The 65,399-nt window shown below is 46.6% G+C and overlaps 5 protein-coding genes across 7 annotated transcripts; 4 read left to right on the top strand and 1 right to left on the bottom strand.

The window, feature by feature from the left end:
* The first annotated feature begins 4,652 nt into the window (after positions 1-4,652).
* otud4 (OTU deubiquitinase 4) lies at positions 4,653-23,097 on the top strand. 2 transcript variants are annotated; one of them, XM_066673323.1, is made up of 20 exons: positions 4,653-5,206; positions 9,205-9,288; positions 9,382-9,432; positions 9,558-9,604; positions 10,195-10,267; positions 10,803-10,884; positions 11,279-11,432; positions 11,804-11,858; positions 11,945-12,068; positions 13,018-13,082; positions 13,536-13,636; positions 13,868-13,977; positions 14,481-14,631; positions 15,110-15,230; positions 15,625-15,688; positions 16,759-16,814; positions 16,913-18,179; positions 19,172-19,363; positions 19,504-19,544; positions 20,593-23,097. In XM_066673323.1, the coding sequence occupies exons 1-20, from the start codon at positions 5,048-5,050 to the stop codon at positions 21,613-21,615; spliced, it is 4,020 nt and encodes a 1,339-aa protein (XP_066529420.1). In that variant the 5' UTR covers positions 4,653-5,047; the 3' UTR covers positions 21,616-23,097. The 2 variants fall into 2 exon arrangements, with proteins under 2 accessions (XP_066529420.1, XP_066529421.1); XM_066673324.1 differs by lacking the exon at positions 9,205-9,288.
* Positions 23,098-23,482: 385 nt separating this feature from the next.
* abce1 (ATP-binding cassette, sub-family E (OABP), member 1) lies at positions 23,483-33,067 on the bottom strand. Its single transcript, XM_066673325.1, has 18 exons — positions 32,908-33,067; positions 31,415-31,580; positions 31,235-31,320; positions 30,900-30,997; positions 30,599-30,716; positions 30,095-30,232; positions 29,244-29,313; positions 29,025-29,121; positions 28,281-28,370; positions 27,539-27,660; positions 27,186-27,407; positions 26,936-26,995; positions 26,781-26,839; positions 25,470-25,580; positions 25,239-25,381; positions 24,965-25,087; positions 24,744-24,855; positions 23,483-24,035 (listed from the first exon to the last, which is right to left on the bottom strand). The coding sequence occupies exons 2-18, from the start codon at positions 31,515-31,517 to the stop codon at positions 23,988-23,990; spliced, it is 1,800 nt and encodes a 599-aa protein (XP_066529422.1). The 5' UTR covers positions 31,518-31,580; positions 32,908-33,067; the 3' UTR covers positions 23,483-23,987.
* anapc10 (anaphase promoting complex subunit 10) lies at positions 32,691-37,407 on the top strand. Of its 2 annotated transcripts, none has more exons than XM_066673368.1 (6): positions 32,691-33,003; positions 34,744-34,895; positions 36,159-36,293; positions 36,404-36,494; positions 36,608-36,728; positions 36,925-37,407. In XM_066673368.1, the coding sequence occupies exons 3-6, from the start codon at positions 36,179-36,181 to the stop codon at positions 37,153-37,155; spliced, it is 558 nt and encodes a 185-aa protein (XP_066529465.1). In that variant the 5' UTR covers positions 32,691-33,003; positions 34,744-34,895; positions 36,159-36,178; the 3' UTR covers positions 37,156-37,407. The 2 variants fall into 2 exon arrangements, with proteins under 2 accessions (XP_066529465.1, XP_066529464.1); XM_066673367.1 differs by having other exon boundaries at positions 32,691-33,013.
* Positions 37,408-41,390: 3,983 nt separating this feature from the next.
* Positions 41,391-53,017, top strand: LOC136697984 (uncharacterized). The gene is made up of 8 exons (XM_066673362.1): positions 41,391-41,528; positions 43,146-43,505; positions 47,667-47,699; positions 47,806-47,885; positions 47,980-48,070; positions 49,499-49,600; positions 50,926-51,111; positions 52,312-53,017. The coding sequence occupies exons 1-8, from the start codon at positions 41,495-41,497 to the stop codon at positions 52,362-52,364; spliced, it is 939 nt and encodes a 312-aa protein (XP_066529459.1). The 5' UTR covers positions 41,391-41,494; the 3' UTR covers positions 52,365-53,017.
* A 2,332-nt stretch (positions 53,018-55,349) lies between these two features.
* On the top strand, positions 55,350-62,913 carry rnf150b (ring finger protein 150b). The gene is made up of 7 exons (XM_066673345.1): positions 55,350-56,020; positions 57,317-57,567; positions 57,800-57,871; positions 58,592-58,674; positions 60,029-60,125; positions 60,357-60,561; positions 61,769-62,913. The coding sequence occupies exons 1-7, from the start codon at positions 55,588-55,590 to the stop codon at positions 61,867-61,869; spliced, it is 1,242 nt and encodes a 413-aa protein (XP_066529442.1). The 5' UTR covers positions 55,350-55,587; the 3' UTR covers positions 61,870-62,913.
* Positions 62,914-65,399: the final 2,486 nt, after the last annotated feature.

Below are 65,399 nucleotides of genomic sequence, written 5' to 3'. Positions count from 1 at the left end.
CTCTGCTGAGTTGTGTGTGTGTGCTGGGGGGGTGTTGTTTTGGTGTGTGTGTCTGATGAAGTGTATGTTTGTGTGTTGGACGGTTTCAGAAGATAATCTGTAAAGAAATAAGGAAACAGAGTGAGTGTGTGTATGTGTATGTGTGTATGTGTGTGTGTGTGTGTGTGTGTGTGTGTGTGTGTTAGTGTAATGAAACAAAACACTCTGGTTTTCTCCCTGAGCTGGGACCTGAACCCCTATCAGACACACCGGACACTCTCTGCACACACACAGTGTTTCTGTACATCGATGAGAAGCTGGAGCCTGAGGGAGTGTGTATTCATCACCTGAGAAGACTGGAGTGTGTAGAGCAGCTCCTTCACCCCCACGCTCAGACCCCCGGGTCCCATCCCGCACCAGCGCCGACCGGACCCCCGACCAGAACACGAAATAAGAGTGGACCACTGTGACACTGCAGACCGAGAGACAGGGTGTTAGTGTGTGTGTGTGTGTGTGTGTGTGTGTGTGTTTCTCACTAGAATCTCATGTCTCTGCCGGGCGGGTTTAGTGTGTGTGTGTGTGTGTGTTTCTCACTAGAATCTCATGTCTCTGCCGGGCTGGTTTAGTTTGTGTGTGTGTGTGTGTGTGTGTGTGTGTGTGTTTCTCACTAGAATCTCATGTCTCTGCCGGGCTGGTTTAGTTTGTGTGTGTGTGTGTGTGTGTGTGTGTGTGTGTGTTTCTCACTAGAATCTCATGTCTCTGCCGGGCTGGTTTAGTTTGTGTGTGTGTGTGTGTGTGTGTGTGTGTTTCTCACTAGAATCTCATGTCTCTGCCGGGCTGGTTTAGTGTGAGTGAGTGTGTGTGAGAGTGTGTGTGTTTCTCACTAGAATCTCATGTCTCTGCCGGGCTGGTTTAGTGTGAGTGAGAGTGTGTGTGTGTGTTTCTCACTAGAATCTCATGTCTCCTCTGGGGTGATCCGGTGCTCTCCAGGTGAAGGAGAGGTTCCTCTTCAGCAGTTTGTCGGAGTGTGTGACGGTGTCTGAGCTGGAGAAGCAGGACAGAGTGTGTGTTCCCGGGGGACTCCGTGTAAACTCTCCTCCGAGCACACGGTCCTCCAGCACAGAGCGCGCCTGCAGCAGCAGGCCCATAAACGCCCGAGAACTGCGCACACTCACTGTAAACACACACACACACACACACACACACACACACACAGATACCCACAGAGTAAAAAATTAACAGGGAACCAACCTTAAATAAAATGTGTTAAAATGCTAGTTACAAGGTGTGTGTGTGTGTGTGTACCGACCCCTGAGCGTGTGCTGTGGCAGGTAGACGGCACGGTTGGTGTGTACGGTCACTGTGGGCCGTGTGTGTGTGTGTTGCGGCTGAGCGCTGATGTGTCCAGGCTTCATGTTCACACAGGAGGCAGAGTTGGCTCCCTGTGAAAAACACACACACCAGGAGGGCCACACACTCCCCCACACACAGCCCACCAGCACCGCCTTCATCATCATCACCTTCATCCTCGTCATCTGTAAATGATCCACACATCAGTGGTTCCCCAGCGCCCCCCTGTGGAGCTCTTACATCTTAATGTACGACGTGAGTTACTGCGTCACTTCTACAACTGCCTTAGCGCTAACTGTCATCAAACCCATGGACATTCATTTACATCTTACTCTGGAAATGTATTTATTTATAAAACTTCACTCTGAATGTTGTTGTGTTTTAAAATTCACGATTTTCATTCAATTGAAATTTGTTGATGTGGTGTTTTACACTTTCATTATTTATTAATCTTTTTATTTATTGTTTTTACAAAGATACAGTAAAAGAATTACATTAAACACGGCATGACCAGGTTTTTACTTCATTGTGTACAGTAATATAATAATGTTATTTGTAAATAAATCAATATATATTCGTTTTATAAACGTTTGCGTCTCTGAAGGAACATCTACTCCTCGTTGAACAGATGTTTAATCTTCAGCTGAGAACATTAAACACGAGGAACTTACCTTAAAATCCCTGCACACCTCCATCAGCAGAGAGCTGTCTCATCTGTCCATCTCTGTTTCTCTCGTTCTATTTGTCTCTCTCTCTCTCTCTCTCTCTCTCTCTCTCTCGTCCAGGATGTGTAACAGCTGTTGAACAGGAACTGTTTTCTTCCCCATCTTCTTCCACTAATCCTTTTCCCTTTTGTTTGTGGACGGGGATTTGTTTAGACTCTCTGTCTGTAGCCCTTATCCAGTTCAGGGTCGCGGTGGGTCCGGAGCCTACCCGGAATCACTGGGAACAAGGCGCACCAGTCCTCTACAGGGCGACACACGCTCTCACATTCACTCACATGTACGGACACCTACTGAAACTGGGTTCCTCCCACGCTCCAAAAAACACACGTTGGTAGGTGGAGTGGAGACTCAAAAGCCCTGTGAAGGACTGGCGCCCCCTCCAGGATGCCCCCTCCGGACCCACCGCCGCCCTGAACTGGATAAGGGTTACAGACAATGGCTGAATGAATGTATTTGGGAATGTTCACATTACCAAGCTGAAGTGACTCTGATTGTTTTGCCTTAACGATGTTTTTCAGGGCCGTTTGAACATCCGATTCAAATCAGGTTTGAATCACTTTGGCTACGTTCACACAGCAGGTAAAAGTGGCCCAAATTATACCTTTTATATCATTCACAGCGTAAGCTCAGGATGAGGAGGCGAAGGTAGTGCACAGTGTGTGTTTCTGCATTCACAGCTGAATGGAAATGAAACTGTGTTAGAAACATCGTGTAGTGCCTGGGTGTAAAAGCTGTTTCAGGGACAGATACGGTCACGTTACACACAGACACACCATCGAGGGTTAAACCCTGAGAGAACCCTGAATATCAGGTCGGAAAGGTGTTTCCCAACATTGACCAGAGCTCCGGATTCCTTACAGTGAGCTGAGGTCTGGAAAAACAGGTTTGAGTTCCATGCGTCAGGTTTATAACATGTGCAGCCAGTCGTTTATTCCTCTGTGCATCAAGATCACAGCTTTAAATTCACTGTGATGCTCCACTGAGCTGTGAAAGAGAGAATAGGGTCTCTGTTGTTGCTACGCTGGGCTCAGCACTGCAGAAACTGCACTATGTATGTTAAATTTCGGAGGAGGGTAGGAAACCCCCCCTCACCCGAAACTCCAAAGCCCTATGTACAACACGGTGTCCCAACAAGTGCCCTGTTCCCTACGTAGTGCACTTCACAATTATAAATCTAATACCACTACTACACCCAGGGACACAAATGACTTTATTATCTGAAATACAGTGCACTTTCTGAGGGCAGTAACCACAATGAATGACCTGCATTGCGCACTACACGGGGTGGAAGGAGATATCTGAGGTTCAGAGCCTTGATGTTTCTGTAGTTTGGGTGAGGGTCGTCCAAACAGAAGAGTCTGAGTTTCTCGTGGTGGGGACGGCGGAGCTCCTCAGATTTCTGCCTCTCTAGAAAACTCTCACACAGGTTCTTCAGCATGAGGTTAGTGGGAGGAGACTCCCAGAACTGTTGCAGACTGCTTGCACACACACACTGCGGCTACGGGACAGTAGGACAGGGTCCCTGAAGATCTCACAGCACACAGGGCAAGAGAGGTCTTCCTCTAGAAAAGGGTTCCCTCCAACTACGTCTGCACTGCTTTAATCCACACTCCACTTTCCCTTTCAGCAGCCAGCAGAGTGGGCCTTGATCCTTCAGGATCACACATGGAGAACCAACACAGAGAGACCCTGCTGAAGAGCTCCTGGCCGAGACTCGCACACCCCTCCAACCAGGAGAGGAAGTGTAGAAGAGGAGGAGGAGGGGCTGTGAACAAGTAGGAGTCTCTCAAATAACACATTGCTCAGCCAATCGTACCTGTTATATCACTGTTTATACTTGGTGGACTATTCCATATTACGCTAGTTTATAAACTCCAGCAGCACTGCTGTGTCTGATCCAGCACAACACACACTAACACACCACCACCACGTGTCACTGCAGCGCTGAGAATGATCCACCGCCACATCACACCTGCTCTGAAAGAACAGGGTGAAAATGGGGTACAAAGTATACAGAGCAACAGATGGACTACAGTCTGTAATGTAGAGTATTTTAGTCACTGACCACAGCCGGTAAAGACTGGGTATGTGGTTCACCACAGTGCCCAACAGGGGGCGCCAAAGTCCTCTACAGCTCAGCGCTTTCGTTTTCCTCGGCAGCCTCTGTTCAAGCGCTCAGTACAGTTTCTCAGTGCCATCAATCCGCCACCCATATTAGGACAGGCTCCTCCCCTCTGCGCTGGGATTGGTTAAGTCTGTACCTCCTGCACCGGGATTGGTTAGTAGATCATACTCGTACCTTTACTTTCCAAACATAGATATCGCTCATAAGACCTGCTTATTTTATAAGTGACCTCACAATTAATCAGTGCACTTCACCTTTAACCCTGAAGTGATATGATTGGTTAATATAAGTTATCCCCGCCCTCAGGCTCTCGCTGACATCATCGCAGGGGGTTTTAACAGGGAAAAATGTCACTCCATTTAATTCAAAAATAAATATTTAATTAAAAGAAAAATCAAACAGGAATTTTATTATTTAAATATATGATGATGATGATAATAAATACAATCCCCTAAAATGGTCGTGGCCAATCACAGTGCGAGGGGGCGGGGCTGGTCGGAAAACAGGTGTGAAACAAAACCGAAATGAGCAGCGTCTGCTTTTGTTTTTCCACTTCTTACGGAGTGGCGTGGTCTTCCATGTCCCCGGTTTGAGACAGACTCAGCTCCCAGACTCAGCGCTCGTCGTGAGGACACTGCTGTCTCTCCGCTCCGCTCCCCGTGGACTTTGTTCTCGAACCGAACCGCGGAGAGAAGTTTCGTTTCCTTGAAAGCGAAAGGGAGAGTGTGTGAAGATGCTGCTGCTGGGCGGTTTGTGAGCGGCAGCAGAATAAAAGTCCCAATCTCTCTGTCCGTGGTGGACGGGACTAGGATGTAGTGTTTTAGGAGGACAAGGGAGCATCCGAGGACTTTAGTTAGAGAGACTAAACATGGCAGCAAACTCGCAGAGCACCGCCGCCAACAGCGGCACTGGCGGCAATAAAGGTCTGGATGAGAAGCTCATGGACGACTACCTGAAGGCGAACGGACTTTACCGGAGAAGGATCGCCAAGGACGGCTCGTGTCTGTTCAGAGCCGTGGCCGAGCAGGTCGGTGCGGCTTTTCTGGAGTTTAACTACAGTATAAACCGTAACGGGGCTAGGTGGAGTGTTTACGGCAGCGACGGTGGGCTTTTTTTAATTTACAGATTAGTTAGGGTCCCATAAACCCGCAGGTGTGCGTCAATAACTCACTCGCTCACTACCTAGTGAGCACAACGCTTACGGTTTGCCAGGATTCTATTCACTACATAGGGACCCTAAATAGAATTTGGAATGTATATTGGAACGCAGCCCCGTGTTGTGCTTTAAAAGTGTCCTTTGAATGCAGAGTTGTTACCAAGAGACAGACTCACGAAGCGCAGACACAATGGTCAAAAGCCGACCACTACTTTAGGGTTATTTCTTTCTTTTGGAAGTTAAATTACATTTGTCCAGTGCGGTCTGTCAGCGTGACTGGCAGATTAGCCAGCTAACAGCTAATTATGCTAACCCAGGACACTCCTGTTGCAGAGCTATTGCTATTTTTAGTTTGTAAAGTATTTATTTAGCCGTTTTTACGCCTTTCAGAAGTAAATTCCTGTCCCACTGGTGGATTAAACACGCAGGACCTTTGCCGCATTCGCTCAGTCGCAAGTTATACTAGTCAATAAAGTGAAATGGTAAAAAATAAAACCTGCCCTGACTTTGAAGAGCCCTCTCTGAGGTAAATCCAGGGTTTAGCCTGGTTAGCATGTGTGTGTGTGTGTGCTAATGTTCATACGCCTGAAGACTTATCTCCACCTTGAAATCTCAGTGTAACAAACACACAGATTCAGACAGCCTGGGTTTCTGATGTCACACATCAAAGGAACCAATCCTGTCAGCTCGTGATGTGGGGCTTTTGGGCTGGAGACAGGGGGCAGATGGGTGGGAGGAGATGGAGGCTGTCTAAACTATGCATTTTGTTTCTTTTTTTTAAGTAAAAAAATAAATAGTGCCACTTCAGCTCAGAGCAAACTTTTAAATATGATGCATTTCTGTTCGTTTTAATACACAGCTATTATTTACAAAACGTCTTTCCCTACTATTTCTGCTAACACAGAAATATCAGAGTGTATCTGTGTTTATCAGTCCACAGACTTCAGACTCAGTATGGCTAGAGAGGGAAGGAACAGCACTGTATCCTCCCTCAACATCCACAGCTGGAGTGTCTGAGGCTACACTCAGAGGAACAGTTTTGTCAAGTTGTGCAGTGACAATGAAAAAAGTGTACATTTTTATGTTTTAAAATGAACAGTTCTCCTCAGTGAACAAAATATTTACATATCTATTATTATTTTTGTGTGCTTTAAAAGCGTGCAGTTATTTTTCAGATTCAGGTGCTGTTCAGCTTCTCCAATGAGTCCGTGGTGGTTGATTGGCAGTACAACGCCCTGAGAGGTTGGGAGGGACACGGCTTTTACACTCAGGCTTAATAGAGACTTTAAAAGACTTGTGTATTGCTGCTGCATCTCAGTAAAACCTGCCTCAGCCAAGGCCACACCCATGGGCTTTTCCCATAAAACCCACCTCCAAATTCCTCAAGCCTGTGGACTTTTAACTTGCAGAATATATTCACACACACACACACACACACTTATCGCCAGTTTGCAAAATGTAATTTCTGTTTAAGAAGTGGATACAGATTTCTGGGACTGCTTTTCAGATCATTCGTAGACAGTAACTGAGAGCAGAGGTGTCCTGGCTTGTTCCTATTGAATGCTGTTGTTATTGTTTCTCGTTCGTAAAATAGCTGCCTGTCCTTTTTACTTCACGTTATTTCCTGTTGTAACACAACTGCGAACAGCTGAACAAACAATCAGCCAGAAGAAAACTGCTGTTAATTTCCCACCTGTCCCGAGACGTCTTCTAAAACTAAGCTCTGTAGTTTAACTACTATTGCAGCTGTTGTTTATTCACAACACACCCATTAGTTACCTGTGAGGTGCAGATAAACCCTTATGAAAAGCTAGTATTTAATGTTATTTATATTAATATTTTACAAACCCTTTTTCAAACACTGTTCTGTAAAATGCAACAAAAACCTGTGATTTGTGATGTGTTAATTCTCTTGAAGCTTTTTTTAACGACAAAAGCACAAGGCAAGGCAAGTTTATTTATAGAGCACCTTTTCATACACAAGGACAATTCAGAGTCTGTAGAAAAACAGGTAAATTAAGAGCAAGAATAAAAATCATAAAAGACAGTTAAAATAGTGCAATAAAAGAAAACACATAAAAATAATAAAAGAAAACATGATTAAAATGATACAATTAAAGAAAAAAACCAAAGTGACGTTACAGAATAAAAAGTGCAGAATATTTTAAACTGAGCTGTAGCTGCACAGTGTGTGTTGGTGTGTTCTCCCTGTGTCTGTGTGGGTTTCCTCCAGGTGACTGTCTGTGAGGAGTGTGGTGTGTTCTCTCTGTGTCTGCGTGGGTTTCCTCCGGGTGACTGTCTGTGAGGAGTGTGGTGTGTTCTCTCTGTGTCTGCGTGGGTTTCCTCCGGGTGACTGTCTGTGAGGAGTGTGGTGTGTTCTCTCTGTGTCTGCGTGGGTTTCCTCCGGGTGACTGTCTGTGAGGAGTGTGGTGTGTTCTCTCTGTGTCTGCGTGGGTTTCCTCCGGGTGACTGTCTGTGAGGAGTGTGGTGTGTTCTCTCTGTGTCTGCGTGGGTTTCCTCCGGGTGACTGTCTGTGAGGAGTGTGGTGTGTTCTCCCTGTGTCTGCGTGGGTTTCCTCCAGGTGACTGTCTGTGAGGAGTGTGGTGTGTTCTCCCTGTGTCTGCGTGGGTTTCCTCCGGGTGACTGTCTGTGAGGAGTGTGGTGTGTTCTCTCTGTGTCTGCGTGGGTTTCCTCCGGGTGACTGTCTGTGAGGAGTGTGGTGTGTTCTCCCTGTGTCTGTGTGGGTTTCCTCCAGGTGACTGTCTGTGAGGAGTGTGGTGTGTTCTCTCTGTGTCTGCGTGGGTTTCCTCCGGGTGACTGTCTGTGAGGAGTGTGGTGTGTTCTCTCTGTGTCTGCGTGGGTTTCCTCCGGGTGACTGTCTGTGAGGAGTGTGGTGTGTTCTCTCTGTGTCTGCGTGGGTTTCCTCCGGGTGACTGTCTGTGAGGAGTGTGGTGTGTTCTCCCTGTGTCTGCGTGGGTTTCCTCCGGGTGACTGTCTGTGAGGAGTGTGGTGTGTTCTCCCTGTGTCTGCGTGGGTTTCCTCCGGGTGACTGTCTGTGAGGAGTGTGGTGTGTTCTCCCTGTGTCTGCGTGGGTTTCCTCCGGGTGACTGTCTGTGAGGAGTGTGGTGTGTTCTCCCTGTGTCTGCGTGGGTTTCCTCCGGGTGACTGTCTGTGAGGAGTGTGGTGTGTTCTCCCTGTGTCTGCGTGGGTTTCCTCCGGGTGCTCCGGTTTCCTCCCATGCTCCAAAAACACACGTTGGTAGGTGGATTGGTGACTCAAAAGTGTCCGTAGGTGTGAGTGTGAGAGTGTGTGTTGCCCTGTGAAGGACTGGCGCCCCCTCCAGGGTGTATTCCTGCCTTGTGCCCAGTGATTCCAGGTAGGCTCTGGACCCACCATGACCCTGAACTGGATAAGGGTTACAGATAATGAATGAATAAACCACTGTAATTGTAAGAAATGAAAGAAGCCTGTAACAACAAAAGGGGAACTGATCTTTTCACAGAGTTGAGCACAGACAATGTGAGCTCTAACATGATTTACTCTGGAACTTTAAGGGTTTTTATTGTGTAATTGTTTATCTTTGCTGTTTATACACACATTTCTCTGGACTGTGTGGTAGATTTATACGCTACAAAATTTATTTTATACAAAGGTTTATTTCGTTTTTTTGTATTTTCTGAATGTTTGAAAATGTTAACCTTGTAATAAACATTTATTATGTTTCTGGGGCCCACCTCTAGTAGAGAAATGTTCGGAACATTTTTAACTGTTTTTGAACGCACCCCGAACAGGACCCACATCTGTCACAGAGCATCACACACCCTCTGTCGTACCGACGTGACTTCTGATCCCTTTGTGCTGATCTGCAGGTGCTGCACAGCCAGGGGCTACACACCCAGGTCCGAGCGGAGTGCGTGAAGTACCTCCGACAGAACCGAGAGCTGTACGAGTCGGTGCGTGAGCTGTAATCCCTCTTAACCAAGTACCCCTTTAATGAGAGGCGTGGTCTAATGTCGTTACTGAAAGGTGCTAATATTCTGTTTCAGTTTATTGAGGGGGATTTCGAGGAGTATCTGCAGAGACTTCAGCATCCACAGGTAAGAGTCCAGAGGTGTTTCACCAGTTAAAATGTGATGTGCTCAGGTAATTTCAGTGACATTTACTGTACTCCCAGAGTCAAACATAACGAAGTAAACGAATGTCTTTTTTTTCCTCTCTCTAGAGCTGGGTTGGGCAGGTGGAGATAAGTGCACTGGCCGTCATTTATAAGTAAGGCTGACAGACAGTGGATCCTACATCATCAGTGTTCAGTGGTCCTCAATAAATCCATGTCACTGACTCATTTAAAAGCAGCAATTAATGATCATTTAGAGCTGGCACTTTCAGTAAAGAGTGATTCAGTAGCTGCAGCTGCAGTTCTGTCTTTTTAAAGCGACACTAAGAAGGATTTTCACCTTAAATCATCGTGATGCTCCACTGAGCTGTAAGAGGAAGAATAGAGCTGCTTTTGTTGCTACTCCAGGTTCAGCACTGCAGAAACTGCACTGTGTAACTTTTGTAGGAGGGTAGGAGGCCACCCCCCCTGTCGCTCTCACTCTGAGGACAGTGCTGTAAAAGAGAAATGACCAAATCTCACGTACGTTTTCTTTAAACATTTAAATATGAAATTTGAAAGGAAATCTTCTGCAGTAGATTAGTAAGTTCAGGGTTGTCCTTCAGGACGGGAATGTCCCTCTGCGGCGGCCCTACTGTTGGACAGGGCTGTGGTACAGCGTTTAAAACCCATTGCCTATGAGTTATTAGACTGAATCTGAGAGAGTTATTGAAACACTGATCTCTCTTACGATGTGTTTCTCCAGACATGACTTTATCATCTATCAGAACCCTGGAGAACCACCAGCCAACATCACAGAGAACGGCTTCCCTGATAAGGTACACACACACACACACACGCACGCACACACACACTTACATTTTAAATCAAATTTTACATATTAATCAAATCATTTGGTAAAATGATTAACTCAAAAAGATTCACACGAGGGGTTAACGTGGGCTAAAGCATTCATTTTGACAGCACTCCATCTTTGACACTTTTAATTTTTGACCTAATTTAAAAACGCCAGCTGCACTTTACACCGCACACACATCTCGTGACGAACTGACCAGTAAAACCTGCAATAAAATACACACAACACACACACACACTCTATCTTGTATCTGTGAACTGTGGGGATGTTACATAGACTCCCATTCATTGTGTGGAGACATTCCCATGAGAACTACGAGCTTAACCTTAAACCCAAATCTCACATTAACCCAGCCTTAAACATGTCTTCACCTTAAAATGTAATGATTACATTGTGGGGACTTGTCTTACAGTTGGAGGTCCCCACAATGTAATCATTACATTTTGTAATGAGTTTGTAAACAGGTTTTTCTTTAACTGTTTCTTGTCTGATTTCAGGTGCAACTCTGCTTCCTCAACGGAAACCACTACGACAGTGTTTACCCAGCGTCCTTTGTCAAGAACGCTGCCATGTGTCAATGTGAGTCACCTACCGCTCTGTAAATTAATTTCCAGGAATTATTATTGTCAGGGTTAAAGTAACACTAGGTGAGATTTAGCTCCTGGGCTCCCTCTACAGTGTAATTCAGACGAGTGTAAGTCACTTTTACAGCACTGTGGGAGAGCAGAGAGGGAGAGTTTTGGACACCTACCCTCCTTCTAAATGTACACAGTGCAATTTCTGCAGTGCTGAGCCCAGAGTAGCAACGCCAGAGCGTCTGTTCTCCCTGTTACAGCTCAATGATGCATCACAATGATGTCGAAGCTGTAATTTTAAGGTGAAAATACTACCTACTGTTGCTTTAACCTGTTAAAAATACTGTTTGAATCAGCAGTGATTCTCCGTCTGTGACGCTGAGTGTGTTCTTTAACAGCGATCCTCTACGAGCTGCTGTACGAGCGAGTGTATGGGATGGACCGCAGTGCTCTAACAAATACGAAAGGGCCAAGAGCGAGGGATGAGGCCGCTGAGGCCGAGGTGTGTAAGGGCAGTGACGAGTCTGACCAGGACGAGGCAGAGGACGTCTGGTGAGTGTCTGTCCGTCCCTCACTGGTTGTTATTATGATTATCATTTTTACTACTACCTTGATTACTAATGCTACTCAGAGCTGTTTCACTCTCCTTCACTCCACCTTTGCTGTTGATCTGAAGAAAGGCGGTGAAGGAAGTTTCAGGGCAGGTGGAGTCCCTCACCTCAAAAGGCATCTTAAAATGCAGAGGCAGACAGGTGCAGGAAGTTATAAATATCTGCCACTTGGACTCCACCCTTTCATTTCACTGTGTACACAAATGTGTTCTGGACTCGAAAACCCACCCGCTGCGTTACTGATACTGCTTTAATACACACTGCCTCACCCGAGTGTGTGTGGGTGTGTGTGTGTGTGCATGCTATGTCTAGGTCCAGTGAAGCGTCTGGGAACATGACCACCGTGAACAACAGACCATCCTATAAGGTACATACACACACACACACACACACACACACACACAGGTGCAGTTAGTTTGGAAACAGCTGTCTGATTGATCTTTTACCATAAAGGGTCGTGGGCGGGGCCAGTCCAGAGGATGTGGGCGTGGCTCTCTGCCTCGTGAAGTTCAGTGCGCCCTGAACCCCGGGGTCTTCAGGAACGTGCCGTACGACGTGTGGATACAGTCGAAAAAAGGTATGTTCTTTTTGTTTGTTTGTTTGCTTATTTATTTAGCTCTCTGTAACCTACCACAAGTTTATCTTAATAATAGATGTATAAATGTGTATTTGTATATTGTCATTTTATTAATAACATTAAAAACCCCATCTAGTGCACTACGTAGGGAGCACAGAGCTGTTTGAGACGCTGTCAACTACAATGACCTCATCATTGACTGCACAAAATCCCTGACCGTTAACATGTGACATGAATTAACGTGTGCACCCAGCCCTGACAGAATCAGATTTGGTGCCGTTCAGTCTAATAATGTGAATGTAGCGTTGTATCAGACACCTGCCCACAGCGGTGCATCTTCCTCATTGTAAAACCAGTCCTGCAGGCCCAACAGGAGGGTTTTAATTATGTTAATGATGTTTGTGTGTAAGCAAATCTTTTGAGGCATTTGTTTCAAACTGAAACATATTTTATAAACGTTTGAATCTGGAGCCCACCAAGACCCCTGAGTCAATGCCTGTGTCAGAAAGCACGGGATAAAACGATTCGTTCTGATTCTGCTCCACGTCTGATGTCAAGTGCAGAGACTTTAGAATGGCCCCGCCCCCTCGTCTGAGTCTGTCCAATCACAGCGCAGGACCCGTGTTTATGTGAGAGCTGAAAGACGAGGTTAAACTCAGCGAAACAGACACAACGAGCGCGGAGAAATAAGAGCACTGAGTAAAAACAGAGAAGAAAGAGAACAGAGTGAAAACAGCTAAAAAACAGAGCTTCTGCTCCTCGCTCCTCACTGCTGTGCGCTCGGGGTCGGGGTGAACAGCGAGCGGCTCATTATCATTTAAAGGAACAGGCGCTGAGAGCGTTTTCCTGTTTTAAATGTTAAAAACTTGTGATGCCATGTAAGCCCTTTCCGATAGAAATGCTGAATCTCGCTCTCTCTCTCTCTCTCTCTCTCTCTCTCTCTCTCTAGATCAGCAGAGGAGGGACTTCTGTATGGCCGCAGGGATGCAGTACACAGCTGGAGACAAGTGCCAGGTGTGTGTGTGTGCAACAAGACACTGTTGATCAACCAGGGACCAAACAGAATAGCGTCATTACCACGCAGTGAAAAAAGAGCTGAAAGTTTGCACACCCCTGTCCTGCAGTCAAACCTGTGTCAGTCTGTGTACAGTGTGGTCAGATGATCTGATCTCTGCCCAGGTCTGATGCTCAGGGATGATTCCCAACAGTGAAGGGGCAACATCCTTTTTTAGCACCCCTCACGTTTTTCTCCTGGCTGAGAACAGAACACACAGAAGAGTGAATGAATGAATGAATGAATGATCACAGTTTAAACCTCATTAACTTCATTCATTTACACCCCCCTTCACTTTCTTACTTTCTCTCTCTCTTTCTTTTCACCTGTCTCTGTCTTTCTGGCATTCTCCTTCTACCCATCTCTCTCTCTCTCTCTCTCTCTCTCTCTCTCTCTCTCTCTCTCTCTCTCAGGTACGCCTGACTAACACTGGTCGGTTCTACGGTGCCTACATCCAGGAAGTCAACTCTGATAATGGACCAGTTACTGTCTTCATCAAGGAGCTCGGAGAGAGGTAACACACAGAAACACATACATACACAGTCTCTCTCTCTCTCTCTCTCTCTCTCTCTCTCTCTCTCTCTCTCTCTCTCTCTCTCTCTCTCTCTCTCTCTGGTTTTGCGTGAGATGGAGAAGCTTTCTACAGGTTCAGACGTGCACTTAGCTTCAGAAATGTGGAGAATTTATTCTAAGTGGTTTGTAACATGTTCATGTGTTCATGATTTGTGTGTGTGTGCGTTTGTAGACACGTTGTTCCACTTTGGAATCTGCGCAGTCCCTCAGAAGAGTCATGGAGCACTGTGACAGAGAAGGGAAAGAGACACTCCATGACCAACGGCAATGGACACACAAACGGTGAATCAATATCTCTCTCTCTCTCTCTCTCTCTCTCTCTCACACACACACAATGATAGTGATAGTGCAACACAGCAGGTTAAACAGACACAACGAGTATTGAGAAATAAGAGCACTGAGTAAAATCTGAGAAAAAGACTATGGAGAAGAAAGAGAACAGAGTGAAAACAGCTAAAAACCAGAGCTTCTGCTCCTCACTCCTCACTGCTGTGCGCTCGGGGTCGGGGTGAACAGCGAGCGGCTCATTATCATTTAAAGGAACAGGTGCTGAAAGCGAGCGTTCTGAACAGGGGCTGTTTACACAGGGGGAGAACTCTGCTGTGGGGCTCGTGGGGTTTGGACCAAAGCAGGTCACAGACGTTTGATTAAGAAACAGAACTGTGTTTTAGAATATCCTGAAGTCATATGTTCAGGGTATGTGCAGATATTTAGTAAATTGCAGTTTGGGGTTCTGTTGGTATCATGAGGCCTTTCTAACATCTGTGTCATGTCTGTCTTCACAGAGTGGGAGTCCAGAGGTGGGAGGAAGACGGCCAGGTCTGTGTCTAATCCGTACACGTCCCAGACGACTGGCAGCCATGTGCAGAAACAACACTCCTGGCCCCCACAGGCCTCTGAAGACAATCAGTCCCAGGGAAAGAATGCTAGTAGCCGGTGTGTTTTAAGCTAATACTCAAATGAATATCTTTCTCACTGTGTAATGTGCAGCTGGTCAAACTGAGAAAACTCGAAGGGGAGTGGGTCCGCCAAATAGTTACATTATTTTATTATAGATGTATTATTTTATTAAAGCAGTAACTAATAACGTAGGACGCTACCTTAAAGCAACACTATTACAGGTGAGAATAGGACCTCTGCAGAAACTGCACTGTGTAACTTTTGGAGGGGGTAGGTGGATTGGCGGAGCAAGTGTCCATAGTTGAGAGCGACTGATACGCTGTGGTTGAGTGGCACCCATCCAGGGACCCACCATAAGTCTGATCAGAATGAAGCAGTTATGGAAGTTGAGAATGAATGAATGATCTTCAGCTGCTGTAAAGAGGAACAAAACAAAGAAGGAAAAACCACCTTAAATTACCACCTTAAACAATGTATCTAATGAATAATCCTCCCTGTGTGTGTGTGTGTACAGAAAGACTGACCCGGACGTTGGTGGACTGGGCATGTCCCCCGCGGAGGAAGAGGAGCTCCTCGTGTTGGAGCTTCTGCACAAAGATGAGAACAACTTCCCTAGCCTCGAAGCCAGTGCGCAGGTAGAGTAGCAGATTAGATTTCCACCTTAATATTACTGTTTTAAAATCGTTGAGATGATCCACTGAGCTGTGATCGGGAGAATAGAGCCTCTGTCCTTGCCTCTCTGGGCTCAGCACTGCAGAAACTGCGCTATGTAGCTTTTGGAGGAGGGTAGGAAACCACACCCACCTCCCACTATATTTTCTCCTGACTTCAGGACTGTGCTGTAAAAGTGAATTACACTCTGCACCACTAGAGGGAGCCCAGGAGGCAAAACAACAAATCTTACCTACTGTTCCTTTAAGTGAAGGCATTGTTCTGGAGCTGGTCTCTTGGACTTGGTGTTGGGGATTGCTGATTGTGTGTGTGTGTGTGTGTGTGTGTGTGCGTGGGTGAATGAATGAACGAATGCAGGCTGCAGCTGGTGAGAGCAGTAAAAGAGCAGAGCGGAAAGGCTCCCGAAAGAAGGTCGACACAGGTGAGTGAGGGGACTTACAGGTAATATAGGGTTAATATTCTCCTTCATAGAGAACTTGAACATGGGGCTTGTCTCATCAGACTCACTAGACTTGGACAGGGTTCTTGTCTGATCTTCTTACACTGGAAACCACAAAGCTCAAATAAAAAACGGATGGTCACCCCCGATTATCCAAGAGCTGAATATGACCAGTGCAGCACAGAAGGTGGTCCACTAACGTGAGACAGGAGATCCGGGTTAGATTAGACTCAGCTGAGCTCCGTTACCTAACTAATTGCTGACCTATTTTTCAGACCGTAGGACTAATGAAGGTCATTTGAATCATAGGAAGATAAGGTGAAAGATTAATAAATGACAGGATATTTCAGATTTAGAAAAAGGAAATTGAAACAGGAAAATGCTCCAACGATCAAATGATTCGTAGGGAGTTGACACCTCTGTCTGAAATGGCTCCCTATGTGCTACTCCCCATATTACTCACTATATAGTGCACAGAATTCAGAATTCAGTGAATGATTTTACAAAACAGCACTGTGGATTATGGGTAACCACTGTCCTCTTGCGTACATGTGGTACACTACCGGGTGCGGTGCATTGTGGGATTGTTTGAGTGCACTGAAAATTGTTTTGGACACTACTTCAAAATGGCCGTACCCCAGAAAAGTGCATCTTTTTAATGAAGAGGAGTCGACTCCCAAAGAATCGGTTCTTCACGCTTCTCTGAGTTGCTTGTATTGACTCTGGGCCAGTGATTCATGGAGTCGACTCACTCTCCGTATGTTAATGTTAAAGAAATGCAAGCTGTGTTTGAAAAACAGTGGCCATATACTTTCCATAATTTTGGATGTTAATGTTTTTAAAGATGAAAGGCAAGTTATTTTTAAATAATATTTGTAAAATATGAAATCCTTTAGAAAGACTTAAATATATTTAGGGTTTGTAAGTTTAATGGATTAAAACTAACAATAAATAAATGAATAAAATGAGACTAAAGCTAATACACATTTGATTCATGAGACAGGGTCTTCTTCTGCCATTTTAACGAACCCTGACCTATTTGATGGTTTCAGAACCCAAAGAGCAGTCTCCGAGACCTGATCCGAAAGCAGACAGCGGGAAACCTGGAGTAAGTTGTTTAATCAGAATTGGATCAGGTTTAATATACTTTAGTGCCCTTCGCAATTCTCCAGATCTTCTGACTTTAAGGTTTGCACTGTCTTCCAGAAGAAAGGCGGTCTTCTCCAAGACCAAAGAGGCTCCCCTCCCATCAAAGAGAAGCCAAATCCTGCCTCCAATCCTCCATCTAACAACTCGCCTGCTCTTAAAGCCTCTAAAACTACCCCTGACCCACCTACTACTGCCCCCTCTGTGACTGCTGAATCTACCCCCTGTCAGACTCGAACGGAACCTGCTGCACCTTCAGCTACTTCAGCATCTGCTCAAACTTCCGCTGCCGTCTCTAGAACAACCACTGTGACAGCATCTGCTCCAGCAACAGTGGCACTTACCCTTCAGAATAAACCTACTCAAGCCCAAACTGCCCCCAGGGCTGTTAGTACTGTCACAATGCCAGTGTCCTCTGTTCTGACCCCAAACACTTCTCGAATCGTCTCTGTGCCTTCAGCAACCCATTCTGAAGTTTCAACCACAGCTGCCCCTGCCTCTAAATCTGCCCCAGTACCCACAGCTTTTCCCATCATCTTTCAGTCTGCCCCTCTACCTCTAACTAAAACTTCACCTAAGGCTGGAACAACCCCACTGGTTGCCCCAAGCACTTTACCTACAGGAGCACACTCTCAAACTGCCCCTGTAGTCACCCCTGTGCAGTCACAAACTGCCCCTGTTCCCAGCACTGCCCACTCTCAACCTGCCCCTGCACCCAGCCCTAGCCACTCTCAACCTGCCCCTGCACCCATTCCAACCCACCCTATACATGCCCCTGCACCCATTCCAGCTCACACTCAACCTGCCCCTGCACCCATTCCAGCTCACCCTCAACCTGCCCCTGCACCCATTCCAGCTCACCCTCAACCTGCCCCTGCACCCAGCCCTAGCCACCATCAGACTACCTCAGGTCCTCAACCTACACCTATTCCATCTCAAACTGCCCCTGCAAACACTCCTGCTTTGGCACCTACCCCAAATCCATCTCAAGTTACCCCTGCTTTGTCCGTTCCGGAGCCTGAAGTGCCTGTTCACCCAGCTGAACTTCCTGGTGCCTCTAGTACCCCTCCTGCCCATGCACCGCACTCTATGGCCCCTCCTGCCCCTGTTAGTATATCGACTGCCCCAGCACAGGGGGGTGGGTCCGTTCACCAGATCGGGTTTGGTACTTTTCCCATGATGCCCCAGTTTACACCGTATATGAATCCCTCCCCAACTTCTGTCCCCATTCTTACCCCCACTGCTGCCATGTCATCTGCCATGACTCTGCCTTATTCTCATCCTCAAGAGCCACGCCCCTTTGAGCCTGCAGCCTCACCTGTCACAGGTAAGTGTCCTGCACTGACTCTTTTAAAAGACAAACTTTCTTGGGGAGGTTATTTTTCCCTGTTAATTTCTTTTGGAATTTGTTAGTGGGCGAGGCTTAACTTGGAGTATGTGATGTCAGGTCTGCCACAGAGCCAATCAGAACTAGCCATACGTTTATGTTCCTCCCCCGCTAGAAGTGATGGAGTGTCTCAGGGGGACGGCTGCAATGAAGCATTGTCTGCGTCTCCTCAGAGATGGACCACCTGTCTCCAGACTCCATTAAAATCACTGCAGGACGTGTGAGCTTCCCCAAATACCCTGCAGCCCCCTGACCTCTGTGTATAAGCATCCCTCTGCCCACCGCTTCTGTCTGCTGGTGTTTGGGACTAGAACAGAGCTCCGTAGTTGTCTTAAACCCCATCTCTAAGGGAACAGTGGGCTTTTGAAACCACAACAATGGCGGTGGTAACGTTAAGCGGTGTTTACTCATGGTGTATTGGCGTGTTGTTGTTGTTGTTGTTGTTGTTGTTTGGGACTAAACACAGCTCCGTCATCAGTTCAGACAGATCAGTAGAGTTTGTTCCTTCCTTGTTGCAGCGTCCAGCTCTCGCTGGATTCTTTCGTCGGCCACCGATCCAAGGAGCGTTTGAACCTCTTTTTTCTAATTTTACGAGCTGCCATCGTGAGTCGGATAAAAACAAACGTGATCTCTGCTGCAGCTGGAGATTTTACAGATGGAGAGTTGGTGCTGGTCGTCTGCGTTGCGTGGCGTAGAGTGACGACTCTCTCTGGATGATCAGCGCTCTGCAAGGTTTACACGCCACGGTTTAGTCCCTACTCGACTCGCTATGAACCATGAGAGAACAGCCACTAAACCAGAACCCGCTTCCAGAACCAGGACCTGATTTAACAGATGTTAAAAATGGAGTCGAGTAGAGTAGGGACCATTTGTGTTCCTAATATTTACAAGCATATAACCTCTTGTACATTTGATGTCTGTTTATAACACAGGTGTTGGACCTGCTACAGGCCCTGACTGCTTGTCCCACGTGGTCCCTCACCCTCAGCATCCGTTTTCCTTGGCAACACTTCCCCATTTGTCCCAGGATCTTCTCTATCCTGGCTACCCTCAGAACGAGCAGGATGAGCCCGTCCAGCCTCCACATATGTCTCAGCACCCCGGTGGAAAAGACCTGCCGAAAGGTACCAGCCTCCTGTCTGGAGTCCTGAGAGAGACTGGGATGTTTCTCATTTGTCTCACGTCCCGAGAAGCGTTCTTGTGTTGCTTTTTGAACCTTTTTGTTCATGGATGTCTGAAGACATTTTGTTTTCCTTGCTTTCAGATACAAGTGTCCTTCGGTGGTTCTTCAACCTCGGGGTCAAGGTAAGGTTTGTTTGTGTCTACGCATTTATAATGTTTTTTTCTTCTGCTGTTAATACTGAGAGAAATAGATTGTTAGTAACTTGAAACTGAGCCTGAGTTATAATCAGTCGTAGGGGACATGGTGGTGGGGTTAGAAGGGACTCTCTCAACCACCAGGCCCCAAATACCGCACAATACTGCACTATATACTGAACAGAGCCGTTTCAGACACAGTATACCTTTTTACTGAGGAGGAGTCAACTCCCAAAGAGTCATCTGGGAGTCGCTTGTATGAACTGTTGGCCCATGATTCATAGAGTTGAATCTCTTGGAGTCGACTCGGTCTCGGTTTGTGATGCGTTCTGTAGCATTTTAAAAATGTTAAATAAAACAAAATGTATTTGAAAAAATAAGTGGCCATATTGATTATATAGTGTTGGATATTCAGTGGTTTTAAAATGTAGCAAAATTTTAAACTATTTTTCAAATAGTAAAACATTTAGAAATAGAAAATTTGGCAAATTTTTATGTTTTAAATTTAATGGAATAAGGCCATGGACTCAAATATATTTACTATTTTCATCAGGAAAACCTAGACTAAAAGTAACATTTAATTAAATTATTTCAGTGAGACTAACAAAACCTCCCAAACGAACCTCCAGAAGAGTCTATACTTTGACTCGGAGGGGTCCGGGAGTCGGGGTCGACTCTAGATGAGAGAGTCTGAGAGTCGATATGATAGTGACGCGGTCGTGTCTGCTCACTCTGGATCTATGGCGCTCTTTCTGGGTCATAATCAAGTTCGGCGACTCCAGCAAGGATCAAGGTCAAGGGTCGAAGTCTAGATTCCACAGCGGTCGGAGTCGACTCCCGAGTCATTAGTCACTAAACAGCATGTGACATTACGATTAAAACTAAACAGAACTAGATCCATTTCGTGGTGTTAAACAGTGTGTGGACTTTACAGAGAGTGGTAATACACGTTTTAGTCAAAAGACCACGACTGCCAAAATAAACACTGCAAAGTAGCGCAGGCCGTCTTTAACCGAGTGTGTTTTTTTGTCCTCAGGCGTACACACATCAAATGTACCCTCCATACACTTATCTGGTGCCGCTGACCCATGCTTACCACATCCAGCGTCAAGTCCCTCTCCCTGCGCCTTCCTCCAGTCCTTACCCTCCACAATGGCAACCAGACAACGTTTCGCCCATGCTGCACGTGGGCTCCGCCCCTGGCCACTCCCACATTGGCCCTGTTGGCCATTTTGACGTACGCGGTGTGGTGCCTGGCCCTCCTCCAGTGGAGGCTGGGGGTTACCCCGGACCTTCTCGTTCATTGCCTATGCACATGCCCATGCCAGTCTCCCCCTCTCCAAACCTCTACGCTGGGGTCTACTCCGTCCCCACTGCTGGACAATACTCTGCCGCTCCCCGTCCACCCCAGAGCGGTCAGGCTTACCCTTCTCCACCTGTTGGCCACCAACACCCACCGTTCCCCCCTCCCCAACGTCCGGAGATGGACATGACACTGGTGGCGATGGCCCCGGCCATGGAGAGAGGTGACGGAGATGGCCAGAGGTCCTTGACCCCACAGGCCGCAAAAGGTCCAACTTTAGGGAGAGGTCAACCACTTCCTGGGGGTGGAAACATCAACCCCATGGCTGTCCCTGTTGCCGTGGAGACACAGCAGACTAGTGAAGTGGCAGAAGTGTCAAGTGTCAAGGCAGAGGATAACGCTCCTTTAAGCTTTGGGGTAGGGTTGATTTCCCACGTCCAGGCGACCTCCCCCATTAACGTGTGGGACCTGGAGGAGGCGGAGTACGGCGAGGCCGACCTGAGGAGTGGGCGTTCCTACCACAGCCGATCCATGAAGACAGGAGGAAGGCGGGGCCAAGATGATAGAGGAGGTGGGTTCAGGGGGCGAAGCTTCAGAGCATGGCGAGATCACGGTGGGCGGGGCAGAGCAGCCTACACTCAGTCGTATTTGAACAGAGGATACGTGAGGGGAAGGGGGCGGAGCTATATCCCACACTCCGGCGGCCGGGAGGTGGGATACTCGGGTGGTCCCTTCGCCCCTCCGCCCAATACCTGATCGGCTCAGTCCAGCAGATCTGGTTTTAACTCAACTCTTGTGTTTAGGGGGGAGTTTACTGTTTTGTTTTGTTTTTTAATTGTTTGTTTTTGTTCTAGTAGTGAGTCGATTTTTGATGTGTTCACAACCTCCCATCCATGTGTGTGTGTGTATTAGAAGGTAATATAAGTTAATTAAGACCGCACTGAGCTGTGTGTCACTTTCCCGTGCCTAACAAAGAAGATGGAGGACGGCAGTGACTCGTAACCTCACTTTTGACGTGAATGTATTTGACTTGGACTGGCAACTGGACTAGAGCTGAATGTCCCCAGCGCCTTGTTTTGTTTTTTCTAGTTCGATTCCTTCTGTTTTGCCATGAAATGAGAGCTTTTTCCAGCATGGGCTGCCTGCTCCTAGAGGATCCTAATTTTAAGACCCTCAGCTTTCTCATTTATAAGCGAATGGAACCGAACGGTCCTGATTTCTGGAGTTTTAGGGGTTGTTCTGTGCCTTTCCTTTTTTTTTTTCCTCCTCTACCTTCAAGCATGACTCATTTGATGTTTGTTTCATTTTACTGTGAGTATTTTTTTAGTTTTTAGGTGCTGCTCAACAGCGCCCCCTCTGGGAGTTTAGCTGTAAAGTCTCTCTACCTGCTCGTGCTCCCATGTCCTTGACGAACTCATGGTGTAAAACTGAAACGCAAACGCAATCCAGAAGACACCGTGGTGAATTCGACGAATGGACTCCTGCACTATGGATTTTCTCAAAACGGAAACCTCTTTCTTGGACATCGTTATCATTTTCTCGGCTCTACCCTCGGATTTACACTAACTCCTCTGTGGAACGGGTTTTCTGAGCTGGACCCTTGCTCTCAGCTCTGGGGGCGTGCCTTAGCGGTCTGAGCTGCTTTAGAGGCTCATGCTGTGAGCTGGTTTTAATTTGTTTATTATTGATCTATAGCACCTTACTCGTATGTCACTAATACTGTCCAAGCAGATTTATTTTCTTGTAAATAAGCCCTGAAACTGTATGACTTTGACGTGTGTGTTCTGTTGTTACACGAGTGCCTACAATTGCTGCAGAAACCAAAGAAGTTAGAATGCAGTTTTGATATGAAATATTAATAAACGCAAAATACATTTTCTTTCTGCAAGTAACTTGTCTGCTTTCATCCATTTATTCTTTTGCAAGTGCTTTGTCCTGTTCAGGGGCAGGGGGCAGGAACACACCCTGGACACACACTTGCCCAGTCACACACCACACTCCCTTCATTCCTAGCAGTGTCTGTCAGATCGTCCCGGGCCCTCTCCCACTGAGTCCACCCCACAGTCGACCAGGGGCCTGAGATGGCCAAAGCAGAAGCTGGACTTTGGGTCACTGTCCTGCTGAGGTCCAGCGTTGACCCATGTTGAGTTTCTTGGCAGAGAGGAACCAGTGGGCATCAGGATCCTCTGGGTGTTTGGGTGGGAGAGGTGAGTTGTTTGGAACTTTTTTCACCTGAATTTAGGGCTGAACACGAAGTTCATTGATATATTTGTTCATTTCTATAGTTTTGATAATCCCAACATCCCAGACATTTTCAGGAGATAATTTTTATTTTTACAGCCGTCTTCAGAAAGGTTCTCACCTTGTTTAACAGCTGCTCCTATCTACACCCCACTGAACAGAGTCATGGCTGGAGTCCAGACGTTCTGCTCCACTATCAGAATATTAACGTATAAAACGGAACATACCGAGGGGTTTTTCCTCCCTCTGAGACTAAGTTAATTGACCCCCTCAGACACCTGTCCGTGTTCTGCTTTAATTTAGAGGTAGCTTTTAAATTTAAACTGGATTAGTTAAATTATTTAAACACACACACACACGAGTGTGTGACAGCACCGTCAGCTCCCGGTGAACTTAAAAACCACGAACAAACTCTGAACTCATAACAAACGGCCTGTTTAATCTGATGTATCACAGGGTAGGATTAAAACATCTCCTTCAAAATATACAGTTGGCCTATGTCTCTTTCTCTTTTTCACACACACTCTTCGCTGTAGCACTGAGCCCCCTTTAAAATAACCACAACCCTCTGAACAACCACTCGCTTAATAATCAGCCCCCTCCAAACCCGAGGCTCTTCAGGTCCCGTTTATCGACTCTAAGACCTCCTCTGCCTCACGCTCTTCCTCTTCTGCTGGTGGGGGGCAGTGGGGTAAAGAGGGTGGGGTAGAGGAGGGTGGTTCTGTGCTATTTTAATTGGACCCACTGATGCAGAAGTGCCGATGGAAACTGCCCCACTGCTTCATCTTCGTGGATGACGGGTCGCACTGGGAGAGCTGTGGCCTGAGGAACTGTGTGTGTGTTTTTATTTATTCATTTATTTACTATTCTCTTTGTGATTGGACCCTTCAGTCGTCCAGGAAGAAGTAGTTGCCGCTCTTCTTCTGTTCCACGTCCTGAGGGAGAGAAAGAGAAAGAGATGAGACGATACACGATACTCCACAAGGTGCTCTTCCACCGCTTGTTCTCTACCCGACTTAAGTTTCGTAAAATTACGCTGTGGTCTTTTGAAGAGGTTCAAACGCTCCTCGGATCGGTGGCCGATGAAAGAATCCAGCGAGAGCTGGACGCTGCAACAAGGAAGGAACAAACTCTACTGATCTGTCTGAACTGATGACGGAGCTGTGTTCAGTCCCAAACAACAACGCGCCAATACACCATGAGTAAACACCGCTTAACGTTACCCCCGCTGTTGTCCAGTAAAGTCCAGTAGAGTAGGGGCCATGCAGTGGAAAAGCACCATTAAAGCTACACTACTTATTTCAAACTTTAGACATGTCTTGATCCAGCTCCTAAAACGTCCTCAGGATCTGGTCTTGGTCTCACAGCGGTGCCTCACATTTCTGCTCTTGATTGTCTAAGAGACCCACTGGATCAGAACCGGCAGCAGGAAGAATGACCACAATATGCTCCATCTGTCTTTTAAACACTCACTTTCCTGCACCAACTTAAGTTATTCTGGATTAGGACACGCTGTCCTCGCTCTCACGTACCTCCCGCTCTCTCTCACGCAGAAAGATACTCCTGCATTTCCAGGAGGTGGACCGTCGGGACCGTGGCTGGGGGACATTTTAGCAATTGGACCTCAGTGAGTGTGTGTTTACCTTTATGGAGTTGAGTTTGTTTATCCTTGGTCTGAAGTTGTTGGGGTCTCTCCTGAACGTGATCTCCAGCTGCGCCAGGAACTTGTTCATGCCAGCCAGCAGGGTCTGGGGCCTGTAACACACACACACACACACACACACACACACACACACACACAGAGTTTAGAACAAAGCTTGTACAACAGAGTCAGTGGGTGGCAGAGAACAGCAGCGTATCTTACGTGTTGGCGCCCGTGGTTTTGGAGGGAATGCCGTCAAACACAATGACCCGGTCGGCCAGGTACGTGGCCATGATGAAGTCGTGCTCCACCACGAAGGCGGTTTTCTTCGCATGGAGGATGAATCTACAGAGAAAGAGGCAAAGCTTTGTCAAAGCGGAGAGTGAACACGGAACAGAGGCTGAATAAGGTCCTTCAGACACTGATCCAGGATCAGTTTCTTGTGCCCAATCCCATTTCACCCCCCACCACCAGCGCTGAGCCCCAGGCGTGTTACCGTTTGATGACCCTCGCAGCCATGAGACGCTGCTCTGAGTCCAGGTAGGCCGACGGCTCGTCGATCAGATACACATCGGCCGGTTTCCCCAAACACAGAGCCAGCGCAACACGCTGCAGCTCGCCTCCGGACAGATTCTGGACCTACACACACACACAGAGGGTAAACACACAGTGAAACAGCAGTAAACCAGTGTGTGTGTATTCTCTGCTAGTTTCCATTGACACTCACGTCCTGATCGATGATGCTCTCGATCTGCATGGGCTTCATGACATCGGTGACAAACTGCGGGTGTGTGTACGCGTCTCTGATCTTGTCATGCAGCAAGGCGCGGACGCTGCCCTAAAACACCACACAGAGAGAGAGAGAGAGAGAGAGAGAGAGAGAGAGAGAAACCTTAAATTCTCAGTGTTTCAGGAGCACAGAAGCCATGGCCTAGAGAAGTGTGTGTGTGTGTGTGTGTACTCTGATAGGTTAAAAGCAGAGGCACAATTTTGTTGAACAGCACTGCACTGACGATAAAAGCATGTTCATGAAAACATCAAATAAAGTAAATAATAAACAGATTTAACCCTTTACATGTTGTTAAAGTGACTCGGTTAAAATAGACCCACTGTACACAAAGAAAAGTATGCAGTACAAAACAGTCATTTCTTCCTCAAAATTTGATTGTAGAGGTTTATAAAAAATAAAATAAATAGAGCATTAAATGAAATAACAGTAAAATAAACAACACGCCACTTATAAATCTGCAGCTACACACTTCTTTAACAGGGTTCTTTACTCAAGGCAGTGGTTCTGTTGAGAACCATAAAAATGATGAAACGATTCTTCAGAGAGAGGGAGAGAGAGAGAGAGAATATGAATGTTATGTTTCTTCCAGAGAGCACCCTTTAAGAACGGGTCTAGACTGGAAGCTGGAATAAAGCAGGGCTCTGGACGTCCAGCAGCTTGTTACAGCGGCTTGTTTTGTTTTTTCTAATTCGATTCCTTCTGTTTTGCCATGAAATGAGAGCTTTTTCCAGCATGGGCTGCCTGCTCCTAGAGGATCCTAAGTTTAAAACCCTCAGCTTTCTCATTTATAAGCGAATGGAACCGAACGGTTCTGATTTCTGGATTTTTAGGGGTTGTTCTGTGCCTTTCCTTTTTTTTTCCTCCTCTACCTTCAAGCATGACTCATTTGATGTTTGTTTCATTTTACTGTGAGTATTTTTTTTTAGTTTTTAGGTGCTGCTCAACAGCGCCCCCTCTGGGAGTTTAGCTGTAAAGTCTCTCTACCTGCTCGTGCTCCCATGTCCTTGGCGAACTCATGGTGTAAAACTGAAACGCAAACGCAATCCAGAAGACACCGTGCTGAATTACAGCGGCAGAACCTTTACTGGTGCCTTACACAAAAGGCTCTATACAGAACCATATACATTCCCCTGAGGTACCGTCTGAGGAAGCACCTCATCAGGTGAAATGTTCTCAACAGAACCACAGCCTTTACTGAAGAACCCTCCAGGAACAGAGGTCCGCTCCCTGAAAATAAGTCAGACTCACTTTAAACTTGGGGCTGATCTTCTGAGGTTTGTAGCTGACGTTCAGAATCGGGACTTCACCTGAAAAACACACACACACACACACAGAGCCACGTCAGCAATGCTGGACGAGGGTCTCCAGGCTGTGGCACACTGAGTCTTCTCTCTGAGCCCTACCTCCTTCATCAGGTTTAAGACCCCCTGCCAGCATTCTGATAAAGGTGGTCTTTCCAGTTCCTGCAGAGAAGAAAACAAGGCGTCCTTTAATTCAGTGATCTTCTAATACCTCCCTCTCACTCAAACACACACACTATCTCCCTCTCATACTCTAACACACATTCTCTGACTCTCTCACACAGAAACTATATCTCAATCTCTCTCTGTCTCTCACACACACCCCTCCCCGATGTCTCTCTCTCTCTCTCACCGTTCTCTCCGAGCATGACCATGATCTCCGAGTCTGTGAACTCCCCCTCTGTGATGCTGAGGGTGAAGTCCCCCATGCGTTTGGTCATGTTGGGGTACTGGTAACGGCACATCTTCTTCACCTCCTCTTCTGCCGCCGTCTCCGCCACCTTAAACACCAGGGAGGTCTCTCGGAAGCGCAGGTTTTCCGTGGGGACATATCCGTCCAGGAAGATGTTAATACCTAAAGGAGAGGGAATAACTCAGAGCTTTAAACCCGGCCTGACTTTTAACTACTTTTTTTTTTCAATCCGAACACATCCAGGAAACCCGTACACGGCGTACGAGGGCCTCATGTCTCATCTCGTCTGTTACCTTCTCGGACGCTGAAGGGCATTGTGACCACTCCGTAGGCACTGGGCACTCCGTACAGACAGCAGATAAAGTCAGACAGATAATCCAGCACGCTCAGATCGTGCTCTACCACAATGATATACCTGGGAGAGAAGTTAAGGAGATATTAGTACATTAAAAAGGCACCTAGAGACTAAAATATTCACGTGGTTACATCTACCAAAGGAGTCACCAGCCTTCAACTTAAAGTAACAGTAGGTAGTATTTTCACCCTAAATTTACAGCTTCAAATTCTCTGTGATGCTCCACTGAGCTGTAACAGGGAGAACAGAGTCTCTGTCTTTGCTACTCTGGGCTCAGCACCACATAAACTGCACTATGTAACTTTCGGAGGAGGGGAGGAAACCACCACCTCATTCATTATCAATTTTAGGACAGTGCTGTAAAAGTGAATTACTCTCTGAAACACTAATGGAAGCCCAGGAGTGTTACTTTAAAGATGCAGGCGTTGAGTGCACTGAGTGTGCATGTGACAAACAGCACCACCTTGTGGTACACATCTTTAAGTCAATACGTCCCATGAATAAGGTTTCTATGAGAGAGAGAGAGAGAGGCTTTAGCAAACCTAATGTTCAGGGACAAGAAAGCGGTGTTCCTTCATTCCCATTGACCCCACGTTTGCAGCTGGTCCTGGACCTTCAGGCCACGGCGGCCCAGATGTGCGTGTGCAGATGTGTGTTTAACAGCTGTGTCTGCTACTGACCTGTCAGGGGAGATGAGGGACCTGATGGTGATGGCAGCTCTCAGTCTCTGCTTCACATCGAGGTAACTGGACGGCTCATCAAACATGAAACTGCACGGGGAGAGGTGTGTTTATTTACATAAGTATAAACAGCTCATTTAATATTTAACCACATCTTCTGGTCAAAGCCCAGTGTCTGAATATTCTCCATAACCTATTTTCCACTGCTACAATGTCATTGCTCTTTAAAAGGTGTGTAACTGCAGTATCTCACTGTTATTTAATCATGATATCAGTGGCGGAAAATGGTCTTAAAAATGACAATAACATCGTTTATCACGATTATTTCTGGGACAATATATCGACCTCAAGAAACAGCCACAGTGACAGACCTAAGAGCAGCCGAACAAGGCTCGGGAGGAAAGGACACTAAAGGAAAGTGCACATTTTATAATTCAGATTAGAGTGCATTCTTTTCGTATGTGACATCTTGTTGTTAAATGAGAATACTAAACCAGTGCATTTCAACAGCCACGCATGAGTTTACAAGAGAATCAGCATCATTTACAGCCCACTAGCATCTCCTCAAACTTCAGGAGCTCTGGGGTGGTGCCCAATCTCACCTCCCTGTCCTGATTTCACCTCCCCTGGTGTCACGGGAGCTTGGGTGAGATTGGGCACCACCCCATGGCCGTCACTGCGTCGAGAGACCGATAACCATCTGTTTCATGTCTAGTGCACATTAAAATAAGTAAAATGACTGACATGTCTGCTCTCTGGATGCAAACAACTGCGCAGGCGAATCTCTGCAGCTCTCCTCCGGAGAGGTCCCCCACGTTACGGTCCCGCAGGTGCAGTAAATCTGACAAAACCACAACAGACACAGAGTAAACCTCTCCCCCATCCTCACAGCTCCTCCATCTGCTCTGAGGATCAGTTGTTATTGCATTTCTCTCGATATGAAACTTAAACCTTGGTGCGTACCTAGCTGCTCACAAACTTGCTCCTCTGTCTTAGTGTCGTCCTTTCTGCTCAGGATGGCTCCTACAGACCCCTGCAGGCAGAACAGAGAATTACAGCTCATCAGCAGCAGGACACTATCGACATCGGACTCCTTCACTGCGAAGTGCTCAACAGAAAATGTATAAAACACTTGTTACCCATTTTCTCCTCTGTTTTGCCTCGGGGTGGAAGGCTCAGTTCTTGTTGGGACAGAGGAGTGGGGTGAAGTGTGAGAGCGACTTTGCCTTTCAAACTGAGACTTTTCAGAGTCTTGTAGCGACCAAAGAAATCCACAGACATCAGCATGTATTCCATATCTTTGTAGTCAGCCTTAAATATAAAGTTCCACCTTAAATGGCGATGCAAGATTTAACATGGAACTGGAAGGCTTAAATAAGGATCTGTAAATAAGAATCTGAATAAGAAGTGTGAGGAGAGGGGGATAATATTAGACTGCTCCTCTGATATCACTGCAGACTGGTGCAGAGCTGCTACAGAGCGGCGCTAGTCGCCTGGGAATGAAGCGCTGCTCTGTTTTACTTGTGTTCTGAGGAAGTATCAGGGTGTTGAAGGGTCGTACCGTGTCGTAGGGGGAGATTTAACCACTGCACGCTCTAACTCAGCTCCAAGGGGCCAGAGGACACTCCAAAACAAGGAGGTAAAGGGGAAAATAGGAAATGGGTTTGGACCTAAAAAGTTTTCCCTGCTTACATGTGCTGTTCTGTGGATCTAATTTGTGTGAACTTGTATCTGCAGCAAGGAAAGAGCTTGTGAAATCCTGCGCCAAGTTGCAAATCTAGATTCCGGTGAGCAGTTATCCACATGGTCTTTACCTGCACGGTTTTGGGGATCTGGTCGACATACTGCGGCTTGACAATGGCCTTCAGGTCGTCTTCCAGGATCTTAGTGAAGTAATTCTGCAGCTCTGAACCTCTGAAGTAAGCCAGAATCTCCTGCCAATCTGGAGGAGCCTAAAAAAAACAACCAAGAAAAAAATTAAAAAATAAACAGAATTACTTTAAAAAAACAGGAACAGGTCTTTCCCAAAGCAGTTTTATGGAATTAACCTTAAGATAAAGAGAACCGAGTGAAAACGGCTAAAACACAGAGCTTCTGCTCCTCGCTCCTCACTGCTGTGCGCTCGGGGTCCGGGTGAACAGAGAGCGGCTCATTATCATTTAAAGAAACAGGTGCTGAAAGCGGGCGTTCTGAACAGGGCTGTTTACACAGGGGGAGAACACTGCTGTGGGGTTAGCTTTGTTCCACTGCGGAGAAGGGTTATGTCACTCCAGAACTACACTCCTACTGCGGGTGTCGTGCAGGGTTCTGAGACTCACGTCATATTTGCCAAGGTTGGGCTTCTGTTTTCCTGCCAGAATTTTCAAAGCAGTGGACTTTCCGATTCCGTTTGTGCCGACCAGCCCCAACACTTCTCCTGGACGTGGAATGGGCAACCTGCCAGGTTACACACACACACACACACACACACACTATAAAACCTGACCGGAACCAGAGATCCAGTCTAATCTTGGGTTATATTTACTTTTCAGTGAAGCAGCTCTGCTCCAGTTTGGTGTGTAGTTCAGGACTAGGTTTAATTTGACTGTAGGCTTTATAATTATGCGCATATGTAAATACCTATGCAGTTTAAAGGAATTAGCGCAGTATCTGTGTGTGGTCTCCTTCTCCAGGTTGCTCGGCAGGTTTACAATCGACAAAGCGCCGAAAGGACATTTCTGGAAGGAGAGAAGGGGAAAAATCAGTGCGTTTACTGAAATAAAATGGATCATTCACAAACTGTTACAACCTTGTTATGATAACGTCATTCATTGTATCATTAAGCCTCTTTGTTATATGCATGGGTCAGCACTAAAACGTTTTAGAGACAAGTTTAGAATACATTTCTGGTCAAGTAACACCGACACCTCTGTAAGAAACATCCCTAAAGACCCTACCTCCAACCCTAAACTTACCTTGATGCAGATACCGCAGCCTATACACAGAGACTCAGAGATCCACACGATCTTACTCTGTGGTGTGACTTCAATACACAGCTTGCCTGAGGACAAGGGACGAGAAGAGACATTTTAATTAAAGGCACACAGAAGCGAAGAGTACGCTCTGCCTTTTCACGGTGTAGAAGATCCTCTTACCCATGCGCACCACGGGACAGCTTTTCTTACACTCCTGTCGGCATTTCTTAGGTTTGCACTTGTCGTGGTTCACAATCGCGATCCTGGTGTTCTTGTCAGCCATCGCGCTGGTAATTCTCCGCCGAGAGAACTCCGAGAGGTCAGAAACGTGGAGCTGTACGCCTCACTGAGAGAGGGAGAGAAAGACAACCTTTAGTTATAATCATTGGGTATCTGATAAACAATTTAACATCCCTTTAATTAAAGGTGTTGTATCGGCTCTGACTGCCGGTTCTAACTCTGGTGACGCGTCTGCGTCCGAGGCTCTAAGCCCTGGGTGAGTAAGACCGCCCCACTTTGATCACCATCTCTCTGCTCATCGTACTCAAAACAGGTTTCTGTGGGCTGATGTAACAGATCTGGGCAGTCTGCCTTCTCCTCTGGTGTATTAAGCTGTCCAATGGGGTTGTGTCAGCACTGGTTCAAAAAGAAGTGGTGGATCAGCCTCACATCTCGAGTGTGATCGGGGCAGAAATGCACTTGTGCAAAAACAAATGTTATTAAAATGACGTACTGAAGTATTTTAGTAAAGTACTCCAGAGGTACAAACTCCTCGCCCACAGGGGCCGACCAACCAGCTCTGGACAACAAAGTCCTGCAGGGTCAGCGGGGTCGACCGGGGCTGAATGGAGTGAATAAAGCAGCTGAGTGGGCCATAACTGGGAGCCCACCGCACACATGACTCAGCAAACATCTGGAAAACCCCTGGGTCAGTTACATCAGCATCTGTCTGAGGAAGGTCCTCCTGTCATCCACTCAGAAGAGAGAGAGAGAGAGAGAGAGAGAGAGAGAGAGAGAGACTTCACACTACATGATGATGGAAGGGAAAAGAAAGGCAGCAGAAGGAGAAAGGGATGAAGAGAAGGAACTAAGAGGCAAAAGAAGAAATATAGATGTGTAGATAAAGAGAAACAGAGAATAGATAGATACACAGCTGTAGAGGGATGAAAAAAGTTAATAGATAAAGGTAGTAAGTAAATAAAGAAATAATACTACAGACAGACAGAGATTGATGAGAAGAGGATGAAGGTAAAGAAAGGTAGAAAAGGCCGTCTATATTGGTGTTACCCTATTATGGACGTTGGAATGGGGAATGACGCAGGTGCCACATTAAAAACGTCCCCATTCCATTCCACCTTAAATGGCAGGCGCCAGAGCGCAGCTGAATCTCATTTAAGGTGGAACGGGAAATTATAATAAGAAGCGAGCTCATTTTTGGCCAGAGGATTCTCGCCTCCTCAGTGAACCAGCTGTCCTGATCTAACACACACACCCAGCGGGTCTGGACACACAAAAAAGCCCGGAACGAGGGTAAAGCCCTAGTTTAAATGCCGGTGAACGGCGGGGAGGCCGCCTCCATGTGCCCATGAGAGGGGCAGATGCACCGGAGATTAACTTGAGAAAAAAATTGAATTTCTCTACGAGCAGGGCGGACGGAGATAGAGCACACTCACCGAGCAGCCTGTCCGCGGCGTGCTGGTCCCTGCGGTCCTGAAGAAGGCGAAGGGGAGCGGGGGAGAATGGGGAGAATCTCCGCGCTGAGGACCCAGGTGCCGCGCTGTAAGATGGCGCCACAACCCGCTGCGTCACACGTTCCACGCAATCCGCCAGCGACCACATTCAGGCCCGTCGTCAGAGCGCGACGTTCGTTGCTAAGCAACAACTTTATTATTATTATTATTATTATTATTATTATTATTATTATTACTGAAGTCCTAACACAGACTCAGAAGGAGTTCGGTTTGAGTTCATTAATTTAGTGTTCAACGTATTCTTTCAGTCATCTTTAATTCATTCATCTCTTGTAACTGATTCATCTTGTGAAGGGTTGTAGGAAAGCAGGAACACACCCTGGACCATCACAGGGCACCAGATGCTCACCTAGTCATTCACACAATCACACTTGTGGACAACTTCACACATTCACCCACTCACTCACACGTTCACACCTGTGGACAATTTTACCCACTTCACTCACACAGTGAGTTTCCCCCAGTCACTCACACACAGTCACCTACTAATGGGAGTTTGGACTGTAGGACGAAACCGGAGTATCTGGAGGAAACCCACGCAGACACAGGGAGAACACACCACACTCCTCACAGACAGTCACCCGGAGGAAACCCACGCAGACACAGGGAGAACACACCACACTCCTCACAGACAGTCACCCGGAGGAAACCCACGCAGACACAGGGAGAACACACCACACTCCTCACAGACAGTCACCCGGAGGAAACCCACGCAGACACAGAGAGAACACACCACACTCCTCACAGACATTCACCCGGAGGAAACCCACGCAGACACAGGGAGAACACACCACACTCCTCACAGACAGTCACCCGGAGGAAACCCACGCAGACACAGGGAGAACACACCACACTCCTCACAGACAGTCACCCGGAGGAAACCCACGCAGACACAGGGAGAACACACCACACTCCTCACAGACAGTCACCCGGAGGAAACCCACGCAGACACAGGGAGAACACACCACACTCCTCACAGACAGTCACCCGGAGGAAACCCACGCAGACACAGGGAGAACACACCACACTCCTCACAGACAGTCACCCGGAGGAAACCCACGCAGACACAGGGAGAACACACCACACTCCTCACAGACAGGCACCCGGAGGAAACCCACGCAGACACAGGGAGAACACACCACACTCCTCACAGACAGGCACCCGAAGGAAACCCACGCAGACACAGGGAGAACACACCACACTCCTCACAGACAGGCACCCGGAGGAAACCCACGCAGACACAGGGAGAACACACCACACTCCTCACAGATAGTCACCCGGAGGAAACCCACGCAGACACAGGGAGAACACACCACACTCCTCACAGATAGTCACCCGGAGGAAACCCACGCAGACACAGGGAGAACACACCACACTCCTCACAGCGAAATAGCACTGCAACTGAAATACTGTACACACCAATGGCGTTGTATCACCATCCACCATGTGGTGTCGCTGCTGCACAGCTCTGCGTAATAACAGCTTCTGTATACTGCTTATTTTCAGTTTATTTTAATTGTTGTATTACTGTGTCTTAAAATGATAGTTAGATTTTTTTATACTTGTTTATTTTTACTACTGCTGATGTTTTTTTTCTGTTAGACACAGATGCTTGGTTCCACTGAGTCAGTTAGTTTTTCGAAAACACTAAAGATTCACACCAAACCAAACCCCGCTCATTCTAGATCACATTCTTTAAACATTGAAAGTGTAACTGTGCAGACATTTTGATTAACCCTTTAAATTATTTGCATTCAGCGTCGGGAGGGAAAACGCATGTGACGTCATCATCGCGCGCGGACCCGCGAAACGGGGCTGACCGGGAGAGAGAGAAACAGCTGAAATATTAAAACCAGGCTTTAATTCATTCTCTACAAATGTCCAGAAAGTGGGATTCGGGTTAAAACCAGGTAAGAGCGAGCACCTCCACAGACACACAGCGGGGCGAGGCAACGGCCCTTTAACGCTGTTTTAAACTCGACTTAGAGACAGAGACCATCATTTAAATCAAATCAGTTTTAAGTGAAAACAACCAAGAAACAGTAGAGTTACTGACACTCCTCGTATTTCTGATATATCTGACACGAGAGGGCGATTAAACACTGCGTCTCAACACATACACGTTATGTATAGTATTATAAACACTTTAGTATTATATATAAATTAGATAAATGATGCACATATTCATTTAAAATGTCAGGTAAATGTATATTCCGTGTTTATAACTCCAGCTGTAAATACTGTGTATATTTAACACATTACACATACTTCTAAAGGTGTGTGTTCTATCTACATTTATAATGTTTATTTATGTTATATTACAGTGTATAAGCTATATTCTGGCACAATAATGTGTAGAAATGTTAGATGGAATCTGAGATTTAAAAAGCTGTTAATTTGGTCAAAAATGCACATAAAAAAACACTAGTATCAGAATAAAATCCAATATTCCTCTCTCTCTGTGTGTGTGTGTGTGAGTGTTGGTTTTAATGCTTTCCACATCTCTCCTGGTGACAGTCCAGTGTAATATGAGGTTATATTCCACTCACACATTCACTCACAAACTCACACCTGTGGACACTTTCGAGAAGTCAGCTCACCTACCAACGTGTCGGAGGACAGCAGACCACCTGGAGGACACCCACGTAGACACAGGGAGAACACGCCTGTTAGGGTGTGTCCTTGCCTGGCACCCAGTGATTCTGAGTAGGCTCAGTGACCCACCGTGACCCTGAACTGGATAAGCGGTTACTGACAATGAAAGAATGAATGAATAATCTTAGGAGCCTAAGACGTTTACACAGTACTTAGAAAAACAGGACTCTCAGATGTGTTAATAGTCTTAAATGTATTTAACGACAAGGGCTTTAAACGACTAAGTCTTTCCAGTGTAGCCTCTGAAACAACTCGACTCTCTTTTGTAAACACACGTCTTGCCTGCAACACACTCCAAAAAAGTTGGGATGGGGACCATCCAGACTGTTAGTAGCGAAAGGTGCAAAAGCCAGCATCTCTCATGGTACGTGGGGGTCATCAATCAAGGTGACGTTGTTTCTCGGGAAGTCCATGGTTATTTCAGCTGGACAATGCTAGGCCTCTGTGCTACAACAGTGTGGCTTTGAAGGTGACCTAGGTTTAAATGTCCTTTATTTATTTATTTTTTTGTCTTGCAGCTTTTATTTCTGAGGTTACTATGGCAACCGCTGCCAAAACGCCACCTGGCGCTGACCCGAAGCAGCTGGAACGGACCGGGACTGTTCGGGAGATTGGCGCTCAGGCCGTGTGGTCACTCTCCTCCTGCAAACCTGGTGTGTGTGAGAGAGCTGGGCTTCACAGTTTTGCACTTCTTTCTAAAGTTTGTCGTTCTTTCTAAGTCCACTTCTCCGTTCCTTCATTTTCGTTTTCCGTCTCTCTGTAGGTTTTGGGGTCGATCAGCTGAGGGACGACAATCTGGAGACCTACTGGCAGTCTGACGGCTCTCAGCCTCATCTAGTCAACATCCAGTTCAGGTAGAACATCCTTTATCATTTTTCCAAATCTGTATTTGTCACGTTTTTTTCCTTGACTGTTTTTAGTTTTAGTGGTTTAACGTTGACGTCTGTGTCCTCCGTGTCTGTGTCAGGAGGAAGACCACAGTGAAGATGCTCTGCATTTACGCCGACTACAAGTCAGACGAGAGCTACACTCCCAGCAAGATCTCAGTCAGAGTGGGCAACAACTTCCACAACCTTCTGGAGATCCGGGTAAGAGCTGCTAGTTCCTTTTAAAAGATAATGAGCTGCTCGCTGTTCACCCCGACCCTGAGCACACAGCAGCACGGTGCTTGTTTTTAGCCTTTTTTTTTCTCTGTTTTTACTCAGTGCTCTTATTTCTTCACATTTGTTGTGTCTTTTTTGGATTGTGGAATCTCTAATGTGTGTGTGTTGTCTGTGAGAACAGCAGCTGGAGATGGTGGAGCCCAGTGGCTGGATCCACATCCCTCTTCTGGACCTGGTCAACAACCCCATTCGAACGTTCATGATCCAGATCGCGGTGCTGGCCAACCATCAGAACGGACGGGACACGCACATGCGGCAAATTAAAGTCTACACCCCTGTGGAGGAGAGCTCCATCGGCAAATTCCCACGATGCACCACAGTTGACTTCATGATGTACCGCACTATCAGGTGACCGCAGCTGCCCTCCAAAAGGCACTCAACCTTAATGTTAAGGTTCACTATAGGGGGCCTGTAAAAGGCGGTCCTGCGTCCTCTGCACTGAGGGGATTCCTTCATGCGAATCTTTTTGGTTCTCCTTGTTTTGGATGATCTCTGACTGAGAAATTAATCCAGTGCCAAATACCTTTGGCTTATTATTGTTCATAACTTTTCCTGTGACCTTGTTGTTGTTGTTGTTTTAAAATGAGTACAGACTTGAAATATTGTACAGATATTAAAGATTTATGAAACAAACTGGTGTTTGTGTTTGTTTTTGAAGCTACCAGGACATAGCAGGGCCTGGTTTGTCCATCAGAGGGAGGCACAACGTTAAATGATTAATGTTTTACATTTATCACAAGGTTTCACATTAATGCTGCATCCTATTTACCTCAGATTTCACACCAGAGCGGACCACGCTCCAGTTACACATTCAGAAAACCCTATGCCCTAGGCTTTCATTGTTAGCTTGCTCCCGGTTAGCATTGTTAGCGGTTACCACTCGATAACAGTTCATTATGCAATAATTTCCAAACACCAAAGGAAGGCATCCACGTACAGACATAGGACTGTACGCTGTGTACGACGGACTTAATGAGGCACAAATACATTGTCACATTATAACACCACAGCTGTTGTGTGGGCAGCCATTTTAGGGTGTTTTCACACCTGCATTTTGGTCCTGTTAAATTTCACCCTAGTGTGGTTTGTTTGTGCGGCTGTGAACACAGTAGCCCCTTGAGAGGAGGTGGTCTTGGTCTGGTCCCAGACGAACACTGGTGCAGTGTGTTTTTGTGGTGAGAATGTGATCTGTCCTCAGTCCGACCCAAACGTCAGGTGAACTCCTCAAGTTTGAGCCAAAAGGCTTCCGTAGCCAGGTGTGCTTTACATTGTGGGACGGTATAGTGCTCAGAAAATTGTCAGAGCTACAGCGGAGCATCTTCCTGTATGAACCTTCTTTCTCCCGCCCCCATACAGGTCTGACCAATGAGCAAAGAGGACGTTCTCACATGGTTTGATGGTTTGTAGTGATGCATTTCGATGCGGTTTGATTAATCAATGTGTGAAAACAAACTAAACTCATGGGGAAGTGCTCCAAGTTTACAATCTCGTGAATTGAATCAGACCAGAGCAAACAAACTACAGGTGTAAAACACCCTTAGATTCTGAATTCTGTTCTGGTGAGGCTAATCTGATTTCCGAGTAAAAAACACAACTTGTGGGAGGGTGTTCTAGTTTAAATATCTTACTTGGAACACCCAAATTTACATGGAATGGAGAAGTACTAATCAAATATTCTCAGACAGAAAACATGCCTGAATACTACGCCTATAAACTCTGTTCATACCATAAACTGTTCATGATTAAAAACGTTATCTATTAAATAAACCACCGTCTCAGTACAAATTAACACACACGGCAGGACAGTCATCTTGACATTAAAATCTAATCAGCGGTTTCATTAGTTGTCGAATTAATTATAAATTGCAGTTCTAACGAGCTCAGACATGTACAGATATATCAACACAAACACTAATAAGACAATATTAAGAACAGGTAATGTCCCAGGGTCCTGGAGGTTGTGGGTTCGAGCCATGCTCCGGGTGACTATCTGTGAGGAGTGTGGTGTGTTCTCCCTGTGTCTGCGTGGGTTTCCTCCAGGTGACTCTCTGTGAGGAGTGTGGTGTGTTCTCCCTGTGTCTGCGTGAGTTTCCTCCGGGTGACTGTCTGTGAGGAGTGTGGTGTGTTCTCCCTGTGTCTGCGTGGGTTTCCTCCGGGTGACTGTCTGTGAGGAGTGTGGTGTGTTCTCCCTGTGTCTGCGTGGGTTTCCTCCAGATGACTCTCTGTGAGGAGTGTGGTGTGTTCTCCCTGTGTCTGCGTGGGTTTCCTCCGGGTGACTGTCTGTGAGGAGTGTGGTGTGTTCTCCCTGTGTCTGCGTGGGTTTCCTTCGGGTGACTGTCTGTGAGGAGTGTGGTGTGTTCTCCCTGTGTCTGTGTGGGCTTCCTCCGGGTGACTGTCTGTGAGGAGTGTGGTGTGTTCTCTCTGTGTCTGCGTGGGTTTCCTCCGGGTGACTGTCTGTGAGGAGTGTGGTGTGTTCTCCCTGTGTCTGCGTAGGTTTCCTCCGGGTGACTGTCTGTGAGGAGTGTGGTGTGTTCTCCCTGTGTCTGCGTGGGTTTCCTCCGGGTGACTATCTGTGAGGAGTGTGGTGTGTTCTCCCTGTGTCTGCGTGGGTTTCCTCCGGGTGACTGTCTGTGAGGAGTGTGGTCTGTTCTTCCTGTGTCTGCGTGGGTTTCCTCCCGGTGACTGTCTGTGAGGAGTGTGCTGTGTTCTCCCTGTGTCTGTGTGGGTTTCCTCCGGGTGACTCTCTGTGAGGAGTGTGGTGTGTTCTCCCTGTGTCTGCGTGGGTTTCCTCCGGGTGACTGTCTGTGAGGAGTGTGGTGTGTTCTCCCTGTGTCTGCGTGGGTTTCCTTCGGGTGACTGTCTGTGAGGAGTGTGGTGTGTTCTCCCTGTGTCTGCGTGGGTTTCCTTCGGGTGACTGTCTGTGAGGAGTGTGGTGTGTTCTCCCTGTGTCTGCGTGGGTTTCCTCCAGGTGACTGTCTGTGAGGAGTGTGGTGTGTTCTCTCTGTGTCTGCGTGGGTTTCCTCTAGGTGACTGTCTGCGAAGAGTGTGGTGTGTTCTCCCTGTGTCTGCGTGGGTTTCCTCCAGGTGACTGTCTGTGAGGAGTGTGTTGTGTTCTTCCTGAGTTTTCGTGGGTTTCCTCCGGGTGCTCCGGATTCCTCCCATGCTCCAAAAACACACATTTGTAGGTGGATTAGTGACTCAAAGTGTCGGTAGGTGTGAGTGTGAGCTTCGCGCCCAGCGATTCCCGGGTAGGCTCTGGACCCACCACGACCCTGAACTTAATGAATGAATATACAATTGTCATTTTGCAGAGAAAGGAAGAACCTTCAATGTAAGTGAATGTAAAATAATTGAAAGTAATTTTGGAGAATTTCTAATGTGTTGTAATGATGTAGTAAACTAAACATCTACAAAATGGAGATGCATCTTTTTCTATGGACAGTTACAATATATAGATACCCACCACAGAGGCTACATTTCTAAGACCACATGCTCAATGTAGGACACACACACACACACACACACACACACACACATGTTTTCATACACTCATTGGGTGTGTTTTAGAGAGACTGGGTGAGTGTGTAAAGCCCTGTGATGCAACTATTCAGGGTGTGTTCCTGCCTTGTGTTGTAGCCTCTCTACTGGGTGGATGCTACATGTTGGTGGCTTTTGAGGTGACTCCCTCGTTTTCTAAATAATGTAAAGTGTCTAGAAAAGCTCTGTGTTATTTTGACACTCTGTAAACTGCAGTAAAAACAGGAATCTGTGATGTGTGAATTCTACTGGAATATAGTTTGACAACAAAACGACACAAAAGCACAAAGCAATGTTGTCACAGAACAACTCGGGCGTATTCTGTAAATTTAAACACATTCAGAATCTGACGCCAGCAACACACTCACGCTTGGGACGTAATAAGTTATAGTTTCACAGTGGCTCACAAATGTCAGAAGTTGTTATTGATGCGGAGGCATACTTTGGGATTTTGGAGTGACATATGCTGCCACCTGGGTCTTTCCCGGGATGTCCATGGTTATTTCAACCGGACGATGCCGGGCCGCATTCTGTACTTGCTACAACAGAGTGTTCGTATTTAGACAATTATACTGAATTAGTCAGACACAAGTGTCTTTGTGCATCTTTGTGGTTTTGTCATGAAATAAATAATTAAATAAAGAACTCACACAACACAGAAATAAACTTTTCTGGAAAGGATATTGGTGCCATTGAGATATAAATAGTCGTTAAATCTACAAGCTACAAATGTTCCTGCCCACGGTGTGTGTATGTTACAACGTTACAAAGTGCTAGCATTAAGAGCAGGCCTGACGGTTCATTAGTAAACTGAGAGATAGAGGCATGGCGTGCCTCAGGGTTCAGTACTGGGTACACCTGCGTTTGATAACAAAGGTATAAGTGATGCAATCTGACCAGCAGAGTATGATACGTTAGCAGCTGAACAGAGTTTAGGTGGAGGAGTTTGTTCTGACTTCCTCTGAAGGGTTTGGAACGTTGTGCATGCTGTGTGTGTGTGTGTGTGTGTGTGTGGCATCCTGTTCCAGCTTGCGGTGTCAGACACGATGATGAGCGTTGTCACAAAGGCCAGAAGGGAAGGTAGAAGTGTGGTGTAAAAGAGGCGCCTGTAGGTTCTTTCTCTTCATCTCTTTTATTGTTACCGAAGTATAAAGATGTCTAAAGGCCACGTCTTTCTGCTCGTCCTTGGTAAGTTCCCCTTGAGGCTTCACAGATCTGAAATCCATTTTTATTCATTAATGCGGTGCTGAGGTTTTAAGGTGCTGTTGAGGGCGCGGGGTACGAACCCTGAGGACATCAGACCAGAGGCTGGAACACGTTTAAAAAGTAGTTTAGAAGATAATATGTCGATAGCATCCTGTTTTTCTTTTGATCAGTTTATTATTAACAAACTTTAACTCTGGGAAGCGCTTCTTTCCACTGACAGAACCTTTGGGTTCTTTTATGGTTTGAATATTGGCAGATTTTATTAAACCTCTGCAGTGTTTTAATGAGAAATGTCCTCTTTACTGATTAGATCTTTATCTTTTTTAAATCAATCTCCACTGCTCTATTGTGACGACTGTGAACTGGGATCAAACTTAACACTAAACACTCGTTCACCAGAGGAAGACGTCCTTCTATGATCTCAGTTTACAGTTCTCAAAAGCAGTTATTTGATTGTGTTAAACGTGAAGAAAACCTGTTCAAATCGGTTCTGTTTAGATTACTACAACTGTACGTCTTTGTAGACTCTTCACCTCACACACTTTCTCAGTAAATATCCTCTCAAACACATTATTGTGTGTTTGTAACTGTTTTAAAAAGTGTTTAATAAAAAGGTAAAACTGAGTAAAGCTGTTGAGATAAGAATGAAATTGAAATAAAAACAGTAACTAGCCACATATCGGATTGAAAGCGCATGCCTTTGGGGCGGCGTGGAGCAGCAGCGACTTTTCAGCAACATACAGAGGGAGGGGAAGGTAAATGTACGAACAACTCGTCTCTGAGGCACTGTGGATTGTTTCTATTGGTCGATTCGAATTGTGTTTTTAACACAGTACAAAATGCCAACTGGGTTTTCAACAAATTTTTTTTAAAAATGAGAAAATGACTTAAAAACAATGGAGAAACAAGGCTTTTGTGTGAGAGAGAGGTGATGTACTAACTGACTAACTACTTTAATAAATATCAGGCCGTAAATCTTATGTCAAAGTTATGTTCAAATTACTATTCGGTTTCTATGATGTGAGCGTGGGGACTGTGAAGCTCACACATAAGTAAATAACCTCTGCTTCTCGGAATAACTCACCCCCACCCTCCAGCCGTCCCCTGTTCTCCTTCTTGCTATTCGTGCCCTTTAATGTCTCTTTATGAGTTTAACTTTAATTACTGTCTGAGCTGAAACCGACGGAGGACACGGGGTGATGTCTGTTTCTTTCCGAGAAGGTCTTACATGAGGTGTTTTCACATAGCTGTGAGGATTTGATGGCATTCAGCCGCATTATCCTTAGCGAGGTCATGTGCTGACTTTGGACGATTGGTTCTCGATGGTAAACACCGCTCTGTCTCGCCCCAGAGGTGTTGAGATGAGCTCCTGCACATCGGAGAACATGGCTCCACTGCCCACAGACACTCAGCTTTGAGAATAGCGTCCAGACGTCCAGCGCTGTTCAGGGGGTCCAATAAAATAGTTTTGGGAATGGAGTGTAAATGTGAAAAGGGACTGGATTGTTTCAGTGATCTCTCTCTCTCTCTCTCTCTCTCTCACTCTCTCTCTCTCTCTCTCTCTCTCTCTCTCTCTCTCTCTCTCTGTGTGTGTTCTAGTGCCCCTGCTGTGTGTGTGTGAGGAGAAGAATGAGGCTAACCTCACTCTGTCTCCAAACAGCACCATCACCAGCACCACCCCCACCCCCTTAAACAGCACGGCCAGCACCTCGCAGTCACAACACACCCCTGAGACACACCGTGAGGTCCAAAATGGTTCTGCCAGCAGTCCAGAACCAGAGAGGTTAAATATTACCTCCGGTGATTTTAACCACACTGACGAAAATTTACCAAACTCCAACGAGACAGAGTCAGGTCCTAGTCCTGATTCTACAGCAATAACCACACCCTCCCACAGAGAGACATCTACAGAAACCAAGATCTCGACTGCTCCCGGAACCAGCACTGCTCTCACTACAGGTAGGACACAGCCTGCTGCACTGGCCTGGTTTCACTGATAGAAACTCTCTGAGAGCATTTACACGCCATACACCCAGCTCTGTGGACATTACTGCTCTCAAACACACACACAAGCCCTGTTACACAAGGCCACAAGAAAAAATACCTCTGTGTGTGTGTGTGTGTGTGTGTGTGTGTGTGTGCATGTGTGTGTGTGTGAGTGTGTGTGAGAGTGTGTGTATGCGTGTGTGTGTGTTTATGAAAGTGTATGTGCAGATATATGCATTTGAGTGTGTGTGTGTGAGTGAGTGTTGTGTGTGTGTGTGTGTGTGTGTGTGTGTGTGTGTGTGCGTGTTGAAAGTGTATGTGCAGGTATATGTATTTGAGTGTGTGATAGCATGTGTGTGTGTGTGTGTGTGTGCGTGTTGAAAGTGTATGTGCAGGTATATGTATTTGAGTGTGTGATAGCATGTGTGTGTGTGTGTGTTGAAAGTGTATGTGCAGTTATATGCATTTGAGTGTGTGATAGCATGTGTGTGTGCGTGTGTGTGCGTGTGTGTGCATGTGTGTGTGTGTGTGTGTGTGTGTGTGTGTGTGCGTGCAAGTGTGTGTGTGTGTGGTTTTGCCTGCGTTAGTCCACTGCTCTACTTGCAGTTTCAGATGGAGGTGTTTAGGGGCTGTCCAACACCAGCTCACAGTCATAGATGCACTTTCAAAATCAGCCAATCACAGTCGAGTAAAGCTGCCTTTGGCCTTTAACTGAGAAGAAGAAAGAGAAACAGGAGAAGAACAACGCAGATAAAGACTCACACTCTGTCATCAATCATTTCAAGACTGAATCCATGCATTACACCCCCCCCCCCCCCCCCACGTCAGAGGACTGTTTGTAATTTATTATTATTTATAAAACATTAATGATGAGGGAGGCCAGGGAACAAATAAAGAGGGTCAGAGCAGGGTTTAAAAAAAGATAATAAATTATTACATAAGACAAATGTATAAAAATAACAGGAGAAGGGCTTAAAGGTGATGTTCACGACTGTAAAAATGTTCAGAGGATGTTTTCTCACGGTCTCTCTGCTGTTCTCCAGTCAGTTTGTGTTGTGTGTGTGTGAGAGAGTGTGTGTTTTAATGTGTTCATACAGTGTGTATGTAGTTGTTTTGAAGGTGGTGAGAGACAGAGTTAATCACTGGGATTCAGACTGAATCACATCAAAGTGTTTTTGTTTTTGATTGATGTAGATATTTTTTTTCCATCGCTTTACAATCCATTAGTAACTTTTTCCAGTGAGTGATATCTATGGTGTTTTTTGTTCATTTCCAGTTGGTGAGGATAGTCTTCATTGGCGATGGTTAGAGAGTTAGAGAGTGGCCGATGGTGGCTCCTAACAGAGACATGTGCACTCAGGGTCGGGGTGAACAGCGAGTGGCTCATTATCTTTTAAAGGAACAGGCGCTGAAAGCTGCAACCAATGACAACCAGAGTCTCTCGGATCTGTATGTGAGCCTCTGACTAGTCTCTCAACTGAGATAAGAGCATATTGTGAGTAAACAAGAAGTGTACACAGTATTAATGTAGCAGTTCCCGGTGGTTATTACAGTTGGAGTGTAATTATATGAACTCTGTGGCTGGGTAAGAACCTCCCTGTGTGCCGTCTTTAGCTTTGTATGTGAAGTGTTGACCACAGACACAGGAACCCACAGATTCCGTTTGAATGAGTGGGTGAGCTTCTTCATCCTCCACTGCTTTTGTGTCACAGTTGAATAGAAGGGGAGGGTTTCACAGACAGAAAAGACACAGCCTTTTCTTAACGCTGGAGTATTTTGCGCTCTATCATTCGGTCTGGTCCCAGGGGCTCTGGGGGAGTCCTTTCCGCTTCTTGGTTTCTTCCTTTTGGTTTCCTTCTCTCTGTGCTAGCTCCATGTCCTTTCAGACCCACGGTGTTGAGTCATGATCCTCACAGTGGGAGGGAGGATGGACCCAAACAGCTGTGGATGTGTTTAGATGTGACTTGTCTCTTTCTCGTGCAAGTGGATTTTCCTATATTCCAGACACTAGCCAGGTCTCCTTCAGTCACAGGCTGCTGCCAACGTCTTTGGGCTGAACACGTTGAGTTTGACTTGACTCTCGTGGTTCAGAGCGAGGCGAGTAGGGACTAAACCGTGGCGTGTAAACCTTGCAGAGCGTCCAGAGAGAGTCGTCACTCTACGCCACGCAATGCAGACGACCAGCACCAACTCTCCATCTGTAAAATCTCCAGCTGCAGCAGAGATCACGTTTGTTTTTATCCGACTCACGACGGCAGCTCGTAAAATGACGCCGTGGTCTTTTGAAGAGGTTCAAACGCTCCTTGGATCGGTGGCCGACGAAAGAATCCAGCGAGAGCTGGACGCTGCAACAAGGAAGGAACAAACTCTATTGATCTGTCTGAACTGATGACGGAGCTGTGTTCAGTCCCCAACAACAACAACACGCCAATACACCATGAGTAAACACCGCTCAATGTTACTGCCGCCGTTGTTGTGGTTTCCAAAGCCCGCTGTTCCCTTAGAGACGGGGCTTTGAGACGACACCCGATACATTTCTGGGGGGAGCTGTGGGAGTGGGAAACCAACCAGGAACCAATCAGAGAGTAGAGTCCAGTGGAGTTGGGAAATCCCAGACTCTGGAAAATTGGAAACCTGGACGGATAGAAATCCTGGTGAAGGAAACTCCAAACAGGGAGGCCTTGCCCTTAAGAGCGGGAATACCACAGACCCAACAGAACCCAATCTTAAAGACAAACGTCAACTTGCCAGATGTTGTATATGAACCGAGGTTGCTCTGCTGGTAGAGCTTCTGTCCGTGATGCAGAGCAAACCTGGGTCGTATGTCACCTCACATTGCCTTTTGATCACTGCACATTCAGGTTCTGAAGGAGGCTGCCAAGAATCTTCTCGATTAAGAGTGTAATACCACCATGTTCCTCCATGGAGTTTCCCCTCAACAGGGGTTTTCACCTTTCGACTGTCTGAGTTTCAGTGTTCCTCCGAGTCTGGGGGGAGTGTGTGTCTGTGTGTGTGTGTGTGTGTGTGTGTGTGTGTGTGTGGTGGGGAGAGGGTCTCTTGTAAGGTTTGTTTGGGTCGGGAGCTTCAGACATGAACCTGGCCGAGGTCATGATCTCGTGGTGTGAGTCTCAGAAGACGGCTCCTGAATTCTCAGCACTTCCAGCCTGGAGAGATTCACGAGTTCTGCTTTGATTCTGTTGTTTCTGACGTTACGCTTTTGTACGGCAGACCGACTCGGTGTTGTTTGCACTTCTGCACGGTCGAGTGTTTCCGTCGTGTGTCTGTGAAGGTGCAGCAGCCTCTGTGCCACATGAAACAATACGCCACGCTCTCGAAGCCTGCGACTTCCTGGAGCTGCAGATTTTCAGAGACAGGAAACAATAGAGAATAGCGTTCAGGTTTGTTGTCTCTGTCTCGCGAACCGTAGACGTTCAGTGTCACAAAGGGCCTCCTGTGGCTGAGGGAGGGGGCATGTGAAAAACTGATAAATATTAATAAATGTGTGAAAAATAGCTAGTGGACCACGTCACCTTTAATAAACCTTTGTTAACCGCCAGTCACACATCTCACACTCTCTCTCACCTCTCCCTCTGTCTCTCTCTATCTCTCTCTCTCTCTCTCTCTCTCTCTCTCTCTCTCTCTCTCACCTGTCTCTCTGTCTCTCTCTCTCTCTCTCTCTCTCTCTCTCACCTGTCTCTCTGTCTCTGTCTCTCTCTCTCACCTGTCTCTCTGTCTCTGTCTCTCTCTCTCACCTGTCTCTCTCTCTCTCTGTCTCTCTCTCTCACCTGTCTCTCTCTCTCTCTCTCTCTCTCTCTCTCTCTCACCTGTCTCTCTGTCTCTCTCTCTCACCTGTCTCTCTCTCTCATCTGTCTCTGTCTCTCTCTCTCTCTCTCTCACCTCCCTCTGTCTCGCTCTCTCTTTCTCTCTTTCTCTCTCTCTCTCTCACCTCTCTCTCGCTCTCTCTCTATTTTTCTATCCTTCTGTTTTTTATACTCTGTATGTTGGTGTATTTTTGTGAGTCAATGTGAATATAAGATTAATAATAAATGTAATAACCAATAAATGAAGTAAATGAGAGTTCTGTAATATGAATCTGTGTGTGTGTGTGTGTGTGTGTGTGTGTGTGTCTGGCAGGAGGAAAACCTAATGGAACCTCCCAGGCCATAGGTGAGTTCTCTTTCTCAGTTAATAAACCTAGTTGAAACACAGTGAGGCTGAGACTCAGTGCTCTGTCGTTGCCATGGAGACGTGACGAGTGTGTGTTCGTTTGTAGGAGTGATCTTCCTCATCCTCATCCTGATCATCATCGTCGCCCTGGCCTTCCTCCTCTTCGTTCTGTGGAAGAAAGGGAGGGTAAGACCACATCCAACCAGAGAGACATAGTGGTAACCCTTTATTACTACAACTGACACTGTGTGTGTGTGTGTGTGTGTGTGTGTGTGTGCAGAGCTATTCCTTTGATCTGACCACCACAGGAAATGATGACACCCCTCTGCGGAGTATGGAGCACGGAGGAACATTCGAACAGACCGGCAAAGGCAAGAACAGATCTACAACCTCAGAATATTATTATTATTATTATTATTATTATTATTATTATTATTACATCTATGGATGCTAAAGAGACATATTAAACTGTTATGGAAAAATCCCTGCTCCAGGGCATGTTCACATTAATGTAAGGATCTGGAGCCCACCAACCCACACACTGTGAAACAAGACCCCAGTCAGTTTTCTATGCGCTGCCCAAAACGAGTCGCTCTGATTCTGTTCTGCTTCTGACGTCAAGTGCAGAGACGTTAGAATGGCCCCGCCCCCTCGCCTGAGTCTGTCCAATCACAGCGCTGGACCCGTGTTTATGTGAGATCGCAAAGACGAGGTTAAACTCAGCAAAACAGACACAACGAGCGTAGAGAAATAAGAGCACTGAGTAAAAACGGAGAAGAAAGAGAACAGAGTGAAAACGGCTAAAAACCAGAGCTTCTGCTCCTCGCTCCTCACTGCTGTGCGCTCGGGGTCGGGGTGAACAGCGAGCGGCTCATTATCATTTAAAGGAACAGTGAGCCTTTACCCTGATCTCCAGCAGGTTGTGGAAGTTGTTTCCCACTCCGACTGAGATCTAGTTTCAGATGTAAACTCATACGGGGGTGAGGTGCCTTGCTCAAGGGAACCTCAGCTGTGGATGTTGAGGGAGGTGATCGTACTGTTTCTGTACTCTCCCTGCCCCCAAATTTGCAGCTGCTGTATATTATCGTGTTATAAAAAGTGCTGTCAGAATTAATGCGCTAATGCATGTTAACACACATGCTAGTTAATCATTTACCAAATTTGGCCTCAACTTCCTCCCACAATCCCCTCCTTTTACAGAGTCTAGTGACGTATTGTCAGTTTTAATTCTGATATAAACTCAGTCACTTCTGTTGAGTTCAGACGGTAGAAAATAGTATCTAAGGTGGATTTTATTTATGGTCTCTCTCTCTCTCTCTCTCTCTCTCTCTCTCTCTCTCTCACACACACACACAGCCTGTTTCCATGTTTGAGCCAGGAACTGCGCTGTAGCATTAATTTTCGCTGTTAAATCTGTGTTGAATGTTAAATCTGTCCCTGAATTTATTATATTTTTTTCTGTCAAATTTAGAGTTTATAATTAAAATAAACTGGTTTCCTCTTCAGTTTTTCTACTAAATCTAATTAAATTGTACTGATATTACTCTGATTGGTTTATTCACATTTAAATAACCATTATTAAAGGCTTCAGTCTTAAAGGACAATGTGATTAATCGTAATTAGATCATTAGATCATTTTTACCAGTCGTTAATGATGTTATTCTTCAAGGACCCGAACGCGATGCTAAACTCCGAATGATGGACAGATTGTAGAGTGCTTTGTTCTTCACTTCACTGTAGAACTGATTATTTTATAAGTGAGAGTTTGTTTCCTGACGCCTCGCCTCTTCTTTGTCCAGAACTGACGTCTTTAGACAGTGTTCACGAAGAGAAGCCCCACGACCTGAACTCCACGGCTAACGGATGTGCAGGAGACACGCAGAAGCAGCCAGAGTCCTTGGGTAATGGCACATGGTGTTGATTTAGGTCCTCAGTAGATGTGATGAGTGATGAGTGATACTCTGAGATTTCTGTGTGGTTTTATAACGGTGTGTGTATAAATGGCTTATTCTTCTCACATGTTCATTCATCTAATACGTAGTAAACTGTGTAGAGTTGTTCTTTGTAGATGTTTTCAGACAATGGTTTTTGCTGTTTCTGAAGCTGAGATCTGAGGTGTATGCAGTGTATCTGTGCACTCTTGACCCCTGGTGAATCTGATTTAGGAAGCCTTCACCTGAGCAGCGATCGCAAGATTATTTCTGACATTTGCATTTGTTCTTTTCATAAACCTCTGAGGTTTGGTTAATGTTTTTGCAAAAAGAGACTGCCGTGCTTTCAGAGCATAAACATCCGCCCTGTGGTGCAATACCAGCCCACCACAGTAGATGGCGATAATGATATCGGTGTCACAGGGGGAGGGGCGAGAGTCTGAGATGAGATCTGCACTCAAACCCAAAGAGTGCCTGTGTGTTTCAGAAGGTAACTAGCACTACTCCCCTCTGTGTCGTTTACTGCACCTGTCTACAGGCCAGTTCATGCTCTGCTTCAAATCTGCACCACAAGCAGCTTGTAGGTGCCGCGTAGACTTGGACCCTACCCCGTAGCCTGATATGCACCTCCCCACAAATGTAACAAAAGTGATTGGTCCACATTCGGATGAATATATACATCAACCTGAGGAGAGATTAGCCGAGGAAGTCCAGAAATATGAACTCCTCCACACTGCAGACTCTCAGACAGCAGCTAATTCATGGCGAGGGGTTTCCTCCGACATCCGTTTGTACGTCACGGTGAGAATGAAGAGGTGGACGAATGTGAGGGACACACACCCAGTCACCTCTGAAATAAACTCGCTCTGAGGAGTAGGGAGCCAGCTGTGTATTTCTTTCTTTCTTGGCACCGTATGTAAAAACTAAGCTCTGTTTCAAATAGCACACTATTCCCTACAGAGTGCACTTCACTGTTTTAAAACAGTGTACACACAGTCCGCAAAATGTTAGACTGTTTTTAATGTTTTACATGTTTTTATTTTCCCAAAAATGCATTGTTTGTGTGCTAACCCCGGTATGGTATATGACCTACACTACGCACTACATACGGTGGAGAAAGATATTTGAGATTCAGGATTCAGCCCTAGTGTTTTATAGTGGTGGTGTAATTGCTCACAGAGGCATACGGCAGGGTGTAGACTGCACATGGATTCACTGCAGAAGCAGTAACTGATCTTAATGAAAGCCATTCTCAAAAGACGTCTTTCTCCCTCCGCTCTGCTCTCACCCTCCAGAGTCGCAGAACGTTCCGGAAGAAGACAGCTTCAGGTCCGACACGAGTCTGACTCCGCCCATGAAGAAGGTGGAGTTTAATCTGGATCTGGACCTGATTGGTGGAGAACCCGAGCTGATGGAGTGTGCTAAAGGAGAAAGTGGTGACCCGGCGCAAAACGAGAACAACAACAACCTCTCAAACTCCGGTAGGTCCATTTCTACAGGCACCACAGTCACTATTCTGCACTGAGACTAACATCACGCCCTCAGTTTACCTCCACACGTAGCAAACAGTCTTTATAAGAATAGTTATTCATTATTTTTACCTTTCTTCTGAAGTGTAGGTCCATGAACAATGTCCCTGAATGAAGGGGGCCATGTTTAAAACAGGTTTAGTGCAGAATCTTGGACACATCCGAGTCACTAGGTGGCAGTGTGATGGCAGAGTGATGTTTCCCAAATCCAGATTAATCCTGAACCTGTTTAAACCAGATCCCAAAGGTGACAGAGGAACAGATAAACATTTGACAATATTCTGACAAGGATTAAGCAACGTACTTTTACATCTAAAATGTAAATAAACCACTAAAAGACCAGACGTAATGAAGCACTGTCATTTATGTGGAGTGTGCTTTGTACTCATCGTTATTATTTGTAGTTATTGTACGTTCACTAAGAGAGCTCCCAACCACTGGTGGCGCTGTTTCACTGCATACCCTCAAACATTCTGTTATTTCCACAAAGAAAGGCAAAGAAGAAGAGTTTTCTGTTGGCGATAGCTTCACACAAACACTGCTTTTATAACTTTCTCATCTCTGCATTAATTCTTCAGGCCGAATTTACAAGATTTAGGGGAAAATATAGGTCTTTTTCACTCAGGGTTCCCAGATATTAACATCTCTTTCATACAGAATTTACAAACACTTGGAATGTTTTTTTAGTAATGTCCATTTTCACCATGACGTCAGGTCGCGTTTGAGATATATAACATATATATAACATATAATATATAAGTTATAACAGGCTTAATTCATATTAGAATCTATTACAAAGTGGGATATATCTTTATAAATTGTAAAGTGTACTGTGTGACTCTTAGTAGAGCTGCAGTACACAACACTTAGACTCTTACACTTTGGTAGAATTAAAGTACAATTTTATAAACTATAAAGTGAACCAATTTAGTCCCATACAGTACTGCAATAGTACAATTACAAGTGTGCTACCAGTACATTCACATTTGTAAACTTACTACTAACAAATACTTGGGAAAAGGAAAAAAAAAAAAAAATATATATATATATATATATATACATCTGTTTAGTGGGATTACGTGTGTGGTTTTTGAACTAGGAGCTGTGGGTGAGTGTAATGTGTGTGTGTGTGTGTGTGTGTGTGTGTTTCAGGGACCAGTGCTTTGAACTTCTTCACTGAAATTAACCTGGACGAGCCGCAGTAAAAAGACTGTAATCCATTGACACCCACCTGTACACATTCTCCATCGAACTCCACTGCCTCCTGACGTTTTGTACAGTGTCCAAAGCTCCACACGCTTCACCTTGATGTTTTTATTAGTTCATTTATTAATTTTCCTCACATTGTAAAATATACTGACTGCATGTGTTATTCTGATTTTTGTAAAAATTATTATTGTTCATTCAGAGCCCAATAAATCAACAGATTCATGTTTAAAGCTGTTTTCCTCATCTGCGAATGTAGATTATCACCTGGACTGACCCATCGCACACAGGGAGTGGTTCAGTTCTGCTCCAGCTCCTGCCTGGTTCTGCCCCTTGGCAATGATTCACACCTGCGGCTACTCAGAGACTCACTAATGCCTCTTTTGTGCTTAGTTATACCTCCATGACTCCACTTGGATATTTCTGCTTCTCCATTAGGTAAATTTTGTCCCTGAAACTGGGTTCTTTTTTTAGCCCCAAACTCACCATCTGTAAAATCTACAGCAGAGATCAGAAAGTGATTGTTTTAAATGACCAAAGTGTGTTTAATGGCCCTTGGGCAATAGTTTGAGGTACGGAGTCAGGTCGGGAGGGACCTGGTTACAGCAGCAGGGTATCACTATGGACTTTTGGTCATTTTTGGGTGAAGGGAGCTTCACATATCCAACTTTGAAGACCCTACGTTGAAAGATCAAGAATTAAAGGCCTAAAATACCTTCATAATCTCAAGAAACTTTGGTAATAATTTACAGTAAAATGACACTTAGAGTCACACAACCAGAGGGCATGGAGAGGAAATATGTTTTTGACCCTGGTTTGGTGCCGGTTCTCAGAACCCACTCATACACTCTTAGTCTTTGGTGTCAGCTTTACAGATGTACACCGAAGCCACTCATGGGACAGGGCAAGTTCATAGGACCATCAAACTCGGGCCACATTGTTTACTCATGGGGGCGCACAACACTTCTAGGTTTTCTGACCCTGGCTCAAAATGTCCAGGACTTGCGGCCTTCTCTATATGCTTCAACTTTGGCCTAGACCCCCAGGCTTTGACCCCTTAAAACATACACACAGGGGCCCTGTGGTGCGGGGCGAGGCCTGGGGGTCCCAAAGCTCTGGCCATGTCATCGTCTCATGGGGAGTTACCCGTTTGAGAGGCCTCGTCTCAGAACATATAGGTTTAAGACAACGTGGGACTCTAGGAAACATCACCAAATGGTCCCATCTTCTCTGTGAACACTGCCACATTCATGATCTTTGCGCCACCTTTTGGTCAAGTTTGGAACATTCAGTTTTGTAAATTAAAAAGTGCTGTAGTGGTGCCCAGGGCTGGGAGCTCAGTGTGGTTATCCCAGCATGCACTGCAGGTCCCCGGTTTGAGATAACTAAGTGGTTTATGTTGTTCTTGACTGTGTGTGTGTGTGTGGTGTTGTGTTCTTGTTTACTGTGTGTAGTGAACTGTGTTGTTGTTTGTGTCCGCTGGCGTGTAGTGCCCTTAAATCTCACTACACAGCAAGCTCAAATACTGCCTTGTTCCCTTGTGCCCTTTAAAGTGCACTCAATAAAGAGCACTTGTTAGCATTAAAGCTGTGTCTCAGTACCCCCCTCTGATTACGCCACAGGGCTCACGACATGGCCCTTGGCTGGTGACCTGTAGGTGGATGGTTCTGTAGGGCCGCACCCTCTCTGCGTGTTTTAAACAGCACATTAAGCAGTGGAGCACAAGTGCGCATGGGGGCAGGCTGGAGACAGATATGGGGACCCTGTCCCAAGTTTATTAATGTGTTGGAGACACACAGAACTCACCGTCACGCAGAAATCTGGACATGTGCTTAACTCCATCCATCCATCCATTATCTGTAACCCTTATCCAGTTCAGGGTCGCGGGGGGTCCAGAGCCTACCTGGAATCATCGGGCGCAAGGCGGGAACACACCCTGGAGGGGGCGCCAGTCCTTCACAGGGCAACACAGACACACACACATTCACTCACACACTCACACCTACGGACACTTTCGAGTCACCAATCCACCTGCAACGTGTGTTTTTGGACTGTGGGAGGAAACCCACGCAGACACAGGGAGAACACACCACACTCCTCACAGACAGTCACCCGGAGCGGGAATTGAACCCACAACCTCCAGGCCCCTGGAGCTGTGTGACTGCGACACTACCTGCTGCACCACCGTGCAGCCCTTGTGCTTAACTCTAATAATGTAATTTAGAGTTTACTAACACTTTAAACATTTTCACAGTGGTGTAATACAGAATGGGTGGGGCATTTTATTTTATTATTTTAAACGGGGTGGGGCCAGTTCCCATGACACTGTGCAGGTTTCTGTAGGCGCCCCCTACTGTTGTTTTAAAAAAATCTTCTTTTAATGTCATCAATTTCACCTCTATTTCTATTAATCTTCAGAGGTTTTCCTTTAATTTTAGTTTTTAAACCCCCCCCTCCCTCCCCTCACGACGCTGCCCGTCTGTGCCCTATCGGGGTAACCCTGGGGTTGTGCCCCTTCCTTTAACACTTTGGTCACGTGGGTTCATGTCATGGTTTTGCAGAGTGAGGTCTAAGCCACTTTTAAGGCTTTAGATGCTTATTTTCTTGGAAATAAGCTCAGAATATGGGGTTTTAAAAATGAGAATACAGGAGTTATTATGCTTTTAAACGATGATGAGAAGGGGACTTTTACAGAGCTTTATTTACAGCTGATCACGTGACTTGAACTAATTTACTTCTGATTATAAAATGTAAGAGAACTGAATAAAACAACACCATTTCATACATGAGGCAAAATAGTAAATGTTATTTATCATTGGTCTTATTTTATTTATTTATTTATTTATTAGTAAATAATTAAACTAAGCTCCAGTCAAACACACACCTAAAAAAATAATAATAATCACTAAAAATATATTTTTTGTCGTATTTTTACCCTGAGTGACGTTTCAGTCACGTGTCAGTGACGCAGTGACAGTCCACCGGTCACGTGACCGTGTTGTTTTGAAGCGAGGGTCTGCCGCTGCTCGGAGAAGTCGACCCTCACAAAACAAAACAAACAACACACAAAAGCAACTACACAAACAAACAAACAAACAGAAGCATGCCCGGTGAGCCCCGCGCGACCCCGTAGTCTCGCGAGGAGGAGCCCCGAGCCCCGCGCCGTGACTATGGCCTAGAGACCCGCGGCGGCGGCGCTCGAGACCGCGGGCTGCGCTGAGGATGAGGACGTCTGTGTCGCTCGCGCGGCTCCTCGCGCTCTTTCCCGCGCTGCTCTGCCTCGCGCTGGCCGCCGACCGCGAGGAGTGGTACACGGCGTTCGTCAACGTCACCTACGTGGACCCGGAGACCTCGAGCGTGCGCTCCGAGCGCAGCGAGTGTGGCCGTTACGGCGAGCAATCGCCTAAGCGCGAGGCGCGCGGGCTGCTGGCCGCCGCTGCGGAGCCACGCGAGCGCCACGCCTGCCGCCCGGGCACGCGCTTCGCCCTACGTGGGGCTGCGCCGGGCGCGTGGATCGCGCTCGTGGCGCGTGGCAACTGCACCTTCGCCGAAAAGATAAAGCACGCGGCGGCGCAGAACGCGAGCGCGGTGGTCGTGATGAACAGCAACGCGGGGGCGTCCAACGGTAACGAGACCATCACCATGCCCCACCCGGGTAAGTATGTACACCGTGGGGGACAAACAACTGTTGACACATACAGTGTGGGGACCTGTGTCTTTTACAAAAAGCATGTCCCCACAACGCACATCACTGCAGTGGATAGGGGTGGGGTAGTAGGGGTTAGGGGTAGTGTATAAATAAATGGGGTAGGGGTTAGGGATAGTGTAGTAGTAGATAGGAGTAGAGAGTAGGGTAGTAAGGGCTAGGGGTAGTGTAGTAGTAGATAGAGGGTAGGGGTAGTGTAGTAGGGGTAGGGGCTAGGGGTAGTGTATAAATAAATGGGGTATGGATTAGGGATAGTGTAGTAGTAGATAGGGGTAGTGCAGTAGGGGTAGGGGGTAAGGTAGTAGGGGTTAGGGGTAGTGTAGTAGGGGGTAGGGTAGTAATAGATAGGGACAGGGTAGTAGTGAATAATATTTGGATCACAAAGACCACATCAGGAGTAGAACCAGGTTCAGAACCCTCCAGTGTTCACCTGGTTTACAGTAACACTCCACAGCTCTGATCTGAGACAGAGAGGGGGGCTCTGTCTGTGCCACAGCCTTTAATCAAAACTCAAAGAGGAGGACGTGTGGACATCTGTTTTCCTCTCCTCCTTTCAACTGCTGGTTCAGAAATATGCAGAGCCCCCATCCCTTCGTCCCCCATCCACCATCCCCTCAACCCCACCCCTCCCCACCTTCCCCTCCCCTCCCCACCCGAGAGGAAAAGATGTAAAGTCTACTGCCGCTCTGTGGGAAACACTTGTGATGAACAGATCAGAAAAAGTGCTGCACGACTTCACAACAACTCTCTCTCTCCCTCTCTGTTTCTCTCTCTTTCCCTCTCTCTCTCCCTCTGTCTCTGTTTCTCTCTTTCCCTCTCTCTCTCTCCCTCTCTGTCTTTCTTTCCCCCCTCTCTCTCTCTACCTCTCTGTCTCTCTTTCCCTCATTCTCTCCTTCCCTCTCTCTCTCTCTTTCTCTGTCTTACTGTCTGTCTTTTTTCTGTCTCTTGCTCTCTCTCTCTCTGTCTCTCTCTCCCTCTCTCTCCGTTTCTCTCTCTCTCTGTCTCTTTCTCTGTCTCTTGCTCGCTCCCTCTCTGTCTCTGTCTCTCTCCCTCTCTCTATCTCTCTGTCTCTCTCTCCCTCTGTATGTCTCTCTCTCTCCCCCCCTCTGTGTATGTTTCTCTCCCTCTCTCTCGCTCTCTCCCTCTATCTCTCTCTCTCTCCCTCTATCTCTCTCTCTCCCTCTATCTCTCTCTGTCTCTCTCCCTCTCTTTCCCCCTCTCTCTCTCTCTCTCTCTCTCTCTCAGGGACGGGGGACGTGGTGGCGATCATGATCCCGGAGCCTAAAGGGCGGGAGCTGGTTCTGTTGTTGGAGCGGAACATCACGGTTCACGTGCACATCACCATCGGGACACGGAACCTGCAGAAATACGTGAGCCGCACGTCCGTCGTCTTCGTCTCCATCTCCTTCATCATCCTCATGATCATCTCTCTGGCCTGGCTCGTCTTTTACTACATCCAGAGGTTCCGCTACGCCAACGCCAGGGACCGCAACCAGGTGTGGAAACACACACACACACACACCCACACACACACACAAAGCAGTGTTCTCCCCCTGTGTAAACAGCCCCTGTTCAGAACGCCCGCTTTCAGCACCTGTTCCTTTAAATGATAATGAGCCGCTCGCTGTTCACCCCGACCCCGAGCGCACAGCAGTGAGGAGCAAGGAGCAGAAGCTCTGGTTTTTAGCCGTTTTCACTCTGTTCTCTTTCTTCTCCGTTTTTGTTTAGAGACGACTTGGGGATGCAGCTAAAAAGGCCATCGGGCAACTCCAAGTACGGACGATCAGGAAAGGAGACCAGGTGAACAACACACACACACACACACACACACAGACCTCAGTGGTGAACCGTCATTAAACACGATCTGAATGAAGGTAAACGTTTGGCTTTAATTCAGTTCAGTGTCAGTTCAGGAATCACAGCTGTTTTTAATGAATATATTTTCTGATTATTTTACTTTTACTTGTTTATTTCTGTACATTTTTCAATTTCTACCGCACTGACTTTGACTTTGAAGTCTGATGTAAACACTGAGACAAACCAGTGTCAGACCGAAGTGTAAAGGTCAGTGTTGTATTAAAAATGACTTGTTATTTTATTTAAAAAGTAATAAAAATGAAGTAGAATTATAATGAAATATGTGGATAATTCATAAGCTACATTCACGACTCTGACACTGCCTCCATCTGTAACTCGTCTAAACCCAAGAACAGAACGAACCCATCACAGTCTGCTGCAGCTGTGTCCTGATGGAGCTCAGAACCACTTCATTTCTCTGTGAATAAAATAACAGTTGTGATTTTTAATACGACACTCAACAGTGAAACGACAGAAGAGCGGAGGACACTTCAGTTCTGAATTAAAACGACGTGCTGTGTTTATAAACCTCTAATGTGTCTGGACCCAGCGGTTTGTGATTGTGTACAACTTATTATCATTTAGACTTCATGGATTCGTGTGTGTGTGTGCGCGTGTGTGTGTGCGCATGTGTGTGCGCGTGTGTGTGTGTACTTTTTCCAGGAAACGGAGTCTGATTTCGATAACTGTGCTGTGTGTATCGAAGGCTACAAGCCTAACGACGTGGTGAGAGTTCTACCTTGTAGGTAAGGAGGCAGATACTGTTACACACACACACACACACACCCTTGTACACTCCCTGTACTCTGTGTAACTCCTAAAGCTGTGGTCAGAGTAGACTTTCCTCAGTGAAAGTCTGTGAACGAAGGCCTGTTTATTGTAAAAGTATTGGGTTTAGTTTTAATGCGTTTGTATTTGGACACCTCTGATGTCTAGAGTGAAGACAGCTTTAGGATTGAACCAGTAGTATTTCTTTAGCTGTGTCCCAAGCACACATTTAACTCTCACTAGTGAATGAGTGAGTAGTGCACACTGTAGTTAAAAGTTGAGTGTAATAAAATATCCTCAGGGCGCACTAAGGCCCAGTGGGTTTTTGAGGAAGGTAACGATGGACGCCACTGTCCCACAATCCAACAGGAACGGCAGGAGCTCCTCACATAACCCAAATATTTCACTTCACAGACTATAACCTAATGCCACTGCACTCAGGCAGTGCCCTAAAGGTTAGACTGAGGGACATGAAGAAGCTTGGACTGAATATAAAGTGTTTCATGTTTCAGGATGCAGTGCAGAGACCGTTATGACATACACTGTGCACTATGCAGTGTGGAGAGAGATACTTGGGTTTCAGTGCGTTGTCGTAGCAACAGTTCATCACATCCTGTAGCATGTTAGTTTGCTGTACTCTAACCTGGCTAACTCATAAAATGAAGGCTAATACTTAAGTACTGTGTAGTATTAGTGTGTTGTACACAATTGGGACGCAGCCTTGGTCTACTGCCAATATCTTAGCAATTTTAAAATAAACTAAATACACTTGAGGGCAGCACGGTGGTGCAGCAGGTTAGTGTCGCAGTCACACAGCTCCAGGGGCCTGGAGGTTGTGGGTTCGATTCCCGCTCCGGGTGACTGTCTGTGAGGAGTTGGTGTGTTCTCCCTGTGTCCGCGTGGGTTTCCTCCGGGTGCTCCGGTTTCCTCCCACAGTCCAAAAACACACGTTGGTAGCTGGGTTGGTGACTCAAAAGTGTCCGTGGGTGTGAGTGAATGTGTGAGTGTGTGTTGCCCTGTGAAGGACTGGCGCCCCCTCCCGGGTGTATTCCCAACTTGCGCCCAATGATTCCAGGTGGGCTCTGGACCAACCGCGACCCTGACCTGGATAAGGGTTACAGATAATGAATGAATGTATAAATACACTCGGAATAGCTTTAAAGACAAATGTGACTGTTGTTTCTGAGACGTGACACATACAGACGGACCAATGAAATTTGATTCTAATTATTGAACAGTAGCACAGAGGGCTTTTTTCTTCTCAAAGACAGTAGATAGCTGCTGATAGCGAAGTCTCCCCCGTAACCCCCGCTCTCCTCTGCTCTCCTCCAGGCATCTGTTCCATAAAGGCTGCGTGGACCCGTGGCTGGTGGATCATCGAACCTGCCCCATGTGCAAAATGAACATCCTCAAAGCCCTTGGCCTCACGGTAAAGACCTGGAGTGAGGGGCTTGGGTTCAGTTTACACTGCAACTACAGGGCGATTGTTAGAACAAGGGCGAATCCCATGTCACGTTAGTGACTCTAACACTAAGCCCTACCCCTCCATTTTGCCACTAAGATCACCGTCTTGGTTTAATTTAGTTACAACAAGGGGTAGGTGTAAGGATAAGGAATGGGACAGGGCCCACGTGTTCATTGTGTGTTTACCCTCCTCCAGTCCAGCGCCGAGTGTTTGGATGAACTTCCTCTGGACTACGACCTGGCGGTGGGAGGCGTGGCCCTGAACGCCATGGTGATGAGTGATGATGTCATGGGCGGGGATGCTGCGGTGGGGCGGGACCCTGGGGTCCGGATGGTGGGTCTCCCTCAGGTCCTCTTCGACAGTGAACCCCTGTCAGACGACACCATGGCAACGGAGCCCAGTGAGTGTCGCGTCTCTGTTAATGTTTAAATTATATTTTTGCTGTCGTATGAAATGGACTTAAATAAATGAACCTATATTTATCCAAGTGAAGTATTTACAGTATCTCACCCCAGCCCCAGCTTCCCTGGAGAAGACTCTGACTCGACTCTGACTCTCTACTCCTGCTGCTGGAGTCGATTCAGACTCTCGAATCCAGACTCTGACTCTCTACTCCTGCTGCTGGAGTCGATTCAAACTTTCAAATCCAAACTCTGACTCTCGACTCCTGCTGCTGGAGTCGACACAGAATCTTGACTGTAGACTCTGACTCTCTACTCCTGCTGCTGGAGTTGATTCAGACTCTCGAATCCAGACTCTGACTCTCGACTCCTGCTGCTGGAGTCGATTCAGACTCTCGAATCCAGACTCTGACTCTCGACTCCTGCTGCTGGAGTCGACTCTGACTCTCTACTCCTGCTGCTGGAGATGATTCAGACTCTCGAATCCAGACTCTGACTCTCGGGAGTCGACTCAGAATCTTGACTGTAGACTCTGACTCTCTACTCCTGCTGCTGGTGTCGATTCAAACTTTCGAATCCAGACTCTGACTCTCGACTCCTGCTGCTGGAGTCGACTCAGAATCTTGATTGTAGACTCTGACTCTTGACTCCTGTTGATAGATTCAACTCCGAATATCAACTCTCAAATCTAGGTTCTCTCCTCCTGCTTCTAGAGTTTACTCTGGCACTTGACTCTCAAATCTAGACTTTGACTCTCGACTCATTCTGCTAGAGTCGACTCAGTCGAGAGCCACAGCTCCAGACCGGACAAACATGACCCTGTCCTCAGCTCAGCTCACTCACTTTAACGCCTCGACCCTCAGAGTCACTCTCTAGAGTTGACTCAGACTCCCCGACCTCTCAGGGTCAAAGAATCGACTCTTCTGGATTCAACTTCTCAGCAGGATCCTTTGGGATCAACACAGAGTAAAAAATCATGAACATCGCAAACACTCGATTCAGTCCTTGACAGTCACTGAATTATAGACATTTTCCACTTTTAAAAGCTGTGTTTGTGTTTGTGTTTGTGTTTGTGTTTGTTTGTGTTTGTGTGTGTGTGTGTGTGTGTGTGTGTGTGAGAGAGAGAGAGAGAGAGAGAGAGAGAGAGAGAGAGAGAGAGAGAGTGTAAGTGTTACCTGCTGTGTTAACACACTGCTGTTTCCTCAGGTGAGCTCCAGCCAATGGCGAGCGGCGGTTCTGAAGTGTCGCTCCTGACGGGAGCGGGGCACTTAGACGTAGACACCCCTGTGGAGGATGTCAAATGCTGACTGCGTTACGGCCAAACCTCGGACACCCAGAACGAGTTGCCATCTGGCAGCGGGATCGGGTAACCATGGAAATGCCCCCCCCCCCCCCCCAGGTGGGCGGGGTGTACATCCTGAGCCAATCGGACGGAGCCTCGAGTGGAATCTCTCAGCAAATGACATCACTGCCTGCTGCACTCTGAATGTCCCTCTCTCTCTTTCTCTCTTTCTCTCTTTCTTGTTCTATCTTTTCTCTAGCTCTCTTTCTGTCTCTGTCTTTTCTTTACTCTCACTTTCTCTATTCTTGTCTTTCTCTCTCTTTCTCATATATCACTAAACCCAGATCTGAGGGATATTTTCATGTCTGTAGGATCCACTCCGATCCATTTCCCCTTTATGTTTGAGTGCGCACTTTTGAGTGTACACTACTACACTACACTGCTTCATTCTCAGCAGACAATCTGTGTCGTTCGGCTCGACAATCAGACGCTGTTTTTTTTTTTAGTTTATCCATTCCTCCACAGAGTCTCCTTCCATCGCATCTTTTTCCAGATCCCAGAGGAGCTCGGAGAAACGCTCCGGTCCAAAACTGATCCCGGAACAGAAGAGAGCAGTGTTTATTTTTCTACAGACATGCAGCGGAAGTTGCATTCCAGAGTATTGATGAAGCTCCAGAAGTATTGACCTGCCATCTGTTTGTGTGTGTGTGTGTGTGTGTGTGTGTGTGTGTGTTTTTGTCGGGGTGGTGGACTCTTGGAGGTGTTTACACACTCAACTCGTTGCTCACGTGAGAAGGTGTTGGACTTTTCCAGAAAGTGCTCTTGGCCCCGGACTCTGCGGACCACACCGTGACGTTTGACTTTACAGCATGAAGCAGCAGGGCCTTACACCGGCGTCTGTACTGAAGTCCTCTCTGTTTAAGTTTGTAACACGTGTTCTTCCACATTTTAATCTTGTTGTATATTGTAAATAGAAGTGTTTTGTCGCCCTGATCCTCCTCGTGGAATCCCTTCTCCCTCTGTTTCACTGTTTTCCTTCAGCACTTTATCAGTTAGAGGTGAAAATACATTCGAGAATTTGATAAACAGGTTGTGGTTTTGGTTTTTCTCTCTCTCTCTCTCTCTCTCTTTTTCTCTTTATCTCTCACTCTCACTCACACACACACACACACACACTTTTCCAATTTTACTACAAAAAGTTTGGTAATTTTTTTTTTTTACCAAATGTACTACAAGATTAACACTAACCCTAAAGTATACATTACAATGTAATGATTTATATTGTGGGGACCAGCTGAAAGTCAACTCCCTCTCGCTCAATCTCTCTCTGTCTGTGTTTCTCTCACACACACACACACACACACACACACACTGTAAGACATTGCTGTGTATATATATATATATTATAGCAATATCTCCCACATAATCAGGAAGTGAAGTCCAGCACATGGTAGAAGAGTCATAGCAGAAATAATGGCCTGTTTTAAACTGCTGGAGTGTGATGTGTTCTCCCTGTGTCTGCGTGGGTTTCCTCCGGGTGACTGTCTGTGAGGAGTGTGGTGTGTTCTCCCTGTGTCTGCGTGGGTTTCCTCCCGGTGACTGTCTGTGAGGAGTGTGGTGTGTTCTCCCTGTGTCTGCGTGGGTTTCCTCCGGGTGACTGTCTGTGAGGAGTGTGGTGTGTTCTCCCTGTGTCTGCGTGGGTTTCCTCCCGGTGACTGTCTGTGAGGAGTGTGGTGTGTTCTTCCTGTGTCTGCGTGGGTTTCCTCCGGGTGACTGTCTGTGAGGAGTGTGGTGTGTTCTCCCTGAGTCCGCGTGGGTTTCCTCAGGGTGACTGTCTGTGAGGAGTGTGGTGTGTTCTCCCTGTGTCTGCGTGGGTTTCCTCAGGGTGACTGTCTGTGAGGAGTGTGGTGTGTTCTCTCTGTGTCTGCGTGGGTTTCCTCCAGGTGACTGTCTGTGAGGAGTGTGGTGTGTTCTCTCTGTGTCTGCATGGTTTTCCTCCAGGTGACTGTCTGTGAGGAGTGTGGTGTATTCTCCCTGTGTCTGCGTGGGTTTCCTCCGGGTGACTGTCTGTGAGGAGTGTGGTGTGTTCTCCCTGTGTCTGCATGGGTTTCCTCCGGGTGAGAAGTGTCCGGAGGTGTGAATGTGTGAGTGTGTGTTGCCATGTGAAGGACTGGCGCCTCCTCCAGGGTGTGTTCCTGTTTTGCGCTCAGTGATTCCGGGTAGGCTCCGGACCCACCGCGACCCTGAACTGGATAAGGATTACAGACAGTGAATGTTTTGATTGCACAGCGACATATGTTTTGCTTTAATATCAATTATAATAATAACAAAGTTGAAAAAATACAGAAGGTTCCCCCCAACACACACACACACGTGCAGCATAGTGTTTTCTCTCTCTCTCTCTCTCTCTCTCTCTCTCTCTCTGTGTGTGTGTGGGGAAACAAGGATCTGAACCCTTCGTGCTGGAAACCTTTCCCACCCGCTGAGTCACGTGAACCCCCACCCCCCTCCCCACCACACACACACACACACGCCTCCTCTTTCCCACGCGTCATCCTCCTCACTCGAGTCCAGCTCGCGGAAAGACGAGCCACGGACACGAAGGGGCTCCGTGCACTTCACACACACTGCGCACCTGCTCAGGTAACGTCCGCACGAGCTCCGGGCTCGCACGGGACATGACGCGCGCGAAGGTGATGCACGCCCCCCTAGGGTTTGTACGTCGTGGATGCGCGAGACTGTCTGGATGCAAACGAGGGCACGTTTCTGGAAAGAATGACGTCACGGTCACCACGTTTTCCATCGCTGTTACAGGTGGGTCACGTGTGTAATGTTGTTATTGATAAAGCTGTATCTGCCTCTTACTGTTACTCTTCATTCATTCATTCTTTCATTTGTTCATCTGTTTAACCACTTCATCAGTAACTCAGCCGATTTCTTTAGAGGGAACACAGTTCTGTTTCTTAATGAAGCGTCTGTGACCTGCTTTGGTTCAAACCCCACGAGCCCCACAGCAGTGTTCTCCCCCTGTGTAAACAGCCCCTGTTCAGAACGCCGGTCTGCAACTGTTCCTTTAAATGATAATGAGCCGCTCGCTGTTCACCCCGACCCCGAGCGCACAGCAGTGAGGAGCGAGGAGCTGAAGCTCTGGTTTTTAGCCGTTTTTACTCAGTGCTCTTATTTCTCCTGTTATGCACAGTTTTCGTACTCAAACATTTTATTCCACCTTCCATTTACGAGTCCCTGGTTCTTGAATTCTCTGTTCCACATTAAGAGCTGAAACTAGGCTATAGCTTTTGAAACTTTTTGAAGCAACTGTTCTTCCACTTTTTCCATTTAAAACAAACCAACTGTATTATTCAACCAATTATTCACAGTTTACGTATTCAAGCGTTTAGTTCCACCTTAAATGGGTGCGTTTAAGAGTCTTATTTGCGTTTTTGTCCAGCTTCTTATTAAACACTGATTCTGACTCTGATTTACAGTCGTCTCTGGGAAAGATATTATTAATATACTGCTGTAGACATGCTGTGAGAGGCAGCAGTGTTTTAGCTT

The sequence above is a fragment of the Hoplias malabaricus genome, chromosome 5 (genome assembly GCF_029633855.1).
Source record: "Hoplias malabaricus isolate fHopMal1 chromosome 5, fHopMal1.hap1, whole genome shotgun sequence".
NCBI lineage: Eukaryota > Metazoa > Chordata > Actinopteri > Characiformes > Erythrinidae > Hoplias > Hoplias malabaricus.
The sequence above is the reverse complement of the archived record's forward strand: the minus strand, read 5'-3'. Positions and strand labels throughout refer to the sequence as shown.

Excerpts from the sequence above, each read along its gene's own strand:
- abce1 (XM_066673325.1), bottom strand. The coding sequence starts at position 31,517 with ATGGCTGACAAGAACACCAGGATCGCGATTGTGAACCACGACAAGTGC. Across the intron at positions 28,371-29,024 it reads TGCATCCAGAGAGCAGACAT|TTTCATGTTTGATGAGCCGT; the intron begins GTCAGTCATTTT and ends CTCCCCGTGCAG. Across the intron at positions 27,408-27,538 it reads GCCCTTCAGCGTCCGAGAAG|GTATTAACATCTTCCTGGAC; the intron begins GTAACAGACGAG and ends CCTCTCCTTTAG.
- anapc10 (XM_066673368.1), top strand. The coding sequence starts at position 36,179 with ATGGCAACCGCTGCCAAAACGCCACCTGGCGCTGACCCGAAGCAGCTG. Across the intron at positions 36,294-36,403 it reads ACTCTCCTCCTGCAAACCTG|GTTTTGGGGTCGATCAGCTG; the intron begins GTGTGTGTGAGA and ends GTCTCTCTGTAG. Across the intron at positions 36,729-36,924 it reads ACAACCTTCTGGAGATCCGG|CAGCTGGAGATGGTGGAGCC; the intron begins GTAAGAGCTGCT and ends CTGTGAGAACAG.
- rnf150b (XM_066673345.1), top strand. The coding sequence starts at position 55,588 with ATGAGGACGTCTGTGTCGCTCGCGCGGCTCCTCGCGCTCTTTCCCGCG. Across the intron at positions 56,021-57,316 it reads CATCACCATGCCCCACCCGG|GGACGGGGGACGTGGTGGCG; the intron begins GTAAGTATGTAC and ends TCTCTCTCTCAG. Across the intron at positions 60,126-60,356 it reads TCAAAGCCCTTGGCCTCACG|TCCAGCGCCGAGTGTTTGGA; the intron begins GTAAAGACCTGG and ends ACCCTCCTCCAG.
- LOC136697984 (XM_066673362.1), top strand. The coding sequence starts at position 41,495 with ATGTCTAAAGGCCACGTCTTTCTGCTCGTCCTTG. Across the intron at positions 41,529-43,145 it reads CGTCTTTCTGCTCGTCCTTG|TGCCCCTGCTGTGTGTGTGT; the intron begins GTAAGTTCCCCT and ends TGTGTGTTCTAG. Across the intron at positions 51,112-52,311 it reads CAACAACCTCTCAAACTCCG|GGACCAGTGCTTTGAACTTC; the intron begins GTAGGTCCATTT and ends TGTGTGTTTCAG.
- otud4 (XM_066673323.1), top strand. The coding sequence starts at position 5,048 with ATGGCAGCAAACTCGCAGAGCACCGCCGCCAACAGCGGCACTGGCGGC. Across the intron at positions 13,978-14,480 it reads CGGCAATGGACACACAAACG|AGTGGGAGTCCAGAGGTGGG; the intron begins GTGAATCAATAT and ends CTGTCTTCACAG. Across the intron at positions 16,815-16,912 it reads CAGACAGCGGGAAACCTGGA|AAGAAAGGCGGTCTTCTCCA; the intron begins GTAAGTTGTTTA and ends ACTGTCTTCCAG.